At 36.6% G+C, this 69,945-nt stretch overlaps 9 protein-coding genes across 13 annotated transcripts; 7 read left to right on the forward strand and 2 right to left on the reverse strand.

Annotated features, from left to right (window-relative positions):
- Positions 1 to 1,684: 1,684 nt before the first annotated feature.
- Positions 1,685 to 7,580, forward strand: LOC110759504 (Transducin/WD40 repeat-like superfamily protein). Of its 5 annotated transcripts, none has more exons than XM_021961564.2 (10): positions 1,685 to 1,876; positions 2,067 to 2,217; positions 2,306 to 2,476; positions 2,700 to 2,786; positions 5,838 to 5,972; positions 6,057 to 6,167; positions 6,286 to 6,377; positions 6,449 to 6,554; positions 6,648 to 6,734; positions 6,822 to 7,580. In XM_021961564.2, exons 2-10 carry the CDS (start codon positions 2,071 to 2,073, stop codon positions 7,233 to 7,235), a joined length of 1,350 nt encoding a protein of 449 aa, XP_021817256.2. In that variant the 5' UTR covers positions 1,685 to 1,876; positions 2,067 to 2,070; the 3' UTR covers positions 7,236 to 7,580. The 5 variants fall into 5 exon arrangements, with proteins under 5 accessions (XP_021817256.2, XP_021817257.2, XP_021817261.1 ...); XM_021961565.2 differs by having other exon boundaries at positions 2,309 to 2,476; XM_021961569.2 differs by lacking the exons at positions 1,685 to 1,876; positions 2,067 to 2,217; positions 2,306 to 2,476 and adding an exon at positions 4,588 to 4,638 and having other exon boundaries at positions 2,698 to 2,786.
- A 9,568-nt stretch (positions 7,581 to 17,148) lies between these two features.
- On the forward strand, positions 17,149 to 19,210 carry LOC110759528 (ethylene-responsive transcription factor RAP2-4). Its single transcript, XM_021961601.2, has one exon. The coding sequence runs from the start codon at positions 17,774 to 17,776 to the stop codon at positions 18,905 to 18,907; it is 1,134 nt and encodes a 377-aa protein (XP_021817293.1). The 5' UTR covers positions 17,149 to 17,773; the 3' UTR covers positions 18,908 to 19,210.
- A 4,002-nt stretch (positions 19,211 to 23,212) lies between these two features.
- On the reverse strand, positions 23,213 to 29,236 carry LOC110759544 (uncharacterized). Its single transcript, XM_088247102.1, has 13 exons — positions 28,827 to 29,236; positions 28,394 to 28,467; positions 28,208 to 28,291; positions 27,983 to 28,063; positions 27,262 to 27,342; positions 26,227 to 26,319; positions 25,913 to 26,092; positions 25,671 to 25,738; positions 25,481 to 25,532; positions 24,438 to 24,491; positions 24,247 to 24,339; positions 23,994 to 24,060; positions 23,213 to 23,607 (listed from the first exon to the last, which is right to left on the reverse strand). Exons 1-13 carry the CDS (start codon positions 28,966 to 28,968, stop codon positions 23,516 to 23,518), a joined length of 1,161 nt encoding a protein of 386 aa, XP_088103228.1. The 5' UTR covers positions 28,969 to 29,236; the 3' UTR covers positions 23,213 to 23,515.
- Positions 29,237 to 40,056: 10,820 nt separating this feature from the next.
- Positions 40,057 to 42,877, forward strand: TPPB (trehalose-6-phosphate phosphatase). Its single transcript, XM_021961619.2, has 12 exons — positions 40,057 to 40,288; positions 40,421 to 40,742; positions 40,859 to 40,999; positions 41,145 to 41,216; positions 41,330 to 41,422; positions 41,515 to 41,571; positions 41,654 to 41,755; positions 41,870 to 41,947; positions 42,080 to 42,149; positions 42,286 to 42,356; positions 42,453 to 42,545; positions 42,658 to 42,877. The coding sequence occupies exons 2-12, from the start codon at positions 40,452 to 40,454 to the stop codon at positions 42,718 to 42,720; spliced, it is 1,131 nt and encodes a 376-aa protein (XP_021817311.2). The 5' UTR covers positions 40,057 to 40,288; positions 40,421 to 40,451; the 3' UTR covers positions 42,721 to 42,877.
- Positions 42,878 to 49,262: 6,385 nt separating this feature from the next.
- Positions 49,263 to 50,490, reverse strand: LOC110759530 (NDR1/HIN1-like protein 13). The gene has a single exon (XM_021961603.2). It carries the CDS (start codon positions 50,393 to 50,395, stop codon positions 49,577 to 49,579), a length of 819 nt encoding a protein of 272 aa, XP_021817295.1. The 5' UTR covers positions 50,396 to 50,490; the 3' UTR covers positions 49,263 to 49,576.
- A 4,680-nt stretch (positions 50,491 to 55,170) lies between these two features.
- LOC110759570 (F-box protein AUF2) lies at positions 55,171 to 56,466 on the forward strand. The gene has a single exon (XM_021961648.2). It carries the CDS (start codon positions 55,274 to 55,276, stop codon positions 56,243 to 56,245), a length of 972 nt encoding a protein of 323 aa, XP_021817340.2. The 5' UTR covers positions 55,171 to 55,273; the 3' UTR covers positions 56,246 to 56,466.
- A 3,870-nt stretch (positions 56,467 to 60,336) lies between these two features.
- Positions 60,337 to 61,255, forward strand: LOC110759531 (MDIS1-interacting receptor like kinase 2-like). Its single transcript, XM_088247232.1, has 2 exons — positions 60,337 to 60,497; positions 60,635 to 61,255. The coding sequence occupies exon 2, from the start codon at positions 60,649 to 60,651 to the stop codon at positions 61,057 to 61,059; it is 411 nt and encodes a 136-aa protein (XP_088103358.1). The 5' UTR covers positions 60,337 to 60,497; positions 60,635 to 60,648; the 3' UTR covers positions 61,060 to 61,255.
- A 522-nt stretch (positions 61,256 to 61,777) lies between these two features.
- LOC110759516 (uncharacterized) lies at positions 61,778 to 63,519 on the forward strand. Its single transcript, XM_021961587.2, has 2 exons — positions 61,778 to 62,016; positions 62,115 to 63,519. Exon 2 carries the CDS (start codon positions 62,115 to 62,117, stop codon positions 63,261 to 63,263), a length of 1,149 nt encoding a protein of 382 aa, XP_021817279.2. The 5' UTR covers positions 61,778 to 62,016; the 3' UTR covers positions 63,264 to 63,519.
- A 3,247-nt stretch (positions 63,520 to 66,766) lies between these two features.
- Positions 66,767 to 68,510, forward strand: LOC110759520 (nucleolar GTP-binding protein). The gene has a single exon (XM_021961591.2). It carries the CDS (start codon positions 67,077 to 67,079, stop codon positions 68,184 to 68,186), a length of 1,110 nt encoding a protein of 369 aa, XP_021817283.1. The 5' UTR covers positions 66,767 to 67,076; the 3' UTR covers positions 68,187 to 68,510.
- Positions 68,511 to 69,945: the final 1,435 nt, after the last annotated feature.

Here is a 69,945-nt window from a genome sequence, read left to right on the forward strand (position 1 = left end):
ACGTAAGCTGCTCGATGAAAGTCCCATGTAGGCTTGCCTTGCGCTGCTCAGTGCTCTCTAACCTTCTTCCAAACGCACTCTTGCAGCACACCATGACTTGGATTTTTTGTGTGTTGCAGAGGCAGTGAAGAAGATGATGTCATGAAGTTGCCCTAGCTTATTCCTCATTTTAGTTGAAACTCACCGTTTCACTAACTTGTAGGTTTTTTAAAAAGTTTGGGCCATGTATAATGATAAAGAAGTATGGCCCAAAGTTTTATTAATAACTTGTAGGTCCTTTTAGTATGGCCCAAATTTTTATTAATAACTTGTAGGTCTTTATTAATAACTTGTAGGTCTTTTTAGTACAATAAAAATTAATAAATATATTATTTTAATTGCCGAATAGGTGTAATACTCGTATCTTAATTTTTGGAGATTTGAATGAAAGTACTATCTTTTTATTTTTTAGTGTTATTTTTGTTCTTAAAATTTTTTTTTACACTGTAACCCCTTGGCCAGGAATCCCGAATCCGCCACTGTTTATACGTCAACCCTTGAACAATATTTTTAGATCTGCCACTACATATAATGGGACTGTCTTTTATACTAAACTTAACTAAAAAGAATTTAAACTTAATGTGGATTATCATTTAATTGAATTTGTATCACTACGTCTTATATAATATGATTCTCTTCAACAAATTAAGGAGTAAAATGTAAATAAAAATTTACCAAAAATGAAAAAACATAAAATAAAAAAAATCTCAATGACTTTTAAATTTCGAAATTAAATATGATAAAAGGGGTGGTTAGGGGAAGGAGTTGTGCCTGAAACCAAAAGGGTTAAAAACGACCCATTGATTTTGGAAGCAATATTAAGCAAAGCACACTGATTAGTGGTTAGTGATTAGAGATTACCGACAACCTCATCCAAACCAAAATCTCCATGGTGGGCCCGCGTGACTGTAGTGGCAGTGGGACCCTGACCACACCGACCTTTTAACAAAAGAAAGCGGTGTACGCTAAATCCTTCAACTAACTAACCAGACCAGGGCAACAAAAACGACCCCGTTTTTTCTTTAACGTCATTAGCGAATTTTAACGTATGCGTAGCGGAAAACCATGGTAAGTGGGACCCGTCAGCTGCGAGTGCCACGTGGTGGCAGCTGGGTCTGCCAAGGCTGTGAAGCTCGCGCTGTGAGCCTACCACGTGGACTCCGTAGGTTGTTTCCGGTGGGCTCCATCTCATTTGGATGCATTGGTGGCAGGGCAGGGACCCACTTGTATTTTTAATGGCGGTAGGGTTAACCGTCGAAAGTAACTGCCTGACAGCTGTCAGGTCTTTGTGGCGGGGAGGTCGTCGCGCGACAGCGCAGTCAAACCGTAGCCGACCTCCTGTTGCAGTTGGTGGAAAATAGACCAAGCAGTTTTCTTAAAAGATTTTTTTATAAATTTTATTTTATGTTCTCCCAGTGGTAGCATATCAATTCATAATTTAAAATAGGGAAATAGAATAGGTAACAAACATTTTTAAAATAAAAATAAAATCTTTTAAAAAATATACAATGGCATTGTGGCAATTTACGTGCTGGCTGGCACCTTCCAGCTTCCTCTTCCGGGCCCTACCGTTCCTCTCTCTCTCTCTCTCTCTCTTCTCTCTTCTGATGAGACTATAAGTAGAGCGTCAATGGTTGAGCGTTCCTCGCACTTTTGTCAAACCTCTGGAACCTCGCTCCAGATTCTTCTTCTCTTTTCACTTTCTCAATCTTTTAGATTCCTCTCGTTCTCTCTCACACGCCAACAAAAACTCTTAATTTTTCTGTTTGTTTCTCGGGAAAACTCTATACACACTGTTTTTTCTCACCAGTCCAACTGATTTCTCCCCCAATTCAAGGTATTTACTTCGGTTTTGTTTTCATTTTTTAGCTTCGTGCTGTATAAATTGAGCTATATACACAGCCATTGTTCATTGGTTATCGGATTGGTGTTTTAATTTGTAATTCTGAAAGTTCAATTTGAAATCGAGAAATTAAAAGCTGAAAGATTAATGGTGTGAGGTTCTGGGTTCTGTGTGTTGTGTGAAGGTTGATGGCGCAGTTTCAGAACGACGAGCTGGAGTATGTCGTCGATGACTACTTCGACGTCGCTGAGTTCGAAGACAACGACGCTTTTGCTGAGAACCAGCTCCGTAGGAGCCAAGATGCCGACTCAGACTTTGAGGACGACTTTGATGAGGTAATTGAGCTCTGTTTTTTTGCCTGTTGAATTTGGTAATTCTGCACAATTTGAACAACCAAAGGAGTGATATTTGGTGAATTTGCAGCAGAGCAAGGTGAAGACTGATACTTCAGCTATGGAAGCTAGAAAAGGGAAAGACATACAGGGAATTCCATGGGAGAGGCTTAACTTCACCAGAGATAAGTATCGTGAGACACGATTGAAGCAGTACAAGAACTACGAGAGCCTCTCTCGCCCTCGTCAAGACCTCGAAAAGGTTTCTACTTTGTACCCTTCACTCTTTTTTGTGGCCTCTACTTCTGTGTTCTGTATTTTTCGGGTTTAGAAATGCCTTGTTGGTCTTCAAGGCTTGATCTTTACATATGTTTTGATGTTGGTCCTTTGTGAAGCGAAATTATTTTACCCATTATAGCGGCTAGATTTTGTTTTTGTTGTAAGTTTTGTGAATCTTCTCGTTGCTGAACATACTATGTTGACAGGAGTGCTTGCAAGTAGAGATGGGGAAGACCTTCTATGACTTTCACTACAATACAAGGATTGTCAAGTCTACAATTGTCCATTTCCAGGTAGAGATTTTGTGCTTTCTTCTATATACTATTTGAAATGTTTTCAAAGATATTTGGTTTGTGACTTTATAAGACATAGGAATATTTTGATGTTGAGTTCATATAAACCTTCACTTCCATGTTTTTATTTTTTCAAAACTTCATCCATGTGTAATGGTGCAACATTTGCATATTTTTCATCTTCATATTCATTTAGCAATCATTTGGATACATCAAGTTCTTAAAACTACTATTGATATTCATATTTGCATGCATTCATTTGATTATTCAAGGGCAATGCTCATCATAATATCCTAGCTATTTTTGTCACTTATTGAAGGCATGCTGTGTGTATAAAGTTTATATCCTTTTGAATTTTGTGCCTTGCTGCTGGATATAAGATTCCATTTATAGCTGTTTTTTAATGTAGTTATATGCATATTATTAGTTTGGTAGTTTTGCAGGTCTTGTAAAAATGTTTTATCCTTTATGATGGATATCTTAATTTGTGATTATGGTTCTGTGCCTCAACCCTTCACTGGAAGGTATGGAGTTCATAATGGTTCTGTCTTTGTTGGGCCCTATGTTAGATCTTGTATCATCTCAGATGTAATTGGCGTACTTCATGAACCTAAACTAAGGTTCTGCTTAAACTGTAGGCAACAGGCGAACATCTTATTGTCAAGATAGTTTATTGCTGTTTAACTTAAATAAAAACAGAATCAATTTCGACAAAATCAGTTTTATATAATTTAGGTCACCCCTTCTTGGTCTACTTTTTTTCCCCTATAATATACTAGTTTGTAATAAGGATAACCTTGTTCTGAGGGCATTTTTCTGCAGTTGATCCTTTCAGAAAATTAATTGCACCTTTTATGGAAGGATTAATTTCAGATGCGTGTCAGATCAATATATTCTGTGCACTGGCCTAAGAACAAAAATGTTTTTGAACTGCTAAATGCCGCAACTAATGGCATCAAACTGGTTTGTATTCAGTAGATCCCTTTTAGCAGACATATAAAGGCTACTTTCTATATACTTTGATCTGCTTGTATAAATTTTTTATTAATTAAATTGTCATGATTCAAAGGTACATTATTGAATATTTTGTCAGTTGCTCCTTTCCACAAAGAGATGCTTTAATGCCTATTTTGGGGGTATGAATGCGTAATGGCTATGGTACGATTTGGTATCTCTGAGATTCGGGACCTGGTGTTAATGCTGATATATCGTCTAGTGATATGAACCTTCTTTTTCAAAATAATGAAGCATGTCTAGACACACACACACACACCTGTGCACATGTACACACTGCTGTGTATTCTGCATTACTGATGTCAAAGATTTTCTCATTATGCAGCCACTATAATTGAAAGTAAGATGTATGTTAGCTGTTTTACCTTTTTGGTGATATAGGAGCTAAAATGTCAGTTCTATCAACAACTAACCCTTAACTAAGGTATACTTGTGTAAGATTAGTTGCGAACAGTTGAGCACCCGTCACCTGCACTGCATTTTATGGTTGATGTTCAAACTTAAGATGAATTCGATCCCCTCGCTTTTTGTATCTTACATAGTTAACAGTGGTTACTCATACAATTCAAATATTTTTGTAACTGGTTCATGTGCATTTTGTGCCTTGATTTTCATGCCATTTGTTTTGCATATTGCATAGTCATTGTTATTTTTGAATGTTAGTTAGTTATCCTTGTATTTTTTATTTGTGGTGGTAAATATATTGCTTCTGTTGACTGCTGACAATAATATTTCACTTTAACCCATCTCTTGCATTTAGGCCTGCTATTGCTCTCTTTTATTTCAGCTTTTAAAGCAGGGTGGAACTTAGAGCTGCTGGCGCGACGTTGTTTATATGGTATGATAGGAAAATATCTGAGCATTTAAGAGGCCACTGTAGCAAGTAGTGGCAGTACTTCTGATCCTACGGGGCCCGATTTACACAGTCCTTGCTCTTAGACTTTGAATTCTCTCTAGAGTTGTTAGAGACATACAGGGCCTTCACGTTTGCTTTAATTTGACATTTATCATACAGGGTCATCACATTTGCATTTCTTTGACATTTGTTTATTGTCATCCAAAGTTTATGTTGATGTGGTTACATACTATCTGCTGGTATATTTTGTTATGGTGATTTGCATTGCTACTTTTCAAGTATATATACTGTCTGTCTCTTTGTGATTAAAAATGTCATTGGATTGGTCATAATAATTTGTTCTGCCATATTTTGTTGGTTTTTTCTTTCACTGTGAGGGTCAAAGAGTGATCATTGTGTTTCATTTACATGTACTTTCTTAATGGTTGGATGCACTTGCCTTGGCTGATGTGGTTGTCATATTAATCCCCAAATTTATTTGCCCAGTGACCTGTTTGTAGTCTTGCCTAAGTGGAAATTTGTTCAAATGCCTTTGTCTCATACCTGGAGAAGTGCATATGCATGGGATGTCTCCATGTCTCTACCCATCACTTCAGGGCCTTAGAGTTAACTTTGTCTTCCAACTTACAAAAACTTATACCGGCCTGGAGTGAGATAAATATTTAATTATGGTTTTTTTTTTCCATGGGGTTTGGGGTTCTTCCGGTCTATGAAAAGTAAAGGCTAAATGATGCATGGTTTTTATATACTGGCCACTGACCTATAAGTACTACATTAATGATTTTAGTTTTTATGGGTACCTATGTATCAACTCAGACAAAATGGCTTATATACTTTGGCTTCAGTAGTTCATTAGGTACTCGGTTGCAACAAGATTTTGAGTAGAAAAGAATTGTACACAATGTTAAAGCTTATAGCACAATTATAATCCAGGAATAAAATAAAGCTTAATCTCTGAAAGACACTCTAGGGAGAAGACAAAATAGGAAAGTACTTTGTAATTAGCTGATGCCTCCGACACTTGTCTTATATAACTTCTACAGCTTTTTTTCCCGTTAGTTCATATTTGTCATCTGGCATACACGGACATGGGGTTGTTTTAATATTCTTATTTGCTTTCTTGAATAGCTGAATGTTGTTACTAAGATGTCCGTCTACTTGGTTTCTTTCTCCTTGTGCAGCTGAGGAATTTGTTATGGGCCACATCAAAGCACGATGTATACCTTATGCAGAACTTTTCAGTAATGCACTGGTCCTCTTTGCTCAGGAGAGGGAAAGAAGTACTCAATGTATCAAAACCAATTGTGCCTACTGAGGTATGAAACATTTGGTTTTTTTATTCAGGTTTCATTGCTGAAATCTGGACTAAATATCTGATTTAAGTTGGTATTTTCTTTCAGAAACGACCTGGGTTGTTGGCTCAGCCACTCTCTAGAGTGCAGATAAGCACTATGGCTGTTAAGGAAAATTTATTGGTTGTTGGGGGCTTCCAAGGCGAGCTCATCTGCAAGGTATAGAAATGTTCAAATAAATGTATATCGAAATGTTCAAATAAAATGCTCGTTTGTGTACTGAATCTGTCGTAGCACTTTTCTCCCAATGTTGATATTTTTCTTTTATGTTGGGCAGCACATCAATCAACCTGGAGTTGCTTTCTGCTCAAAAGTAACAACAGATGACAATGCCATCACAAATGCAGTGGACATTTTCCGAAGCCCTACGTAAGTTCTCTGCCATAAACAATATAGGTTGTTTGACTTGGAAGGAGTATAAATGAACTTTCTCTGTGTAGTGGGTCAATGAGGGTAATGGCTGCAAACAACGATGCTCAAGTTAGAGTTTTTGATGTCCAAAATTTTGCTTGCCTAAATCAGTTCTCCTTTGATTGGTCTGTAAATGTAAGTACCCTCTACAAAAACCGTTATTTATGGTGCCAATCTGTCTTTTCTATATTCCTCATGTTTGCTTATTTCGTTAATGGTTCTTGGCAGAACACATCTGTTAGTCCAGATGGTAAGCTGGTTGCAGTTCTTGGTGATAGTGCAGATTGCTTGATTGCTGATGCCCAGTCTGGAAAAGTAAGTGGCGTTATTTTTTTGCTGCCGATTTATTTTGTTTTATCCAAACCACATGAAGTGTTCTGATCTATTACCTACTCGAGATAGGCCATTGGAAACCTTAAAGGACACTTAGACTATTCCTTTTCCTCTGCGTGGCACCCGAACGGACAAATTTTGGCTACTGGGAATCAAGACACTACTTGCAGGTTATGGGACATAAGAAACCTCTCAGAGTCCCTCACTGTGTTGAAGGGAAGGATGGGAGCAATAAGAGCCATAAAGTTCAGCTCTGATGGCCGGTTCATGGCCATGGCTGAGCCAGCAGACTTTGTTCACATCATGGATACCCAGTCCGGGTATATCAAGGGACAAGAGATCGATCTGTTTGGTGAGATTGCCGGAATATCCTTTAGCCCCGACACTGAAGCTCTGTTTGTTGGGATCGCCGATCGCACATATGGTAGCGTATTAGAGTTCAACAAGAGGCATCACAACCAATATCTAGAAGCAGTGTTCTAGTGGAGTGTCTCCAAGTCCAGCACCCATGTGAAGATGGTGGTGTATTTTCAGCTGAGGTTTTCTTAACTAACAGTGTTTGCAAATACTATTGGGGACTTTGAACTCAAGGGTCCTTCCGTAATTATAATAGTAAAATAGATCCACAGTTTTTTTTTGGGGGGGGGGAGGGGGGGGGGAAACATGTTATTGGCATTTTGCTCTCTTAATTGTCGTTTGGGTGCCTATTTCTGTGAAGTATTTTTAGAGTAAACAGAAATGGAGAACTTCTGGTCTTGTAAAGGTCATTCTGGTCAATGTGTATATTGAAAACAGATATGGTTTATTCAATATTTTGTTCTTTTAAAATTCTTGAACCATTTATCTTTTGCTATTGTCATGTATTGTTGGTTTCAGTCCTATTTTGTAGCCAAACTAAAGATTGTAAAAATGTGTAATAGAAAATTTTCAATCTTACTCCAGCATTTTTCTTTTGCTTCTGTAAAAAAACCATTTCATGTACAAGAATTCATTGATTGCTTCTTAACTTACATGTAACGGGGATGCCATCGTGGCAGTATCACGCATTGCCATGTTAGAAAGTTGTATCATGCATTGCCATGTTGGAAAGTTGTATTATCATATCCGAAAATTAAAACACATCGCAAGTGATTAAATCGAAATAACATCACAGGTATCTCCACTACCACCAAATATAGGTCCATTGACTGGTTTCCTTAATTTGATTTGAAACTGTCATGAAAAGGATCTAAGAATGTTCTGGGTGCAATTGCGTGCCGCTCATTATAGATATCGTAGGCAGTTTCCATTCAAAGCTCCCCTCATTTAATATATATAGAAATTCATTTTGTATTCGGTAGGTTTGAAAGTTAGAATTGAACTTGAAGGTAGTTGGATTTAGAGCGGTTGGTGCAACAGAAAACTGTCAAACATTTCTAAGATAATATTAAATGGAGGAGCTGAGGATGCAGATTTTGGTCAATATAGAAAATTAAAATGCAGTCAAGTGTTGAATGAATATGGTAGATGAAATCTAGAAGATGGAGGCACTGTTGCCTGTCTTAGTTGGCATGGGTAAAACCTCCCTTTGAGTTATGATAAAAAGCTTTGCAAAGAAATCGAGTCGTTGGGGTATTTGATTAAGGATTTTTAGGTAGGATTCACGTATTTAATGATTGTTTATGTGTAAGTAAATGCTGGGAAGTCATGAATGGAAATCATTCACTTTCTTCTCATTCTCATTGTTTGTAAGTAAACGTGACATATGTGTGTGTGAATTCCCTTTTCTTTTTTGGCTCTGTTTTTAAATCAATGTTAACACTTTCAGCCGGAGAAGGGAGCGATTGTGCCCAGAAAAGAAAACGGAAAAAAATGAGAGGCACATACTAATAATAGAGGTAAGTGGGTTTTTGTTTAAGTTGGGCCAAGAGTCTAGCCCAAATACTTATAAATTGGACTCTGTTTGGCTGTCCCCAGGCTTAGCTAAGACAAACACTGGTTTTCATATTATCTACTCTTACACACACACAAAATAAATAAATTTAAAAAGTTCATGTATTCTTCTCTTTCGTTCTCATCTCCTTTCACTTTCGTTATTAAAAAAACAAAAGTCGAATTTTAATATTAAAAAATGTGTTAGTGGGGTTTTTATCTATACATTAAAAGTTGATGAATAATGAGTGCTTAATAAACATAAAACCACAAAGACGAATCCCCTATCCACAATATTATAAAAAGGGATAAAAATAATATCCTCATAAGAATCTCTAAGGAGTATACAGATAAAATACGCAAAATTGTATCATAACAACCTAGGTGGCATGTTGCCTACCCATTTGCCTCATGAAAAGAGTTGGTCACTCACTCTAAGAGACAAGGCAATGCAAGTCTACAAACCACTATTATATTATTTATTTGTATCTTTTACATTTACTATTATATTTTATAGAAAGTAGGTGAGAGAGTGGATATGATATTTTATCATAAAAAGTAAGTGGGGTCCAATATACATCTTTACTTTGAAGTAGGCAATATTGCCTTGTTGGAAATAGTAGGTATATTTTGCCTACCCATTTGACTCTTCCCTTAGAGCATGAAAATGCTAATGTGGCAAGACAAATGAAGTTTGAGTACTCTTTTGCCTCTTCCTCTGAAGATGCTAAAGGAGTATGATCCATCCAATCTCATTTCGAAAATCTTAGAGATATTTCCAAACAACTCTGTTAGGTTTACTTATAGGCATTGAAAATTGACCCTACCAAGTGCCAATTCGTAACAAAAGAATTTAGGTTACGAAATAAAGTAGGATTCTAAGAGAAAAAAGAAGTATACAAGAAGTGAGAATTTAGTTGCGGTACACTCTCTAGTTGTATTTTTGTGAAGAATTGCAAATAACATTATCATTCCCTCTTTCACAAGAGTGTAAAATTGGAACTATCGAAGTGTAAATATAGCATTACTCAATTTTTAAGATGAACACACATGTTCATCATCAAACTATGTATCTTCAAGTCACTGAATTCGTTCAATAATTTTGTTCCTTGAGTAATGTAATAGTAGCATTTGATTTGTTCGAAGATGAACTCATTCCAAACCTTATGAATTTCTAGAATATCAAATATCAATAGGTACGCATACTTACACGCATTTGGTGAATAAAATTAATAAGCTAGTAATTATTTTCTTCCTGAATGACCAACATAGTTTGAAAAGGGAGAAAAAAGAAATCGAATAAAAACAAAAGAAATTGGAAAGATTGAACAGAAAGAAAATACAGAAGACTTTGGGAATTCCATCTGCTCGCTTTTATGCAACATTCCAACCGAGGCCCTAAAAACTTTTCATTGTTTTAGCATTACTTTTGATAGGTTGGGCATCATAAGTCTTCATCATGCTCTCACTAGGGTTTGTTTGGTCCTATTCAAATTCAAATCAAACTTGGTACTGTTTTTGTACCTGAGGCTCAGGCAATTGACAATGGAGAAAAAGCATATGTATCAGCAAATAAGAAGAAGAGGCTTGAAGAAATTATAAACAGTCAAGATCAAGAGTCATGAGCAGTGTCGTGGAAAAGTTGAAGTTGAGGACACCCACCGAATCCATTGAAATATCTTTGGCTATAATGACATGAAACGCACCTTTTGAAAATGACAACGACAACTATTACTTTGCTTTGCTTAGTCGCAAAACAATTCAAATTCAATGGCCTGGGCCTCCCTGCTATGGCCCCTTCTTCTAGACTTCCAGTTACAAAGAACTAAAGAACAACATTAAGGTCAGTCACGTACGCATGAATTTATTTTAGCCGTCGGTGTTTGTGAAATTCATAATGTATCAACGTTTTGAATAGTTCATCCGCGTATGTAACACTACGTGTATAGCATTCTTCAAGAATTAATTATCAACCATCAATGGCCTACCTTCTCCATTACTTGCCACCCTTGATGGGGAAACATATTAGACATTGTACATGAAATTCCAAGGAGAAGCCTTAATCACTTTGACTTGTTTGTTACTCGTGGCAAAAGGAGGTGGTTGCACTAATTTGTACTCCTTTTTGAGACTTTTGTGATCCAAATTCTTTTCTTTGCATGCTTGTGGCTCTGCTCAGGTGGCCAAATTGTAACCTTAAATTTCATTCTAATGCTAGGCAGCTTGTTTTGGAAATCTAGTCAAAAGATTTGGACATGTTAATTAACGCAGGTGCATATTTTGCTTTTTGGTTAATCATCTTTAAGGTACTCTTCTAAAGTAGTTGTAAAGATTTTCGAAACTTGACCTAATAAATTCGAGATGCTCTTTTTATAAAGTGGGTGTAATACGTTCATCACCGTTCACAAAAGTGAGAAGTGTGCGTGGAACTCACAATTTTCTTACAATTCCACACTCACTTTACAAAAGGTTTGTGTAGTTTCTAAAACCTGCTATATTCAACCAGTGGTTTGGTGTAATAAATCCATCTAAGGCACAAACAAAATATTAGATTCAAAAAATCCACCTAATCTATGCTAAATAATAGCAAGTTTTTGTCCGTGAGCTTAAGACAATTGGCTAATCCTTTCTTGGATGAGTTATTGGGGTGATGAAATTGTACAAAATATTATCTGAATTAAAGGACAAAAGGGTTGCCTCCTCATAAGGAATTACGTAGAAAAGAGTAGACAAATTTTGTCACGAAATGTGAAGAATCTTTTAGAACTCCATAGAAGCATTTCTACCTACTAGGATTTGGTTACATACAAATCACAATTCCACAAACCTCTCATTTATTAATCATTACTCATTACTTCAAGTAATCAAAGGTCACCTGTCGCTTAAGAAAATTTGAAAACGATGGGTTTTTTCATTTTAAGCTTTTTACTATATCTATATATATAAAGCAAAATGCAAAGAATAGTAAAATATTTAAAATACTATAAAATGCACATGGTTAATGCAAACGTTAAGAATTGAAATTATTAATTAAATAAGGATAATATGGTAAATTCACACTTTTTCATATTTAAAAAAATAAAATTAAAAGAAAAATAAGATAATTGATCTTATTTTTATGGAACGCAACTACTCATTATCTTTTTTAATTCTAATATAAATTTTTTAAAAAATTTAATAACCGCAGAAGCGTGTACGAAAAGACTAGTGTAAATAAAATAAAATATTGTTGTAATGTATGAAAAAATAAGACGATGGAAAAAGTCGTAAATAAATAAATAAATAAAAACCTGAATTTGGTCAAAGCCGCGTTATCTGATATCACGTGAGGTGCAGGTGAGTTGAGTGCTCTGCTAGACCGAAATTTGACATGGACAATAGACCGTAGACTGGGTAAGCTCCCAACCAAATTGTCTACCAGCTTTCTACATAATGGCAGTCAAGGGGCGGTGCTCACTAAACCACAATTTACTTGGACCAAAAAAAAAATACATCAGTTAATTAATTTAAATAAATAAATAAAATGTTGGTAACGGCTGCGGCGTTGAGTGCAAGAACCGTTGTGTGACAGAAAAGAGGCGCGAAACCGCGTAGAAAACGCTCCAATGGGGCCCACATATTCATCATGTGCTCTCCATCCACACAGATGACATTTTGATTATTTTTTTTTTGTTGGAGACATTTTGAATATTTTGAAGTGCTGAAAATAATTCTGAATATTTTAAACCTAGAATGAGTTGTTTTCTTTTTTTGTCTATAATTATTAAATGAGGTATGTAATTTTTTTATTATATCAAATGAGGTATGTATTTGGAGAAATATACAATGATATGGTATAATTTGTCTATGGTTTATAATATGAGTGGACAAGACAGATCATATTTTAACTTACGTAAAACGAGTTCTATCGAATTATCTTACTCTAATATCACATTGTAATTGCTTTCATATTAGAATTCTTGTTCATAAGTTGAGGGAGAATCTTGGAGTTATGTGTAAATGCAATGGAAGCCCCATATGAAAAATAAGTGGAGTAGATAGGATGCATGAATGATTTGATATGATGTGAATTTTGATCCATCCAACACTCAAAAGACTCAAGTTTCTTGCGTTCAAATTGATGTGTACCCTCTTCTCGTCTAATATTACAAAATATTAAGAAAATTATTAATTACTACAAAGAGTTATCAAATTTATTTCTCAAATATTTACCAAAAGATATGACAGTGTATTTCATTTCTTCAAATTTCGGCTCATTTTGAATTCTATATAATTTGTTTATCAAACAAAAATACCATGTAGTTTTAGAAAGCAGATTGTGCCAATTAGAAATAAAGAATCAGAATTGTGACAATCATATTGACGCATCATTCAAAGGAAAACTTAAAAAACTATAACGAATGCAGCCATGAAGTTGATTCAATCATGGCGCCTGACCTAATTGAAGCATGAATTTGACATTATAATGCATTTGATTGTGGTAAGAAAGTCAAAAGCTAGTTATCATACACCACATTAGGTAAGAATGAGTTGTAAAGATGTACCTCTTACCATATTACATTACCTGCATTCCATAAAACTATACTTTTTTAATTAATAGTCGCAACATTTGCCTCACCAATATCATTACCATCACCATTGACGCCGTCAGTGCTACTAGCACCACCAACTTTGTCGCCATTTTTCTACCGAAACCACTGAGCTCATAGTCACTATAACTCCTATTACAAGTGACATCGTATTCGCTCTTATCATCATCATCATCATCACTACCATAATTTAATAATTTTCATCACATTTAAATAAATTTACAAAACAAAAAAAATTTACCAATGTTATTCCTTTGAATATTGTATTTATAAGTTCTATCATTTGGAGTTCACTATTACAACCTGGATAATAGACTAGTGTAAAAGTGGAAATCACAAGTTTACTCAACAACACATTAATTATTTTTTTCTTTTTCCTTTTTTTCAAACGATGAGAGTTTAATTAAAGACGAATATAAAGGTTTATATCACTAGCTTAAAATATCAAAAATTCACTCAAGCCATACTTGGTCCTAAACATGATTACCACCTACTCTAGACACAAAGGCCGCAACCTCAAATTGGTATTGGTTGATTATCAACGCAAGAATTTATTTATTTAATTTTCTTTTTTGGGTATGAAGTCCGGGTTAAAATATAAAATGTCAAACTTAATTTTCATTCCCAAATAAAAAATAAAACTAAACAATAATTCAAACCCGAAAAGAGAAGGGAAAAAAAAAAAGGGAAATTGATTGCTTTACGTTAGAATTTGGAAGACTTGAAGACAAAGGCATGACTTCAACAGCGAGAAAAACATGGCATCATGGAAAGAATTGGGCTTCGGGTTCCGCCCGACATGCCGCAAGATTCATTCGCGATTCGCTTAACCCGATTCGGTCAAACAACCAACTTGCCCGAAACGTTTCTTTTGCTCTAATCACTCTCCCACTCGCACACACAATAAACCATTAAAATATTTAGCACGCCTTGCAGTTTTTCTGCTCCCACGCCGTTCCGTAACCCGTGGGTCCCACGTTCCGTCCGGATCATGACACGTGGCGGATCTCACCATCATCGTAAGGCGTATCTGCTGGTGGTATTGGGTTGAGAAATTCTAGACTAAGTCTGGCGCCGCAATTGAAGAGCTTGTCCCACTCGCGTGGTCCTGCACGTGACATGTTGGCTCCCACTCCAGTGTACGCCGTATTCTCCGCCCACTCTCAAATTACGAACAAAATGATTGAGTGTATTTTATACGTAGTGTGACATGGTTGATGTAGGTATCTCGAATTGAGCCAATCATAACACGAGTATTGTGCTCGAATAGATGACTTTCAACCATTGATGCATTGTATAATATAAGTATAACGGTTGAAACACTCCAGACAATATCATATTTCATTATAACATATGTATTCATCATTTCATGTATAACGGTTGAATAACATATTGTGCTATAATTTGGCTATATTTGATATTGGTATATCATCAAGTCATATGGTATATAAGTCCATAATTTCCCAAGTTATTTGCTCGATCAATTGGGGAAATCGAATTCAAATGTAAATTCGTTTTCTGTTTTGTTATGATAAATCAAGATTCAAATGTAAATCCTCTTTAAATAGTTAATCCTACATCCGACTGGTTGCGTTCAAATCTTTCTCCTTCTCTTTCTAACTGTGGTTACCGAAAATAAAACCAAAGTTAAGAAATCCAAACCCAAAGTCAAGTATTTCCACGTTTCCAGCTTTACCATTTGTCTAGCTTCTGATAGACGAAATAGAAAGGGGCATCCTCCACCATCCGATATGTAATCATGACATCAGATACCTCCTTTTCGTGCCATCTCTCCTGATCATCAACGGCTGTCATAGCACCTTTATGTCTGTGTCACTCAAACTATGGTTGAACTTTTGTTTAGTCTTTTGGTACGCGCACACGACTTTCCATTAAATATATGATTGCAATTAATAATTAAGCTTGAAGATTAGATCGTGGAGAAGATTAGGCTTAATTACTTAATTAGATGAGTTTTTCATCATCATCTTCATCTTCATCTAGAGCTAGAGGCTTCCATTTTCTTAATCATTCAAAATTTAGAAACCTACACTAATTTAATTATCCTATAAATAATATACATGTTTTTTTTAATATTAATATTATATACCTCTCAAATTGTCAACCCACAAAATGGAAGGGAGTTGGTATAGTGGTAACCCAATTATTTCATCACTAGCCGTCCATCAACTTCGACTTTCCTCACTTTGGTGAACGAAGCTTATTGCGGGGATAAGATTTTATATCATACTTGGCTATGTCAAACGTAGTGGATCATCATGCCTTATAGGAAGAGGTGTGGATCATGCACTAAAGGATGCATAGATAACGATTGTCAGCTGTTAATTGATAAGATCGATACCAATGATTTTTAATAATTTATACTAGTATGTTTTTAAAGATAAAAACATTACGTATGTTATGATATTAAATCTGACAATCAACCTAGATCATGCATATAAATCGCATTTAAAATAATATTTGATAAGATAACACCTACACTTACATTCAAGATTTGTTTGTTTACTCGTGTATTATGTGATAAATGTTTGCTTGCTAAACCGTTAGAAGAGAAAAAAAAAGTTTATGTTATCAAACTGCTAATCTGGACCACGTATTAGTCTTACCCTTTCTTTATTCTGAATGTATTTATAAAATATTATACTTATTATGTTATCTAATTGGTTGTATTGTTGAGAGTTTGTCCAAACTTAAAAAGAGAAATATTATATTTAGGAACCACAAACTAAAGATTTTCAATCATTTATACTAGTATGTTTTTAAAGATAGTGCTGTTTTCGACAGACATTTTGTATGTTGTTTTTTATTTTTTATAAAGAGCAATAGAAATTTCGTATGTTATGATACAAAACAATCAACTTAGGTCATACATATAAATTGCATTTAAGCTAACTAACCATTCAATATAATAGAGTTAGTTTTTGGTATTTTCACAAAATCTCCTCATGTCTCAAAAATTACACGAACACCCCTTGAGGTTTTAGTTTGTTTTCATAAAATCTCTTTTGGTTGATTGTTCGTCTAAAAATTCATGATTTCATTGAAAAAACACTAATGCAAATAACAAAATTAAGATATAATCTTAAAGGCAGACTTTATCATTTGAAGAATTTTTTTTGTATAAAATCATCAATCTTTGGATTAAAAATCAATGAAAATGAGTTTTATGAAAACAATTTAAAATCTTAGAGATTATTCGTGTAATTTCTAAAATCTCAGGGAGTTTTGAGAAAAAAACCAAAACCTTAGAGAATGTTAGTGTAAATAACTCTAATATAATATGTACAATTACAATCAAGATGAGTTTGTTTATTCATCTACAACATCATGAGAAATATTTTCTTGCTAAACCGTTAGGAAAATAAAGAAGAGAAGTTTATGTTGTCAGACTGTAAATTTGGACCACGTATTTGTGTAACCCTTTCTTTATTTCGAATGTATTTATGAAATTTTATATTTTTATTATCCTAATTGGTTGTATTATTTGTGGAGAGTTTTGTCAAAACTCAAAAAAGAGGAAAAGGAAAGGACAAAGGCTCAAAACTACAAGAAGGTGTGAACGCTATATAAATGGTCAACAAGCTTGGCAACACATTTAAGCCACGACCAACTCCTAGTCCACCGACAGGTGTCCGTCGGCCAAGACACGTGTCCATAAATCAAGCAGGAAGAGGGTACGTGGCAGGTTTCCATTCGCTCTGGTGCATTCAATGAATTAGCCTTACGTCATGAACAGAACCGGGACTGTATGAGAGAGGGACGTAACAATTTAAAAAAAGGGCAAGTGGGGCTTAGAGTGAGATAATTGGGATTAAAGATGCGATTAGCAGAGGTAATTAAGAGGCCCAGGGTCTTTATATAATGAGAGAAGAAGGCAGGTGCTGAGGCAAAAACACAGTGAGGACGAGTGATATATTCACAGCAGAAAAAAAAAGCAAAAAAAACAGTGATCAGAGCGATTGTGTTCTTGGGTTTTCATCTTTAATTTTATTTTCCCCCCCTCTCTGTAATCCCCGCTTCTCTGAATCCCTTTCTGTTAATCATCTGTCTTTCAAAGTTATGATTTTTGGGTTTGTTTTTCAAATTAACAAAAAGCAAACTTAGAAGGATTTCTCGAAGGCCAGGTGTTTTCAGAATCGAGATCCAGGTTTTATATAATTATTATTTTTTCTTTTGCTGCTTGGTTAAGTTTTTAGTTTTATTTTTCCTTTGAAAATCAGTTTGGAGGGTGATTTTTGGTCCCTCAAGGTTGGTTTTTTTTTTTCTCTTTCTTAAATTTTCTGGGAGTAAAAGAGGTTGTTTATTTGAAATCTCTTTCTTCTAAATTTTCTGGGTTTTGTCTGTATTTTCTGTAAAAACCCACTACCTGTTCTTTAATTTTGATAAGAACAGGTTGATTTCTAGGTACAAGTTTCAGCATTTTATTTTCCCCTATCTTTTTATCTTGTCTAAAAATTTAATTGCTAGTGTTTTGCGATTTGTGAGAGATTTGAAGGAGGCATGGCAGCTATAATGGATTTCTACAGTAGCAGAGCTCTTCAATCTTCATCAGATCCCTTTAGGGGTGAGCTGATGGAAGCACTTGAGCCTTTTATGAAAGGTGCTTCTTCATCGCCACCCAGCTCCATATCCACAACCCCTTCTCCTCCTTCAACCTCAAACCCTTTTCTTCCTTCTTTCCCTTCTACCTCTTCCTCTCCCTCCTACAACAACAGCTACCTCTCTTTCTCTCCTTCAATCCCCACAACCACCACGATCCATCAGCCCAATTTGTACCAAGATGGTTGCTCCACCTCCTCCTCCATGACCCTATTTTCAGATGGGTTCTTTGAGCAGCAGCAGCAGCAGCAACCAGGCTCAATTGGGCTGAACCACCTAACCCCCTCTCAGATCCACCAGATCCAAGTCCAGATCCAGGCTCAAAACCAGCCCAACCTGGCTTGGCAAAACTATCAGATTCAGCAACAACAAATTACTCTCCCAGAAAACCACCACCAATCTCATACCCTCAGCTTCCTCAGCCCCAAACCCATCCCGATGAAGCAGGTGGGTTCTTCTGGTTCGCCGCCAAAACCCACCAAGCTTTACAGGGGTGTAAGGCAACGCCATTGGGGCAAATGGGTCGCTGAGATCAGGCTCCCAAAGAACCGCACCAGGCTCTGGCTTGGCACCTTCGACACAGCTGAAGAAGCCGCCTTGGCCTACGACAAGGCAGCTTACAAGCTCAGAGGAGACTTCGCTAGGCTCAATTTCCCGCACCTCAGGCACAACGGCTCTTCCGTTGGAGGCGATTTCGGTGAGTACAAGCCTCTGCATTCCTCCGTCGACGCCAAGCTTCAAGCCATCTGCGAAGGCTTGGCTGAAACCCAGAAACAGGGGAAGGCAGCAGGAAAGCCCAGCAAGAGGTCCTCCGCCGCCAAAGCTCCGGCGCCGCCGCCGGAGGTGAAGGTGGAGACCTCCTCGTCGCCGGTGATGACTGATAGCGACGGGTCTGCTGGTTCTTCTCCTTTGTCCGATCTGACTTTCGCCGACAGCACAGAGTTTTTGCCATGGGAAAACGCCAGTGGTTCTGAGAGCACAGCCATGTTGGAGAAGTACCCTTCTGAGATTGATTGGGCGTCCATCCTCAATTAATTAGCGTTAATTAATCATGTTTAATTGTAATTGAGTATGTTTTAGTTTGGTCAGTCAGTCTCTCTCTAAGTAAGTAATTTGTTTAGGGGTCTTCTTTTCTGGTGGCCACTGCAATCAAGTTTTTGGCATCTGCAGGGTTACACATTGTAGTCATTTTAGTCTAGTTTTCTAGTTTGTGTCAAATTGGGTTTGATGTTCATACAATGATGTAAAATATCTTCATCATGGTCAGCTGGTTTTTTTCTTGCTAGGCCATGAATGATCGAAGTTCTTTATAGATATGTAATATTCTCATTTTATGTACTTCTGTTGTCATATTATATGATCCATTTGTGTTAAATCTTTGGTTTTAATGTTTTTTTTATTTTTTATCTTTTCACAAATTGATATTCTAAATTTCTCTACGGGATGGAGGATCGAACTCGGATGCGAAAAAGTGTAATTGTGAGGAACTTGGGATAATTTTGGGATGAGGTTGTACATTTGTGTTCAACTATATTGATTCGTAATGGCATTTGCGTACACAAAATCTGGAAGATATTCAATTGAACATGTGATGCTGTGTCACTGGGTAGTCATATAACTCCTCAAATTCAGATTTTGTGATGGGCGCCTTGCGGCTAAGAATCTGGAAAGTCTTGTTCATTTGGACCTATCTGAATTATGATTTTTTGATGGGGGCCTTGTTGCAGCGAAGAATCGGGAAAGTTTTGTTCTGGTTTGGTTTCTGTAGCAAGTCACGGACCTGAACATGAGTTGGTGGATTGCTTCATCATTCATTGTTGCTTTGGTTTCCCACTAGATCGAACTCCAAGAATTACAGCCAACTATTTACCAAAAAGATTACTAGCAATTATGATTGTTACCACACACCGGTGATGGGGAAGTTTTTCTCCTATTTGTCCTTTTGAGTCGCCTTTTGTAAAAAGATTAACCTAAACCTAGTGTATACAATGAGTCTCACATGATGATTAACCAAAATAATTCGACATGATGATTAACCAAAATAATTCTTCTCGCGTGATAAGGTACGCAAAAAGAGAGTGAGAAATAAATGATGAGTGACGCTCCTCGCATTATAAGGTACGTGAAAAATATAGTAAAATGAAACATATATAAACTTTGATGCATTAGGAGAGAGTGAGAGAAATGGATGACTAACTATCCCCTAGTATAAGTCACACTTTCTCTCACATTATTTTTTGTTTACCATGATGTTGTATTTCCTAATTCCGGCCAACTGTATAAATTGCAAACCTTGAAGATGCTTGCAAACGAGACTTTCATTTTTCTTCATGTGATCAATCATATAGTACACTAAACAAGCTCAATTAGGGGTTGGTAAAAGTTAATTAATGAAGCTCCATTTTCAATTGTGAATATTAAATTAATATCAGATGAGGAATACTGTCCCAATTCATGCCCTCATGGGAGGACCCTGACTTATGTGTAAGCAAATTGTTTGCCTATTATTAAATTACACCAAAACAAAATGTTGCCTTGTTATAAGATAATCACATGGTGTTAGGAAAATAATCACTTCCATTAAGCAGTGCATGTGCTAAGTCATTGCTCTGTTTTCTTGGTCGCACCATTTTTGAGGGAGAAGCGATTCTCCTTCTCCTCCTCCTCCTGTCTCTCAAATATTCAACTCTGAATAAATAATTGACACCGTACCATTGGAGCTCAGCAGTCATTGGCTTCAAGTATTCAAAATCCTTTAGTTATAAGATGTCCACATGTTTGGTCAATGGTTATGCGTGCACCAAGCACATGCAACATTGAACTTTGATGTTGCTATTATCACCTTCCAAACAACATTATTTTGCATTCTCTAAGTTCAATTTTTGCTTTATATTTTTATACACAAAGAGTACATGATGACTGTTTTGAAGCGTAAATAACAATTACCAGATTTGAAACTTACTAGTTATTCAATCCTGTGGTTGGACTATATACCTTTGTAATGCCATTGGTATGTTGAATAAGCATTTACCTATCTTCTCATAATTGAGGCCAGCCTTGAAATTTAAGGGGCTTAAACCAAAGTATTAAGACACATATATACTTTTCAGCTATTAAGTATTAAGATAGACTCCATGCATGTTCATCCAAAATATTGCAATTTTCTTTTCTTAGTTTAAAAAAAAAAAGAAAAAAAGAAAAAAAAGACTTTGAACTTTGACTTGGATTTGCAGGAGCTTATAGCCCTATTGATAGAACACACTTCATCCTTACAACCATAACCATTGCAAGAGTTTTGATTCTCTCTCACCTTCCCGTCCACCTAACCCTAAATCAACAAATAAACATTTCTTTTTTTCTCTGAAACAATATGGACTTGGTTGGAGTTTTCTCAAGCTTAAAAGTTAGGAATCCCATGAGATTAGAGATCAAGATTGAAATATGATTATATGCAACCGATTACACTTAAGACTTTCTCGAGATCAACACAATTGATACTGCACAGTCATCTTTAATGCCCAATAATTTTTTACTGCTTAAAACGATAGGCAGAGTAAGTAGGGCAAAACAAATTGTTCTTATTCTTTGATGTCAGCACCATAGATATATATATATATTCATCTTTATTCTTATTCTTCCTTCCATTTCTTCCAATTTCAAGCGTGCATTTTATAGAAAAAAGGTCACAGCCACACGAAAAGAGTGATAAGGAAGGAGGACCCAAAGAAAAAGAAAAAGTCACCGTGTGGGGTATTTGGAACCATTTTTCTTACAAAATTAAAAACATGGGTTGATTCTAAAGTCTAGGTAGTAATAATCATAAATCTCTTTCAAATCAAATTCTCAATAAAATACTTGTGTTCAACACATAATATTCAAAAGCAATGGCATATAGGACTTGAAGAAGGGGAAAAGGTGTGTGAAATGGTTAGTGGAAACGGTGCAAAGGTTGTTTTGGACGATGGGAAAACGAAGATAGCCAATGGAATGGAATGGGAATGGGAATGGTTTCGGCATTTTGCTGTGAAAGGTAAAAAGGTTAAAGGTGATTAGATCAGTGGGGCTATCTTTAATCTGTGGATAAGCTGTGTGGAAGAATCTCAAGAAAATCATTCTAAATAGAAAAAAGCTTCCAATATATTGACGGAGATTGGAGAATGGACTGCCCTTTTTACCTTTTTCTCTAGTGCTGCCGACGCGGTTTGTGTCATTGTTTTTTGTTTTGGCGTTTCAAGGGAAATGGGTCCGTGTGAGATTTTTTTATAGGAAAATACTTCCCTTTTCACTATGTAATTAGGAGCTTTTAAATTCTTGTCAATAGTAGTGTGATATGTGTGCATAAATGTTTATTTTTGTGCTTTTGATAAATTATCTTTGCATATATGTCAAACTGTGATTCGCAGGAAAGAGAGTATCTCCTTATAGAGAAGGAGGCAAGTAATATCCTGGTAAGGAGATACTCCTTCCTGCGCTTCACACAAGCACTACCAATGAGTCAATGGGGTTCGATTCGAACTTGAGACCATTGGTATGCAAGTTAAGGCTTTTTTTCACTGGGTTAGACCCCACTATAAAGGAGAAATATTTTCATGCAACGAGAATAACACTTTTTGCTATCTCGGCTAATAACTCAATGACACGTGACATAAGTTTTCCGCATGTCATTGTGTTATTGGCTGAAGATAGCCAAATAGTGATATTCCTGTTATAAGTAAGTTTTTCTGCCTGTAAGGAGATACTTCTCCTTCCTACGTATCACACACGCACTACCAATGAGTCATGGGGTTTGATTCGAACTTGAGACCACTGATCTTCGAGTCAAGACTCTTTTCCACTAGGCTAATCCCCTTGTGGGATTTGAAACAATTAAGTTCTGAAGTATTGGCCCGTTCAACTAAACAAGTTCTTAAAAACATTCACCATGCAACCTAATTCCAGTTTTGCTACTCCAATAGAGTTTGGTTAGTTGAATAGCTTGCTTGGGAATGAAATCTCATGTCTATTTTCTGAGAGTTCATTCCCGTGTTTGAAAATGCCCGGTCTGAGACGTACTGGTCCACCCCCGACTCACATGCACAAACGATTGAAGCTTGTATTGACTTAATAGCCATAGAGGAAAATGCTACAAAAAGGAAAATGCTACAATGGTTTTGGTTAGTTTACTTAACCAGATGCAAATCCTATGGCATTGATTAATAAAATGAAATTCAGTTGAAGAAATGGGTAGAACTATGATGCATCACGAGTTCAATTTCATCCAATGTGAAAAAAGAAATTTTTTATAAAAAAAAAAGAGTAATTAGGGAGGGGTAGGGAGGGAGAGTTTCTGATTTTCCAATGAGATCCCGCAAGAAATGGAAAAGCCCTTTTTTAATCTTTCAAGCAGTTATGCACATCAAGATGGCTATTACAAAACTGTTTCAACATTTTGGCACTTGGCATGTCTAAATTAAGGAATTTCAACCTAATTCACTTGATCAAGCCATTCATCACAAAACTTTAGTCTCTGGTTAAACGATGCCCTGCCCAACCACATGATGAGCGCATTACATGCTTCCTCTTCCCTAGATTTGATTTTGTCCCCAAAGCCATTGACTGGCAGACCAACAAATAGAGCAGCAACTATGATGCCAATGGAACCACTCAACTAAATTTGCCAATTTCCATCTTCTTCTTGATTGCCTTCTGACCATGGTATATGAATGAATCTAATATCCCAGAAACAGTAAAAACCCCTGAAAAAGAGAAAAAAAAAACATTGCTTGTGCATCAAAACAATAAGGGAAGAAAAACCAGGAATAGCGATTAGAGAGAAAGCATTGTATAAAATGTTCCACGAGGCAGACTCGAGGTAGCTAATATTATAAGGAGACCTGCATTTTAAAAAGAGAGCCAAAGGAATGTAGCATGATGCAAAAGGTTTGGTTCAAGATGACTGATGACTAGTGTAAATGATGTTAATAAGATGGTTAAACAATAGAAAAAGGAAATTACATATTTAATAACTGAAACCATATAACTTCACAATCCTTGAAAATAACCAGAAAAACCGAAGATGGAAACTGTAAGATGTCGCTCATCAATAGAATCAATCAAAGATGGGAGGGAGAAATTATATTACCTCCTACTATGGCACAAACGTTTGTCAGGAAGTGCAAGAATGAAATATGCTCCTCTGTGAAAGTTACCTGCAACATGCAACTCAGCCCCATGAGACCAAAAAGAAAAAGAAAAATAGGTTCAACATGCAAGTCAGCCTCATAGGAATTTATGTTCAACAGCAGCAGCACGAAAAAAAAAAAAATATATATATATAAATCTCTTTACATTAGTTTTTTAACAAACTTTGGAATTGAATAAGCAGTAAAACCCACCTTTATTGGAGAAAGATCGTAGAAGAAAAAAACTCCAGGAAGGTACTGAAGGTTGCCTACTTCTGTACCCCTAAAATGTTCAGTCACAGAGAACTGCAAATTCCAATTATTAGTTCAGAACATGTCATCTTACAACAAAATTCAGAAACTGCAGAATCTTTTATTCTTTTCTTAGTTTGAGTTTACTGCACCTGATTTGATTGGATAGTGTGTCCACTCACGTCTGTATACACAGTAGGTACAACCTGCAAAATGAAAAGGATGCTTAAAATAATTAAAGAAAAAGGCATGATCTAATAAAGACAGCCAATGATAAAAGGCAACTATATCAGATGGAAGATTACGAGTGGCTGTAAATGGCTTCACCAAAAATGCGCTTTTCATATGTGGAATATATTGTATGAGCAGACAGGCAATATATATGTTTAAAGAGTATCTACATTACCATATACAGTTAAATATGAGGAGAGTAAGGGAATTAGGATGATTGGGACTCAAGATAAGATCTATGATATGTAACACAAAGTTCTTAATATTTGGAACCCATACACAATTGGCCAGAGGTTTATATTTAATTCAACTCAAAGGAGAGAACAAGGTTTTGGGCCAAAGTATGAATGAAGCAGATAGCCAGCAAGTTAAACCAGAGTCATCATTCAATACCAATTATGTGTAAGTTCTGTGTTAAGTCAGTTTTCCCCCCAATAGCATGCATTCACGTAAGACATTCCCAACTGTCAACTTCTAGCTGGAGTATGCTATGTAATGATAAGGGGGCAAAAGGACTAATTCTCTTTTATCTACAAAAATATCCGTAGTCCAAAAATTTCAACAAAAACATCTAAGGCAAAAATGTCGAGGAATCTAATAGCTCTCTTCCCCGCCCCAGCCCCCAGCCCCCGTTCTCCCTTTTCCCCTGCTAACTTAAAACCCATGTTTTGTGTGTGCATGCGCACGAGTGTGTGCATGCACATGCTCATAAATGTAGCTCTGAATATGTATTTGACATAATAACTAACAACAAGAAATAGTAAATCCTGTGAATTTAAGCTCTAAATCTTTCGCAAGTGGATTTCAAAAGCTGTGGTGAAAAGAAGTAAATAAACTGCAGACACTATACTAGTATGGAAAAGAACAAAACAAATATAAGACCCATGGTTTCTTTGGTTTCTTTCCATTAGACTAAGAATACCAGTTAACAAAATCTTGAGAGGCAACCCTGCAGGCACTGTACCTTGATAAAATATTGATACATCCCACTTGGTGTTGCTTGTGCCCAGTGCACGCTGATAGTTGAAAAACCAATATATAAGCATACATCAATAATTATGACGTATAAATAGCTAACACCTAGAGGAGTTCAAATGTTTAGAAATAAATAATGCTGTCTGGATTTGGAAATTAAGGAAGAGAAGAAAGCATACCCATCAAGAGGATTTACAACACCAGGGAAATAGTCTCCAAAAGACAATCTGTTGATCTTGTGACTAATCTGTGTCATGCAATATAAATTAATTAGGAGATTTTCTGACAATGCAGGGTGGAGTTTATAAAAATTGATTTCAAGGAAATTTGTTTATCATATAAAATTCCAAATCTCTTAATCTTTTCATTACAAACATATCACATACAAAGAAAACTAGAAAGATCCAGGATCAGGCCTTACATTGAAACTATCCTTTTGAAATGCCAGCAGATCATGTACATGAACATTTGATTGTTGAAAGCTTTTCCCAGGTGCAAAATGGAAGTTCCCAGCTACCTTGTTGACTTCTAAGAATCCATATATATTGCATCCTTCACCTTCTTCATCTTTAATTCTTTGCAAAAAACCTTCTCTTTTGCACTGTTATGCAACACATACCATTAGAAACACTAAATACATAAGATTAAGTTTATACTTGCATATAGGCATCACAACAATAAATATTTCTCAATTTTCCATTTCTCATTCGGATTCAAGATCTCAAGCTCACCCACCTGGTCAATCACATCTGGATTTGAAATTGCCCAACCTTTCTTTCGGTAAGCTTCACGGACGTCTTCACAGGAATTACAACAATCCTCATCAGCCTGCAGTAATAAACAAACTTAGAAAATTAAGAAACTCATAATTAAAGGAAATTCTTTGACTTGAACATCTTTGTATAGAATGATTATAACTTGCAATGAACGAACTTTCAGCTATATTTACAATGCCTCTCACAAGTGGCAGCACAAAATCCGAAATGAAAACATTGTCTGCATACAGAACGCCCAGGAGAAATGAAATACAAAGGAAAAACTACAGCAGTGGATGGAGGCCAACGTGACAGATATAGCACCCAAAGTATAAGCCATTTCTGAAATTGTTCCTCTTGGAAGTTGAATGTAATCAAGTTGAAGTAGTTGATTAAGCTTAAGTGATTGTGAGCTACATGTATTTAGACAACATTAAATTAGAAAATACAACACAATGAACAGAGCTTCACAGAAATAAAAGGCCATTTTACTTTGCATATCCTATTACAGTCTACTAAGGCATTGAATCAGCATATCTATATTATTATAGAAACTCTGTTGTAGGAAATATATGATAATGAGATGCTCAACATACTTCCACTATTTTAAGAAACAAGGAGAGTATGATAATTGAACCCTACCCCACTTCCAATCAGTTTCCTGTTTTTACTTTCATCTTCCTTCTCTCAACAACACACTCACCCTTATCCTCTGCAACCCAGTTTTCTCTCTTCCCAGTCCTAGCTTCCATCGTAATGCAAACATGTGTGTGAGAATCTTCCTAGTTTATTGTTAGAAAATTTAATTCTTTGGAATTAGAACACAACTGGATCTGAAAATAGCTTAAGTTCATGTGCCACACCGCAGCTGCATATCACAATCAGCATCATTAACAGATACAGGATGCATTAATAGCACCTATCTAGTTCAGCATTCCCCATGGTACTGCTCTGAAACAAGTACACAAACAAATTCCAACATTATATCTAACTCAAATCTAGCATAAGGACATACCGCTTCTGCACCATAACAGGAACCACAGTATGTCTCGTTGTGCTCAAGCCTGCCACCATGTCTCTGTAAGGGCTTCTCAATCTATGTCAAGGAGTAACAGGTATAAGAGAATGAGACAAAGATGAGTAAAAACAAAGAGAACTTATCTAGATCCTCAATGCAACTCATTTACAAAATTGCAATTGCAGACCAAAGGAAATAACTATCTCAGTGAACTTGTTAGTTCCAGAATATTTTTAATTGTTTCATGTATCAAATGTGATGCAGGAGCATCTAGTAGACTTTCCTAATCTAAGTGGGCATCAGCCAATGAGGCTAAGTTTTAGTTATATTAAATTAATAGGTTATTTTATTACTTGTTTTCCTATTCTTACTAGGATTTGGTTTAATTTCCTGTTTAGGTTTTTAATTTCCTATGTCAATTAGGTTTTCTATATTCTAGTATAAATAGGCTATTAAGAGACTCTTGTATTTAGTTTTTGTTGATGAATATAATTTCAGATGTTAGTCTATGACTCTATAGAGTTTCTATTGGGATTTTGCCCTAGAACTCAATTATCTTCATTCCAACTTCGATTCTACTGCTTTATCCTTCTATTCTCTGTATTTTGGGTATGTTTGGGTCGCTGGACAGCAGCTTATAGCCGCTGCCCTGCATCAAAATGTAAATCAAAAGATTCGGTTCCAAGAAATGTACTTCAAACAACATTATACTACTAACCTTGGGTGCACCAATTCCATCTGGCCTTGATTCTATAGCATTTCCATGGGAGTCTAATCTTTTTTTGATTATGTCATGCTTCTGCAATTAAATAAGAACGAGAAATTATAAACAAGTCAAACTTGAAAAACAAGCACAAGATGACGAGTGTAGGGCACAGTATAATTGTGTGACTGAGTAGAGAGCAAAAGTTATATCACATCACCGATCAATTGTGATACATACTACATCCAAATGCTGCTCGCCACTGATGTCCATGGCATCAAGACTTAGTATAGAACAAGGAAGGGCAGAAAAGGTTACATCAAACTGCACTCGTAAATGCCAAAAAGCATATGCACCCGTTAGTTTAAGTGAACAATCGTACCGTATCTCAAAGTTAGATTCTTGTAGAAGAAAAAAAAACATTACATTGATACGTAGTGTTTCTCCTCTTGAAGTATCTACCACAAGCTTTGTTTCCGTTACCGCATGAAGATATAACCCTGAACCAACGTAATGAAAATTTAACATATTAAGAACAACATTCTGACATACTAAGTCTTCATGCCAAAAAAGTTTCCATGATGATCCATTAGGATGCACACAAAAAAATGCAGCTTTACATAACTTGGAATTCAGAATTCAATCATTTTATGTTCCTATTACTACATTATTCAAACAGTGCAATTCAACAACAAACCCTAGAAAGCGAATAGATCTTCCTTCCAAAACCAAACCAAACAATCATGGAGATCTATTAACACGGAGAAATTGAATAAACATACACAAATATAACAAGACAAAACAGGAAAAAAAAAAAAAAAAAAAAAAAAAAAAAAAGAAGAAGAAGAAGGAGACGTACGAAGCTCGGAAAGGAAGAGCAAGAGCATGACAATGGAGGAGGCGAGAGTGATGACGCCACCAGAGAGCGTGCGACTGTAGAAATCTTCATTGATTTTGGGGTAGGCGTCCAAATTCCGAAGCTTGCTCATCATATTCTCCATTTTTGGTCTTCCTTCTCTGCCCAATTTGTTTTCGCTAACTCAAAGATCTGATTTTTCTTCACGATTTATTACACTAATCCCTCATCTAATGTCTCTGAAACCGAAATTGAATCAATTTCTGAAGTTTGATAGAATTGAAACCTAAACACCCCGTCGCAATTCAAAGCCAGCAGAGACAGAGACACAGATTTTATTGAAGAAAAAAAGGGAAAATTGCGAACGGGGCGTCTAACTTGATTTTGGCTTTGGCCTTTCAGAAACGTTTTGTATTTGTTTTTTATATTTAATTATTTAATTATTTTTTCTTTTTCTTTTTCTTTTTTGGAGGAGAAATTGGAGGTGGGAGCTGTTTGTTTGTTTCTTGCCCACTTGCCAGTTGCCGGGAAATGAGAATTCGGGTCTCTTTTTTTTGCCAATATTTATTTTTTTATATTTTTGGCATTTTAAGGATTTTCTATTCTATTCTAGTCTGTATTTTCCGTTAAGTTTTTTTTTTTTCCTTTTTCTGGTTACATTTGTAGATTTTTTGGCCCGAAAATAAAATCCTTGACTCTCTAGATTTACGTTGGAATGTAAGAAGGTACCAATGAGCTGGGACAAAAACCCAAAACTTTAGATTTGGGCATTTCGGATTCGGGTCGAGTCTGCCGGACTGCGATTTCAGCTTGGGCTCAGATCAAGCTCACTCCATCATACTCCTTCATGGGCTGGGTTTTTTTTAACTGTTTTTTTAATGGTTTGCTACCTATGCTTTGTGGTTGCGGAATGAGACCAATAAAAACTTGGGCTGGGCTTTCTTTGTAGTTAAAACTTGGGCACGAGACACAAACCATTGAAAGAGTCGATATCGAAAATCGAAAATTGTGATATACTAACTAGGTCTTGATCTAGTGATACTTTTCTTCTAAATATTAGGAAGAGATCATAAGATTCAATTATCCTGCCTCCACTGATTTTAAAAAAAAAAAAGAGTATATAATTTTAAGTTATATTCGACGATATTAAAAAGTAAAATTATGTGATTTCAACTGATCAATTTAGATTGATTAGATGAGAGATGAAGTCATTGTCAAGTTTTCTTCAACTTAGCTGAGTTATCTTGAATCAAAATGACCTCTAAAGGTGTAGATATAAGAAGAACATTGGACATAAGAATTGATTCTTGCGTTTTCTTGCCAAATGCAATTAATGGACTATTTGCACCAAAAAAGTTAATGGAGTTGGTTATGCTTACTAGATGAAGCATGAATCTTTGTATGATATCTTTGAAATTTAGCAGCCTCTTTTGGATCCATCAATCAATTAGTTATAATAATTCTCTCACAAATCTGTGTGCCATTGTCCTTGTCATGAAAACACAGCATTGATAACTTTGCTTTACGATTTAGTATTTGTATTAGAAAGGTAATTAAATCGAACCGAAAGTTACATAATTTTTATGTAACACGTAAAAACCCTAAACCCTAAACCCTAAAAGTTCTCGTCCCTATTTTCTCTTTCATCAAGTATAAGGTCTTAAGATAAACCTGCCGACTATAAAAATCCTAGGGCTCTTCTTGTGCCACCTTAACCACTTAATTACAAATGATCGTGACCAAAAGGATCCTACTTGGTGCCGTAACATCCAAAATAATTCTGTCTGCGATATGATTTCTTTCTTCATTCTTTTAACAGCACGTGAAGCTCTACTCATCCAACTTTGGAATGCATTTTGTACTTGGACTTCTGCTTTGTCAATATCTTGGGTGCGCAGATATCTAATCCAAACATGGGAAAATTTGAGAGCAAATCAAATTATAATTTCCCATTTGCTATGTGTGGGGGGTTTGTCTTTGATTCCTCCAAATGGAGTTAAGAAGAATATAAAAAACACAGTTCAATTGTACAATGATTGTACTGTCAAATACTTTATTCACAACTTTGAGTTCCTAGCATAGATGGATGTGAATCATTTTGACTCAGACTTTTTAAGCCAAAGATTTCCCTAAATCCCCACTGACCAAGTTTTTATTTGAAACAAGAAATAAAGGCTTGGTTTTATGTCAAATCTGGCTTACCATCTTCTCCATATCTTTTCATGGACCTCAATCATTAAGTAATGGATGGAGGTAGTAAAAGAAAAAGTTATGCACGAAATTATTAGGGATCAAAGTGGAAGGGGAAAATGCGCGAAGATGACATGTATGTGACTGAGTGCAGCTGCTCTAACCCTATGTACAACAGCAGTTCATGGCTCAAACATGCATGCCCATAAGTTGATCGATGGAGTTTCATTTTGCAAGCTAAAATTACATGCATGATGCATGCATATATATGAGAAACAAGAAAGGAATGCAACGTGCATATAACTTATGAGAAACAATATCCCATATCCGGGGTAAAACAAAATAAAGAGTTTTTCCAATCTCTTTGAAGGTATTCGACGCTAGTCGTGTGACGTATGTAATGTGGATATTTGCAGTGTGTTTGGATGAGTAACATGAGATTTCGAAATAGAAGAGTTTAAAAATAGATCAGATCTATAGCATTTAACATGACGAAAACATAAAAGAAATCATTTAATATTAGAAGATATAAATTCCCTAGTTTCGAACTAATAAGCTACGATTAGAATGCTTATTGAAAATTTAATTTGTCGTTGAAGTTGAATTAGGACAAAATACACCTTATCATAGGAGAGTAATGGATTTAAGATGTAACATCTATGAGAGCAATGCGAGGCAATCAATTCGACTTTAGACATCCTAGTTAGTGCCAAAGGCACTAACACAAATAAATGAGTTAAAGGCACTTTAAGATCTTGGCAAGCATGGGGAATTGATCGATGTGTTATCTATCTTAGCCTAACTTCGTAAAGCTACTTAATTTTATAGCAATGATTTTGTCTTAGGATGTTTCCATTTTGTCTCAAGTACAATTAGCTTGATTTTTTCAAATTTAAAAACCACCAAATGGAAAGAGAAACCAGGAGATTCTTTTAGTAGAATATTAGAGGAGCAACTTAGCTATCATTGATAATTTAAAGCAACTTCCTCATTATCCCATTATAATCAAGTGGAAAATCTTCTTGCATGCTCCATATGTTCTTAATTAGGCACTTTGTTAAGGCCTTAAGAGGAACATAACACAAACTACAAAAATAGTGCTTTTCTCTTGCACTCCTGATTTCACGCTCTCCTCTAGCATTGCTGGTCTCACGAAAAATATGTTTGTTTAAAGAAATCTGGATAACGCTTCTCTATTTTTTTTATGCGTGGATAGTGATAAAAAGTAGTAGAAAGAGAAAAGAAGATTGAAGAAACTAAAGAACTATGGGTGGATGTGAATCCAAATTAGTCCCATACATTGCACATTACTCAAAACCTAGACACATACACATGGAAAGCCACCTTAATTAGGCAGCTCCCAAACAACCCACTTAATGCTTAATTCAAAATCATAATAGAACAACATTTAGCTTTTGATATATCCCTACTTGTTCTTAATGCCCCACTTTACAAAATATCAAAATCCATAAAAATCTAGAAAAAATAAAAGGGGGAGAGGATATTCAGAAGGTGCTTGGTGGGGGACTAGGGTAAGATGAATTTTTAGAGTTTGAGTGGGGGATGGTGGGCATTTTAGTGGGCTTAGCACTAGAACATGATTTGTGGGCCCCCTGATGAATCATTGCCCATGTCACGTCAGATAAAAGGAAAGGGAGTGGGCCCATTTTTATATCATGCAGCGTCTGGTTTTTCTTTCTTAGTGGAGGCCCATTTTCTTAACTGAAAAAACCATTAGGTGTTTCTTTGTTGTTGTGGCAGTTTTTTCAGTTTTAGCTCTCTTTACCCCATTAATGTCTGCTGCCATTAGATACCCTTTTCTATTTTTGGCTAAGGATTTCTGCAACGATTCAGGGGGCTAGCAGCAATGAATGGCTCCATTCTTTTTCCAATTTTTTTTTTATAAAACTTTTATGTTATTTATTCATTTGGGTGGGGAGGAGTGGGTTATAAGTTATATGTAATGGAGACGGATATTTTTTGGTCATATGATTCACTAAAAAGTTGGCAAGTATATGGCTAATTGTGCTTAAATGATCACAACTTGACATTGTTTTCGGAACTTGGTAAACCGTGCGTTTTCTTTATTCATTTTCAATTAGTTTTGATTGATGCTTGATATCGTAGATATTAACTTGTTAAGCTCAACAACTACACATATCTTACGTCTTAATATATGTTGTTTACGTGTTTAGCTCAAATTAGGCCAAACACCGAAATTGCCTGAAAACTAAGTTCTCACAAGTTCATATTTATTTACTATGCAGTTAACACGAGAAGGTTCGATTGGGGGAGGAAAATGGTGGCGTCAGTGCTCTCTAGCTGTGTGTAACGTATGCTCATATAAGTCATATCTCATTTCTCGGTCTAGGTATCTATGTGCTAGGTATTCAATCAAATACATATTTGCACGCTTGGTGTGCTTGAATTGTATTCCAACTTTTACGAGGGAGCACGTGTGTTTGTGCCACTTTTGATGCAACCATCATTTTGATTTGATGCCGTTGTCAATCAAATGAACTAATTCACACCTTGTTGGATGCCATTTCTTTCTTTGATCTTTACCTTTCGGAAGGCTTCAAGCCTTCAACTATGAAAATAAACGATGCACTTACAAATTAGTATAAGTTTAGGATAAATTATAATTCTTTTCACTTTTATAGTTCAAAAGAAAATTTTGTTTTAAACATTGTAGTAAAATGTAAAAAGCTTAAGAGGGGTTGTTCCTACTATGTAGTGATGTTGAGTGGTAGTCATTTTTTAATTAGACCGTCACTTAACACTTTCAACAAACTACAATAGTGTTGGACGGTTACTTACAAATTCAAACTCATTTGAATAGAGAAGTGCAACGTCTTGTTAACAAAGGTTGTAACTTTTTTTTTACTTTTTGGCCTTAAAGAAAGAGTGAACAATTTGTAAAACCCTTGCACTTTTCAATGCATCCCTAAGCTTTCTTTGCCCTTAAGGAAGTAAAATGTCTTGGTTGCCGTTGCAATCCGAAGTTTGGTCCATGGAGATTTTGTTGTCACCGCCTAAAAGTTTTCTCCACGACTTTTGTCATCAAAGATACCACAACAAACATATATGTCCACGCATGATTATTTCCAGTTAAAAGAATCTTTGACCCATTAGGTCCACCGTCGACGTATATTATTAGTATGACTGAGATTAATCAAAATTGAACCTATATTTTCAATTAAAAATTTAAAGACAATTTGTCTCGTGGGATAAAAGTTAAAGGTCATTAGGGTTTCCGTGTGAGTACTTCCTTGTCGTTAGTGTTTTTTTATATAAAAATAAAAATAAAAAAATCAGTGAGAGGTCCCAAGCTCTTTCTACTTGATTAAGTGCCTTATAATAATAAAAAAATTAGGTTAAGAATATTATAGACACCAACGCTTAACCAAAATTTTAAAATTCTAAAAATTTAGCAACATTTTATTTGCTTATATTTGAATTCACATTGAAAATATATATTCTTTTTCGTAAGTAGAAAGTAACTTTCATATTGTGTGCCACATTTTTTATATAACAAAAGTCATTTGGTCTCATATCGATTAATGTAAATTAATCCATTTTAAACGTAAAAGACCAAAAAAATTACTTTTTAAAAACGACAAAACCATTTGCGATATGAACCTTAACTTTGAAATAGAAGAGTCTAAATACTTTTTTCTCGAACTATTTATTGAACATGCATTGAGAGAAGCTTCGTGTGAGACTTTGACCTTCTATCTTTTTAATTGTAATTTTAGAATTTGGTTTTATTCTTGACCAGAATTTCAAGTAGATATTAGCCACCAAGAAAGTGCTAGCAACTTTTATTTATATTTCTTAGTCAAGTAACACAAAAACATGTGGGACTCTAAAAATGAAACTAACTTGGACAAGTGGCCAAGTGGTGAAAGGGGAACTTGAGGAACTTCTTTCATCTTTTTCAAGTATATGAGTGGAAGTTTCTTTCATTGAGTCCCATGTCAAAATTTGGAAAATATGAGCGGAAATCCTTAAAAAGACAAAAACAAAAACTTTAAATATTTAAGAAATTTGAGGTGGTTAGCCCTTTGGAGAAAGACTTTCATGCAATGGGGCGGTTAATAACGCAATGACATATAAGATAACTTTTTCACGTGTCACTGTGTTATTAGTTGGGGATAACAAAACAATACTATCCTCGTTACAAATAAGTTTCTCTGCTAATTTTGAGGCCATATTCCACTTAGTTCCCAAAATTTGAATGGTTATATTGTCAACCTCAATGTTTTGACAACATGTACATGTTTACGATCTATGGGTGTTGTTAATATGGCCATAGTGTGAGCTTCGTGTATTCATAGCAAGTTTTAATTGAGGGGTCTTTCAAATACTTTATTTGTGAGATATTTTTGTAGGATTCATTTCATATTGTATTTTAATGATCAAAATCGCCTAAATTTTAAGTATTTCCTAAATTTTCATCTATGGAAATAGATGTCTCTCAAATAAGAAATCCCTAAATATAAAAGGAGAGACAACATAAGCAACGATAAATTAACAAGTTAATCAACTAAAAGGTCACAGATCAAATTGAAATATAAACTAAAGTGCAACTAGCCCTTTATTTCTTTAATATGAGATATCATGGAGGAGTAAATCAAACCTATGACCACATGTAAGTATCCTATGTTTCCTTAATATACATGCGATATCGGGGTGTTCATGTGATGTGAGTGTACGAGTGAATATGCTTTTAGATACTTGAGCTAGAAGCCTCTGGCACCAATTAATCCAAGATTTGATTTAAAAGAAAAAGAGAAGCAAATAATGTACCAAAATGAAGGTTCTTATTCTAGAATTAGGCTACCAAGAGAGAACTCATTCTAGCAAATATAGTAATAATATTTTATCAACTAAAACACACGTTTATGTTCACATAATATGACTAATATTCCTTTGCATTATTGTTGTTCCTCAGGCAATCAGAATTAGAATATTAATTATTTGAAAGGAGAAATAATTACATTGCATAACAAAGATTAGATTGGTAGGGACATTAACTTAACCAAAAAGTTATTCCTTTTTTAAATGGCCTAATTCAATGGTCTCATGGCTTTAATCTCCTTTTGCTTGCCTAACTATCTCTCTTTTTGACAATCAGTATATCTAACCTGAATTTTGCTATACTTCTCTGTCACGTCCGGCTTCAAACTTCAAAGCATCTCTGCCACCGACTTTGACTAATGACAATACATATGGACATGGAAACAAATTCGAAGAAAGAATCAGAAAGACCTAGCTACCTATAGCAATAATATTTAAATTATTACGAGATCCTTTCTTTTGTGGTACAAGTGCTTATTTCAGTGGTGTTCTTGCCTGTTATGTCTAGATTCTTTCTTTTGGGCCCCTATATTGAGTATAATAGTGAATCTCCCTTTTATTTTTAGTTTGTATTTACAAATTAGTTCACATTTGAACAAAAATGATTTCATATCATGAAAAAAAAAACCTTTTAGCTACATATATGATTTTAATGTATTAAATAAATTAAGAAGATGGCCGACATTAGGGTGATGCAAGTGTTGCCACCACATTGGACCTTTATTTTTATTTTTATTTTATTTTTTTTTTTGGATGAAAAAGGGGGCGAAGCCCAACAAACAAGCCTAAACAGGACAGACTAGCCGAGATCTAGTCACCCTTGAGGCATCATCAGCCAATAAAGAGCTCACCCAAACAGGAGGAGTCTCGAAGGCAAAAAATCCCAGGTCCACATTGTAGCTCCAAGAGGCAAGACAATCAGCCACACAGTTCTTTTCTCTATAAATGTGTTGCACCACACAATTATCAATTTTCTTCAAGAGATCCCAGCAGCCAGTAAGCAACCCAGCAAGGGGGTGGCACTCAGCCAAACTAGTCATATGAATAAGTTGGGTAGCAATGGACCTTTATTTTTAGAAGGCCCCTGAATTTCTTTTTTATGTGTGTATCGTATATATATGTGAGCTTGCAACATATTTACATACTTATGTGTTTAGTAGAATTAATTTGATATAAGACTCTCAAAATCTCAGGACCGATTTTGATTAGAATTCAACTCGAAAGTTGATCATTTGCTGGGTTGTTACTTATTTACCACAAGAATTCAATTTTTTCATTTTTTTAAATATTATTATGTGAATCAATAAAAAGAAAAGAAAAAAGAAATTATAGTCTAGAAGTGGGACTTGGTTGGCTTCCTATTACTGTACCTGGTCAAAGGATCGCGTCAGTCCATATGCCGTAGGCCTTTGCAGGTCACCATGCAAACTCATATAATTAGGCCAATAAATTATTTATTAAAAAGAACGTAACAATTGTTGGGAAACTTCCATCCTCTTTCTTCATCCCTTCAGTCTGCAGCCAAAACATATTTTCCTACATCACATAATTATAATCCCAGACAGGGACGAAGAAAAGTTCTCATAACTTTAAAACTTTCAGGCCAAAACAAAAAGCTCAGCTCAGCTTTCAAAACCGAAAGTGCATGTCTATATATATAAATAATTTACACATGAATCTACTAACAAATTCAACAATGTCGACCCCTTGATATTAATTTATTAATCACACACTGAGTTATGCTTTTTTCTTTATGAAACTGAAAAGAAAAAATCAGATAAAATTGATATGGTGCATTTGCAGACAACATAATGGAAAAGCCATTGAAAAAATATTTATAGTCGCTGGTTTTGATTCAAACAACGTCCGTGGGTTAGGAGATTAGATTGGAGCTGGTTGTTTTTGTTCAGAACTAAGAGATTACAAGGGGCGCAGGCACAGTCAGTGTGAAAGCAGTTGGTATTATTAGTAGGAGAATTGATGCTTTCTGAAGTGTACCACATGCTTAATTAACTAAAAGCAGGTCTTTCTTGTTTTGCAAGTTTTGAAATTTACTTCTCCGTCCTTGCTAGCTTCACTTTCAATTTAAATATTGTTCTATTGTTTGGACTCTTGTCAGGAGAGGTCTGTGTTTGAGGGTCTTTGTATTCTTAATATATAAGTTTTACGATATTTTTTTAGGGATATTACTTGTCTCCTTCCCTGTAAGAAGAAACTCCTTCATACAAATCACGGTTTGACACATGTGTAAAAACTTCTGATGAGTCTTTTGTTTCCTGATGAGCATTAATGGACCTCAACGAGTGCTCTATAAAAATACAAATATGATGTGAAACACTTTGAAAATGAAATTCATGATATTTTAAAGTTATTTGAGAACAAAAAAAAGTAAACCAAGAAAAAAAGGCATTGTTGTAATTTATGTCGTTGTTTAGTATACAAGAGGCATCCTCATTACTTTGAGTCACATCATAAACTGACTTGACATATCGTTGCATTACTAACATGGTATAAGTGGAAGAGGAGAAAAAATCATGATTTTTTTTGGATCATAAATCTTGCACAGATAATAATTAATGACTGGTATAAATTGTTTTTTTTTACATGATTTATGCATTTTTATTTTAACCATGATTGCAAGAACCGACAGTCTTTCTTAATTAGTGTAATTTGACTAGAATGGATCACAAACAAAAATCAAACATATAGGGAGAGATTTGGACTTGAAGTGGTCCTTGGCCATTTTGTGATCAGTGCTCCAAGATAGTGCTATAACATTGTCTTTTTCGTGAACAAGTTTACTACAATGGGGCCATATATATAATGGACCTCTCTACTCAAAATCTGCATTGTATAATGTGGATTATATGCATCCAATTTATATATGTACTTATATATACAGTTATTCTCTCGTTGATGTGTGAAAGTTATTATTGTGCGGATGTCATTATAAACAAAGAGGAAAGTAGGAGATGATTGCATTCACTATATTACACGTATTTCATTTGGCACTTTTTCATTTTTGGATTGCACTTGTCCGGAGGTAGAAGATGATTTTATTTGGAGTTATGCTTTTGGTAGGAAATTTTGTATTAAAATAATTACTTGGAAAACAATGGAATAACCTGAACATTGCAAGACAGATTTGTCAAGAAGTTGTAGAAACTCAACGAAATGCGTAAAGTTAAAACCTTTGGTTGGTCAACCAAGTGGTTGGTGTGAGTGGTTCGGCACTCTCATTCCTTAAGAGAGATCAGGGGTTCGATCTCTGCTCTTGTACGGAGTCACCACTTTGGCCAGCATTTTACCCCTTACGGGCTGATCCGGTGTGAGCGGGGATTAGTCTGGGTTGTGGTTAAGGCTTAAAGGTGCCACCCATAGTTGAGGCCTATCCAGGACCACCTCGTGGTTCAGACCCCAAAAAAAAAAAAAAAACCTTTGGTTGGTCAAAGGTAGAAATGGTACATCTTCTACGCAGTGTTTAGATCCCACTTTAACTCGTTTCGACAAGAGAATCTTTTTTTAAAATTAGAAAAACCTTTAGTGGTAAAAACGTTTCCACACTCACCATGAGAATTCAACTCTCACCCGCCACACTTTTAAGGAAGTAGTCTCCTAGCCGTTTGATTCAACCTGGATTGATCAGCCTAAGAAGAAAGTTCACATACATATTCACAGAATTTTATGGGCTCTTTCTAAAGGGCACTTTTGTGTTAAGCTTAATTTTGAGGGTTTCATTAAACAAATTATAAACGGGAACAACACGTAATGTAATCAATTCATATGCCATGATTGAATAAATATCATTCACTCATATTATAACACTTAAGTTAAATATACAACGTTGCAGTGTGATCGTCACACTAAAATATTACTCGTATTTCAGTACCACACAATAATTTTCCGTTATGAGACAAAGCATGTGGTATTGAAAATTAGAAATAGCAATGGATTTATGTCAATTTCAGGGTATCTCTAGTGAAAATTATTACTTTTTATTTTTCTGATTACAAAGGTTTGTTTGAAGGATGTTATTATTGGGTGCATTGCATTGGGGTCACGGTGGTCCCTCCTTGCCATTCTATTACAATATTGAGGCCGAAAAGTACAGGCGTTTAACAAGAGAGATACTTTCGTCAGGTAGTGCCGTGAAACACAGTTATAAATTGACAAGCGACCCCATTTCAAATACTTGTGAAGCCAGTGCGCGTGTGCTGTGATTTTTCAACCTTTTTCCTCAGGTTTTGTTCTATTAAACCCCTCGCCCTTCCTCTGTTTCCTCCACAAGAACCCAACCACAAAGAAGACAAACAAAAAACCAACTCCTCTGTTTTTTCTCTGTTCTCTTTTCCTCTTCCTCTGTTACCTCTTTCAATCCCAACCCTTTTCCTCAAATTCATTAGTCTTTCAAGGTATATAAACACAATCATTCAAATGGGCTTTCTCAAAATCATTCCGTCAAATGAAAAAAAATTAAAAGTTCTGTGTTTGCTTTGATGTGGCTAGAGTTTTGAAAGTTTGTTGCTTTCTTTGTATATATGCAGGGCTTGAACTGAAACTTGAAGAGAAACAAAAATGACCAACCAAAATGTGGTTGTTTCTAAAGCGAAAAGTGTGGCTGTTACAGTGGCTGTTACAGTGACTGTTGCAAACCAGTCCATGTTCTCTTCCTCTGTGCCGAAGCCAAGGACTGCTGAGGCAGGAGGAGGAGGAGGCTGCTTCCCCATTCCCAGGAACATTAAGCTTTTGAAGGTTGAGACAGAAGGTGGAGCTGCCAGAGTCAATGCTTGGGTTGACTCTCTGAGAGCTTCTTCTCCACCTCGTGTGAAATCTGCCACTGAAACTGTGGATTATAGCTCTTGGAATGTAAGCATTGCCCTATATATGCAACTCTGTGTGTGTGTGTCTGTTTTTTTGTTGTTGACAATTTTGATTAATTTGTTTCTGTTTTGATGGTCTTGGAAATACACACATATATACAGCTTCATCATCCTTCGGCTATGAGCATGTTCGAGGAGATAACAAATTATTCCAAGGGCAAGCAGGTTGTGCTGTTTCTTGACTATGATGGGACCCTCTCCCCCATTGTGGAGGACCCAGATCGAGCTTTCATGTCCAGAGAGGTTTATTTTTCACTCCTACCCTGAATCTGCTCAACTTTCTTCACAAAAAATAAAATACATATGTATATGTATACGTATATGTATGTATTTCTGATGTGTATATGTATATGTATAGCTTCTGAACTACTGTGGTCATTTTGGTCAGATGAGAAACGCTGTGAAGGCTGCTGCTAGATACTTTCCTACAGCAATAGTCAGCGGGAGGTGCAGAGACAAGGTACAATTTTTCTTTATATAAACAGAAAAATAAAATAATAATTTTTTTTTTTGAATGATTGATTGGAAATATATTAACAATAATGGTTATTGTGTTTTTGGACAAATTTGCAGGTTCATAGCTTTGTGAAATTAGGAGAGCTTTACTATGCAGGCAGCCATGGGATGGACATCAAAGGACCATCCAAAAGTAGCAAATATAAGAATGTGAGCTTTATTATTCATCGTTGTTCTTTTTATTTCTATTGAATATTACTTTTTGTTATGATTTTGAGTTTATTTATTGTTGAATTACTCAGGGTAATCAAGCAGTTCTCTTCCAACCAGCCAGTGAGTTCGTACCAATGATTGATGAGGTTTGTTTTGAAATAATTTTTAAAAAAATGAATATAAAAAAGATGTGTTTTAGGGACTGAATTTGTGTAACCCTTCCAATAGGTGTGCAAAATTTTAGTGGAGAAAACCAGATCCATCTCAGGAGCAAGGGTGGAAAATAATAAGTTTTGCTTATCAGTACACTTTCGTTGTGTTGATGAGAAGGTAAACAAATAAATCCCACCTATTTTTTTAAAATTATTTTCTTAATTTTAACATGTTTTAGTCACATAATTTGATGAATGATATATTTTATTTTTTGGTATTTTTGTTTGCCAGAGTTGGGCTGCTTTAGCAGAGCAAGTCAGACTAGTGCTCAATGAGTATCCAAAGCTGAGGTTGACTCAGGGGAGAAAGGTACTATCATTACCTGTATTGAGATCAATCTTCTTGATCAAAAAGTTGAGTTAATTTTTGCATGGCCATGGACATGGTAAATTTTTAAACACATAAGCAATTGCCTAACTTCATGTGTTGGATTTAAAACAGGTATTAGAGATCAGGCCAACCATCAAATGGGACAAGGGCAAAGCTCTTGAATTCTTGCTAGAGTCATTAGGTGAGCTTGAGTCAATATTTTTCTTCTAAAACGACATTACTATTGATTCTCTCCACGGAGACTCACATCAATCAATATTCACAAAAGCACGTCTTTGCCCGTATCAATCTAATAAAACTGTTTATTGTCCTTTCAGGATATGCGAATTCAAATGAAGTGCTACCAGTCTATATTGGAGATGATCGAACAGATGAGGATGCCTTCAAGGTATCAAATGCTCTTTCCCTCTATTTCTTTAATTTGCCTTTGTCAATATTTTCATACATTTCGTCTAACGTATTGTCACATCTAAAATAATTACAGGTGCTACGCGACAGAGGACAGGGGTTTGGAATTCTGGTTTCTAAAGTTCCAAAAGAAACAAATGCGTCTTATTCTTTACAAGAACCAGCAGAGGTAAGAATAATAATACTATTGAACCCCAACCTGGAATTTATGCTGTTTGATATATTTTTTTAATTTGGTTTTAACCTAATTAATGTATTGTATTATTGCATTGCTTTCACAGGTTAAGGACTTTTTGCGGCGTTTGGTGGAGTGGAAAAGATTGTCCAAACAACAAAGAAACTAGACTCGTAGAGAGGTGGCTTGAAATAGAGAAAAAAATTGATTGAAACCCACCCTGAAATTTTGTCAAGGGTGGCTTGAATTATCCAGTCTAATTTCTTTTTAAGTGGTTATCAATTATTGAACTCGATCCCATAATTAATTTTGGAAATTGTATATAATGCTCTCTCTCTCTCTCTCTCTCTCACTGCCTTGCTCTATTTGTCTACTCAACCATACACATCCATCTGCATGGCCGTTTTTCTGTGTAGTAGCTTCATATTGCACCTGTCAAACTGAAAAATGCACTTGTCAAACTGAAAAACGTACGACTTTAACAACAACAACAACAAAATGTCAAAGCCTATATACATGCCTCGAGCCTATGCAAAATTATCCTGCCCCTTCGAGGTTAAAATAAATTGACCATGGGCAAAAAAGCTCATATCATTATTGTAATTTGTAATGCAATGCTTGCCATTCTTCGTTTGGGATTAAGATTAAATCTGTATAGTCTAAATTTATAGCTCGTCTCGTACTTACCCATCATCTTTTTCTTGTTGCACGTTAAAAGAAAATAGGGGCATTTGGATTCTCATCCCTTGATATAAGATGTTTTTTCTTTCACTAAAAACGGATTTTTATTTATTATATTGTGATTTTGGTTCTTTGAGTAGGTGCACTATTATGATTATACACGTACGTAAGTACATATGATGTATCTACGTGAATAATGTACTTAACGAATGACGACTAATATAATCTAACATTGTTTAATAGAGATGACAATTTAATTTTCTAAAACAAAACAATTATGAATTGACATGTATATACTTGGAGTCATCTTTTTACACGCATATGCAAGCATCATTATTTTAGAAAGGACAATGCTTATATTACTGAATTGACATGTAATTTTACTCCTATAAAGTAATGAAAATAGTATGATTATCAAATCAAATTGAAGTTAATAAATCAATGAATTATTATGATTTGAAAGCGATTCATGCAGCTCCTTCCACGAAATGCTAATAGAGACATATCATGTCAATGAGGAGGGGAAGTTGCCCTTCACATGTAGGAAAAGGCAAATAGTTTCCTTGTATTGAGCCATTTTCTTGTTTTTTATTTGTATTTTTACTCTTTTATTTATTTATTTCCAATCCTAGCATCCTATAGAACTTGGTTCCACCTGTATTATGGAATCAAGACATGTCTCTTTAGAGGGGCACTAGTGATTTAGACCCTACTCCATGTATAATAATGAACATTTGAACTTGTTTTATTAGTAATTGATGAGAGGGAGAATCTATATTTTTTATACAAGCTATACTGGAGAAAGGGGGAATCGAACATAGGATCTCTGGTGCAAGAATAAATGTTCTTAACTGCTTAAACTACAAGCCTCTTGTGAGAAGAAGATTATATATGTGATTATGTAAATGAAGATGGGGACCATGAAGTTACATATTCCAAATTTTTACTTTTTTTATATTAGTTTTTAACTTGAAGAACTGAACTTGGGCACCAAGTTTGGTGGCACATTGCATATAAAAGCTGTCTTGCATGCACTAGGGAATCCAAGACCTGAACTTAATTGGGGACCAAGTATATTAATAATAAGTTAATTATATTTGGTGTTGGATTAACGTGGTGTTGGAAGCTGTGTTCTGAGATCCTCTTCGATATCTATAGGCCTCTTATGTCTAATTTAATTCTGTGATTTTACACTTGATGACCTAACAAAAGCATAGAAAAATATGCAAGTCAAAAGGCACAATTGAGAAATCTTGAATTGAGTGTTTCAAATGACCAATGTTTATTGGGTGATTCCGTCCACACAAACTCAATGTTATTAAAACCCTCAATAATAGGAAGCATCTATTCACAGTTGTCAAAATGCCCAAATAGTTAGGCAGAATGGTGTTCTCCAAACATTAGAATATCAACACTTTCTTGAATTGAGGTTTAAGACTTTGTGATTTTTTTTTTAAGAGTAAAGAACTTAATGAATTCTATATTGGTATTCTTTTAATATATGAATAATTACTGCGACTATTGCCCTAAATGTATGCAAGTTGATGACGTTTACATGTTTTGCTCCAAACCCACATGCATTATTTTAAATTATTGGGCGTCATTAGTGAGGTAGTTCGTCTACTATGTGAGCAGAGATTCAAAATCCTGAGGCACCCCATGAATATATTTGTATAAAACCCTCATTGCTTATGCTAAAACAAATATCTTGTGCTGGGAGGACGTATTAGTGGCCTTGTTCATTCACATTTATCAATCTTTTCCTACATAATTAGCAGGCATATATTCATCATCTCCATACACAACCCAACCATTAAGTATCTTCTTAATCTGGCAACAAGGCATCTCAAGCCAAAACATTGAAAGTCCCAATGGGATTTCCATTTGTGCTAATCATTTTGTCCTCACTCATTTATCAGTCTATGCATGATTGTATCATCAAGGAATATGAGACCTAAAATGGCACCATCAAAAGATGCTGTACATCCTCTAGTTATGATTGGGATCATATATTCTTTAAGAAAACCCTAAATTAGGAAAATGATTCTGTTGCCTAAACTTTGATTTGTTTGCAAATCGTGAATAGTAAGTGCATATGTACCTTTAATATATATATCATATTCACTTACCACCTCTTTAATTGTTCACAATCATTAAGTGATGATTTCCAAAATGAATTTGTGCTTCAATCATTATTGCCTAAACTTAAGCTAATTCATCAGGGTACAAACTTTTTCCATATGAACTTGTCGTTTATTTATTTGAGGAGAGATTCGGACTTGGGATCTCTTCCAACAAAGTAAAAAATATTACTTTAAACGATAAGAATTTACTTAATATTATGTGTGAATTTGTTTGCGTAAAAAATAACAGCCACACACGCATAAGACAGATTGGGTAAACATTTTATGTATGTTTCAATCACAGCAAAATATAAGCAAACTTTTACCGTCGGCACACAGTGATGAAGCTATACCAATAATTGAGGGGATGATTTGATGAAAAAGAAGAACCAATTTAAACTGATGATTGATGTGTATTTTAAGCAACACACATGCACCTCAGTACATATACCTAAAGCCATAGCCAACTATTAAATCTTTTAGCCCCATCTTGTTGCTTCCTTTCATAGATACCATTTCATCTTCACCCTTGTCTCAGACAAGAGATCATGGAAAGAGGACCGCACGAGACCTAAATTTATTAAGTTTTAATTCATTTCTGGCACCACTATTAGGGTACAGAGGAACAATATTACTTACCATGAACCCATTTTTTTATAAACCAAAAGCAAATAAAGAAGCTATGCTTTTTAAACCGATCGCACAAATGATGGATATTGAATTTGATCCAAAACAAAAACAAATATATAAAAAGATCCCAATTACATAAACAAATATATATAAGATCCAAGGTAGCCAGAGAGCTAGGGTTAAGATATTAGAGAGAGGGGGTGGAAAATGAGTGAACAGAAGAGCATATGGCTTTTGAAAGAGAGATATAGACCTAAGCTATTGGGCACCAAGATTTGGGAGAACCCACATCAAAAGATTAATGGAAGAATCTTAGAAAGAAGTATTTTATTGGATGCAATTTGTCATTGGAATATTAATATGTGTTATTTTCATAGGGTTAGGTGATGAGAGGGAAACCCACTAAGCTTATATATGAATGAGAGCTAGCTTTTAGCTATGGCTATTGCTAGGTGGCCTATAGGGATCCCAATATGGTTGAAGGAGGAGTTGGAATCCACTAAAAGTGCTCGGTATGAAGAAGACATGGGTTTTAATTTGTATTGGGACACCCAGCATGCTTCCAAGCCATGGAAAACCTCTGCCCTATTTTCAGACGTGTAAAGAAAGTCTCCCACTTAGATTCATCTTCCTTACACCCCATTATTGGCTCCTGAAGCAGAAATAAACAAAGTCCTGCTATTCTATTATTTCTAGCTTGATGAGGCCCCCAATTATTGGTGGGAGTTTTTCTCATAAAAAAACCTCATCAAGGACAATTCGACCAACTAAAACTCCCTGTATCACACTTTCTGCAGCTTTAAATTTTCATTTCCCTCGAATCATCATCCATGACATAACATATATATGATGTGTCTCAAACCAAACAGAAACCCAAAGAAAGAAAAAAGAAAAGAAAAGTCTTTCGAGTTAGTTAATTTAATTTAATCAATGCATACATGGACTTAGCAAAGTTGCATATAGCGGATGTGCTCCTCACTATATGCACTGAGTTTAATTTAAAGTAGGATATCGTTTATATAAAAAATTTAATTTACTTCAAATATTTTAAAGTGAACCCTCTAGGGTGCCAACAAACAAACACCTGGGGGAATTAAAAAAGAAATATTAAATATTAGGGTTATAAAAAGACCAAACTCTCAATAAAAGTGTATTTAGAGAGAAGTGTGTACGTGTTATATGTAGTGAGAGGAGAGGTCTCCTCCATGTGGTTAGACAAGTCTCTTTAAAAGAAAGGGATCTCTGTGAATTGAATATTTGGGAACAAATAAAGGATGTCTTTAAAGTTTTTTTTAACATGGTTTCTGGCATCGAGTATTTGACTACAGAATTAGATGTACATAATTTATAAACGTGTCATGCTGTAGGAAATCTGGTCCCTCCATAGAGGGTGGTGCAACACTGTCGACACATATATGAGGTAATAAAAATTGATCATTTATGTACGGAGTTGGTCAGTAAAACAAGTATATATATTTGCATGCATGTGTTCGAGATTTGGGTAAATATACATCTTTGATTGATTACCCATGTGATTAGCTGAATGATCTTCACAAAGGGAGCAGATGCATAAGGTGCTCACATTGCAGGTAGCTTGGACCTAATCCCTTGGGTATAGGAACTAATTATAAATTATATATAAAAAAAAACTAAATATTCTAGTCGACTTTTGAATTCTAATCATAACGGGATTAGGAGCTGGGTTGGCAGGAAGAAGAAAGGCTGAGGGTGTTTATTTTTCAGTCTTTGGTTGCAAGAGAAGGGATGGAAATTTGTGTTAGTACAAATCACTGTGTATAAAGATGGGGTGTTATTTAAACAGGCAATACAAGAGAATGAAATTAAGTATGTTACGTTATGTAAGGAATATGTAGCTCCAGTTCTTATGAGTAGTTACTCGTGCACCTGAGCTTCTGTGATTGAGATTATGTTAAGTTAGATAAATTATATGATGATGACATGTGGAGAATGATTCAAAGGAAACGTGCTTTGTGGCTGATGTCTTCGCTTGATGTGGCTGTTTATAATGGCCTTTTGTTAGGGCCCTTAGCCCAAAGTGGCAGACAAGAGGAGCTGGATTTTGTACTGAGTTACTGGCAAGATGGGCCAGACCGGGCCTATTATTTTATTTTTATTCCCGCAGGCGCGTTGTAGTTGAGTCATTCTATAAGGGCCTTTAAGGTCCTTATATGAGACCCTATCTCTTATCCGTTGAATCAAACTAACCAATTTGATCAAACAACTAACCAACTTGATCTAATAGTTAAGAGATATGGCATCATGTAAGGCCTTAGAAAAGACCCTTACTATAGAATTCTACCGCTGTAGTTTCCTATCTTAACCCTAATTACTACTCATGTAACTCTATGCAATTTCATGCTGCCGAAATAAAACTCATAGGAGGATCATGATTTGTTTGATTGAATTTTCAGTGATCTTTTAGTTTATGTTTTGCATGGGTCAAAATTTGTAACCATTCTTATAGATGAATGGTGAATAAGTAATGTACAAGTCTTTCACACAATGGGGATTGAATGTGAGAGTGACTTCACGACTCCCACTAAAATTTTATTTTGTTTGTTGCCCTCGTTTTTTTTTTTTCTCATTTACAAATTATTGGGAATGGGTTGGAGAATCCATTCCCAACAAATTTAGAGATGGGGAACCCCCAATTTCAATATTACGTACGAGTATAGAGGCGAGGATGTGGGAGAAAAACTTAACAGGGAAGGAGATGAGAATGGGATACCCAATTCCCCGATTCGCCTCATTGCCATCCTAATCTCGGATATATGGTCTTGTACAACTACATTGTACCCTTGTAAATCTATATGTTCAATCCAAATTTCAATTTTGTTTTTCAATCTTTTAACCTAAGTATTATGCCATCGAGTGTGCATGGTTCATTTTGAATTGATTTCTGTGTGAAAAAAAAAAAAAAAATCTTACAAGGAGGTAAGGATTGACCCAACTCATTTCATCATAAACTCTATAGAATCGTTGTCAAAATCCAAAAAAAGTAAAAACATGCATGTTCCACTGCCGGAATAATTAACAATCCGATTTATGTATGCTTACGAGTGAAGTAATAAAAACCTCTATGTAGAATAGCTGCTATATCTAAAAGAGTTCACAAGAAAAAACTAGAGTGAACCCGGTCGAGTAACGAGCCAATTCAAGTTTTGCTACATCAGCGGATGTTAGTGCTTATGAAAGGAGCAAGAATGTATATATAAATTACTGTTAGTAATTATAGACAACGACCAGCTACAACTTACAGAAGATTAATTCTTCAAATGATCAACTGATGTTGGAACAACTGGTTAATTATGAGAAAAACGAACAAGTTTCTTTGGCTTGTCTTTCTGTGAATCAATATCGATCATCTTCTGGGAATGGAAACACATACAGGACATGATCGACGCTCCATCCATGCATTCATGACCTGCAGGCTTCAAATTAACAGATCTAGAGAGAAAGAGGAAGAAAAGAAAAAAAGAATAGCACCGACTACCACCGCTACATGCCTGCCAAACTCATTCCTAATTATACATACAACAAGAACAATAAGAAGAACAACTTTTTTAATTGCTATTTACGTTCCGTTTGACATTCCTGTTTCAGAACCTTGGTCCCTTTTGCCAATGTATCCACCGTTATGTCACACGTCACATGAAATTTCCTGCTTCTACTATTTAACGTCCCAATTCTCATCCGTGCCGGAATGTCCATGTTCAGGGACAAGCTCACACGATGCCCTTTTTTATATGTGCTGCTGTGACTACTTTCTAAGCTTTTCTCAATCTCCTTAGGCAATTTCATGTTGGAGCCATGGAGGACAAGGGCAACTTCTTTGGATTTGCCGCTGCCTTGGTAGAGAGAAGGGTATTTTCCATTCGCTATCTTTTTTTGCTTGAAATAAAGGCTAGCTCCACCACCGTCCTTGTACACAATCGCCACTCTTGAGTTAGGGTTTCGGGCTTCCAACGTCACGTTGTAGTCGGGCCGCCCCAATTTGCCCTTGACAACCACACGTTCGACGCTGAATTTGGGGTCTCCGGACTTGGCCAACATGGTCAAAATAACTGCCACCAGGGTGATGATAAACAGGATAATGAAAGCAATGATGCCGAGGCAACAATAGGAGCAACTCTTTTTGTTGACACCCGAGCCCCGGTGTCGTTCAACGATGGTGGCGTGTTCCGGCGGGGGCATGCGGTAGATTTGGTCCTTGGGGACCCGGACAATGTAGGTGCCAGAGCGGAAGGTGGCGGTGGAGCTGTTTGAATTGGAGAGGATCAATTTTTGGGGGTTTGGTGGGGGTGGCTGAGGTGGGATGAATTCAGGGTGTTTGGGAGATGTTGTAGGGATGGGGTCATCGTCGCCGGCAGGTAGGGCCCGCTCCGCCATGGGAAGATGGGGAGCGGTGGTGAGGACAAGTAGGGTGGTGTTGAGCAATTGGAAAATGGAGCGTCGATTGCATGGGACAAATGGGAGGCAGTGAGGTAGAGAGAAGAAAAAGAGGGGTGTTGCATGCAAAAGTCTTTGACTCAAGAGGATATTCCAAATTAGACTATTATTAGAGGTTGTTTACTAGGTCAATTACATGTACTAATGGCCACTGGAGAATTCAATGATGATGATTTTTTGATTCACCCTAAATAAAAAGAGGCAGTGGATTTTACTCTCTTGTGATTACTACATAGGAAAATTATAGTCCCACTATGACCTTACCCTAGTGAGCTTAGTCCCACCCGATTCACAAACCAGTCCAACCCATCTCTTTATATCTCTCATGACGTATGTGACGTGATGATAGAAAGAATTACGTAATGAGTGAGATAGAAAGATACACTTTGCAAGTGATAAACCCTAAGCCCATAGCCCATGTCATTGGGTGTCCAAGGACAAGTCTTGGGTATCCATAATAAAACGGAACAATGGGCCAAATAACTAGACTAACCGATAAGCCTGGGCCTAAAGACCGGAAGATACAATTGCATGAATCTTTCGAAAGAAGTGGATGAGTGCTATCTACACCCAAACCTCGTCTCTGGTCACCCATCTTTGAATTTCAAAGTTTTGCACTTTCTCTGGACACTCAACTGGGTTTTATAATATCCCAAAGGTAACTCTAATTGGTCAGCAGCTTGAATAGAATACACAACACAACCACCCTTTAGTTTAATACTTTGGGCAAAAAATAATATAGAAATTTGTCAATATTCCCAGTAAAGTCAATTTAAAATTTGCAACTTGAGATTTGTATATTGCATATAGGCCACTTCCCAAAGTTTTTGACTTGCAAAACATGAGAAAACTACAAAAATATTGACAATTTTGTTTGAAGAATATCAAAATTGTGTTTGACGATTTTCCTAAATAAATTGGGTTTAAAAATACCCATAAAAGGCGTTTAATCCAGTGCAAAAGGACTTTGATTTTTTCAAGATTAGTAGTCTCAGGTTTGAACCCCCATAACATGTTGGTAGCGTGTGAAACTTCCTTCCCTTTGTAGTTTAAACTTTAAACTACCTTTTATATTAAAAAGAAGAAGAAAAATACACAAAAAAGAGGAGAATTTTTCAATGACTTGTAGTTGCACAGTCTTTCAACTCATCTAATTGAATTCAACACCAACTCATGCTGACACCCGAAGTGACTGTGGTGGGGGGCATTGGGATGCAGAGGTTTTTGACTGTGGTTTATGATTGCAGTTTTGTTTTCAACTTCTGGTGGTGTTTGCTCAACCACGTCGTCAGTCGAGAAAGCTCCATATGCCGACATTGGCTGAAAATTGAACTTAAAAGTCAATGTTGCCTAATTTTGCCGGTCCATAGAGGGAATGCCAAGCTTTCTTCCCCTAACTTCTTCTTAATTCTCCAATGTGATAATAATCGAAACTATTCGTTATCGAGCTCATCTTGTTATAAATTATTTATGCAAAAAAAAAAAAAACTAAATTGGAAGTCGTTTTGTCTTTGTTTTTTTTTTGGACGAAAGGGAATTTCATTAAGAGGCAAAAGCCATGAACAGAAACAAACAAACTAGGCCAGCACACACTCAGCCAAAGCAAGCGAGTGGAGAGGCTAACTTAGTACAAAATATAGATAAGAATATTAGTTTGGTGGTCCTGGAAGACCATCCGCTTCTAGTACTCCCTAAAGAGACGGTGGTGGCCTTTCAACCCAGCAAATTTGCACCACCGCTCTGATGTCAATACTAGCCGCTGCGTGAGCTGCCTTGTCATTTTATTAATGTTTCAACAAAACACTAATTTGGTTGATGTTTTACAAAGATGATTGTTAAAGAGTAAGTTAGAAGATAAATGATTCTGATCATTAAAGCACATTGCACGATAACAATAGAAACGAAGTTGAAAACTAAACTCCTCCTCCTCCTTCCTCCCTCTCTCTCTTTCCTTACTTCCCTACTTATTTTTCCCCTTTCCCATATACTAGATTTGTGATTTTACTTGTAGGGAGGATATTTGTGTCCAGATATGTGGATATGTGGTTTTGTTGTAGGGTAACAGGCTGCAATCTCAGTGCTGTTCTCTATCTCCAAGACGGTGACGACGGCTGTGGTGGTGGTGATGGCAACAACTGCGGTAGTGGCTTTGTTGATTTTTGGTTGTTTGTTTGCAGTTTTCTTTTTGTAATAATTGCATCAACTCCTTATAAGTTGGGTGTTTGATTGTTTTCTAGTCTCTACTTGTATTTTGTACTTGTGACAATTGCATTGTAAGATTTGGGCACTGCGATTCATGTTTGGTTTGTTAAGGCATGCGATTTTTATGCCGAAATTTCTTTGGCATTTTGTGGCCTATATTTGGATTAACCCTATATGGTTACTATGCTTCTATATTTGTATTGCCCCTTTGCAGGCATTTGTATTTGACCTTGTGGCGGATGGTCTTTGTGCTTAATATATGAATACAATTATCGCTTTTCTCTATATAAAAAAAAAGTACAAAAATGAAAAGTTGTTAGCATTCATGTGTTGTATTCATTCTTTATTATTTACCTTTTTTCTTCACCATCATCTAATCTTGAATTCTTAACACGAATTAACTTGAATCCTTCACATTTTATCTAACTTAAGAATACGTGTGAGTCGAAAACGAAAAAAATCTAGCTCAAACAATTGGTAACCCTAATGACATGTTTACAAACACGACAACATCAAATTGGTATTATAATTATTATAATTCCTGATTTCTCATATGTTTATTGATATAATACTTGTTTTAAAATTCTCATGCATTAAATGACATATAAGGAATCAAAAAGAGAATTGACTTCCCTTGTATGTAATTGTTTCGAAATGAAATTCATAATTTGAACTAGTTTAGATTGATTGGGGGAAATAATAAATTGAAAGAATTTTTGCTCACCATTTTAACCCAAAGTGTATCATTATTAGTGGCGGATCTAGGATTCTTGGGTCATAGGGTTATAGTGTAAAAGTGTAGAAATTTTTGTAGGCTAAACTATTGAGGCATTTTTTAAGGACAAATTGGTCAATTCCTATCCAATTATTTTTTACAAAATAATAATTTTTTTAAATTATAAATAAATAAATACATAAAACACACACACACACACTAACTAATACTCTAGCATTAACCCCAACCTACCCTAGAAATCCTCTGTCTAACACCCGGAAGAAGAAGGGTTTTTGAAGATCTCAGGTGCAACAATGTCTATTTCAATATATCTCACACACATCTTGCACTAATTTCTCTCTATCCTCTTTAGCAACAATCAATTATTTGACTTTTTAGCGCTCAACTCAAGCGCGAAGTAGGCTGGCATTTCGTCGAGCACCTTGTGTGCATCTTGGGGTCGTCTTGCAGCTAGTCATGGGGTATACTCAGAACTCCACATGCTGTCCACACCCATATTTCTGGCCATTTCATGGGGTCGTGCGACCCCTCTTGTCCCTTAATTTGTTTGCCATTGATCATCACCACACTTCTTAACACTTGACACGTGTCCATGAGTATAACTATGGTTCCATAAATACAAAGTAAAAAGTTAATTATGGTTAGGCCCATAAACACGTGTCAGGTGTTGAGAAGGATAATAAAGGTACACCTTGAGTTAAAGTGAGCAAAAATATTTACTAATCAATTTTCTTACCCCTCCCCAACTTCTAACTTGCCGAATTCATAAGTCTCATATTCCAAATAAGGAAACATTCCATAAAAAAGAACCTTGAATCTTGTGTGTGTATTACTCCATGCCCAACTTTGGACATAGTTAGATGAACAAATGCCTAGAAGGTTAGGTGATCACTTACCAGGATTGCGTGGTTGGAGGAACTTGCCTTTTATTTTATATTTTTAATCAATATTTTATTCTCTCCCCTTTAGGTTTAATTTTCCCAATTTCTTTTAAAAAAATTGTAATTGTAATTTGTATATTTTATACAAGCGATATTAAGGGAGGAGTGTTTTTACAACTACCAAAGTGATATTGCAGGAGGGGGTTTTTTTACAACTACCAAAGTGTCATTGGAATTCGAACATGAGGTTACTGATTTACAAATCAAGGCCCTATTCCGCTAGGTTAGATCTAATGACATAAATTGGCAATCTTTGTCTTTGATTGTGTGGATAATGAGTGAAAATAAAACCACATTTGACCCACAAACAATTTTCCAGTTTTAGGCAAAAGATCAGAATGGATCGTGTTATCTGACTAAGATGGATTTAACAAATACTCTAGTTGGGACCTAACACATTAACGAATTATAGAAAAATAAATAAACAAGTGGGCTTTAACAAATATGCTTCAACAAAATTTGTAACCTTATTTGGACCCAGTCTCTCTTCTCTTTAACATTGACTATTCACAATTCTTCAAGCTGCGGGCCGTCTTCGTTTTGATTCAACGCTTCAAGACACCATGTCGTTTCTACCCGTAAGAGCAAAGTCGTCGATCTACGCTTAAACGACCGTAGGTCTGTAACTTGTTGACCGTTATATCTTACGTTTAGATTATCATTTATGATCAGCGGCTCATAACTGGCCGCGTCAGCCACGCATTTCAAAACAAAATATCTCACTTAGGTAAATGAAATCTAAAAACAAATCGAAAACCGGAGCCGGCGTTAACCACAGGGCCCCTCACGGTCAAATATGGGGCCCACCCCTGCCCGATTCTTCTAAAAAGGCACTGCCTTTCTATTCTCCTCTCTCGTCTATCCTCATTTTCACCCAAAACAAGCAAAGAGAGAGCACTGCACACTCTCTCTGCAGAGTCTCCGAGATTACTCCCTCAAATGGACGGCTTCGATCGACTCCCGGACTCACTGATCCTCCAGATCTTCGACTCGGTCTCCGACGTCAAGACCCTCATCCGCTGCCGCGCCGTGTCGAAGCGGTTCAACTCGCTCGTTCCCCAAACTGACTCGCTCCTCTTAACCGTCGACCGAGTCATCTCCTCCGATTCGGACTCGGACTCGGCGAACGACGACGTTTCGCACCTCCTGGTTACCTTCCTGAAGTCCATCCTGAAATCGATCCACGACCTCGTCTCGCCGAGGCCCGACCCGACCCGGGCCCGCTCCCAGAACTCACCCGCCCAGATCCTCCGGTCCTTCCACAACGTCCGAAACCTCTCGATCGAGCTTCCCTCCGGGGATCTCAGGCTCGAGAAGGGCACGGTGCTGAAATGGCGAGCGGATTTCGGGAAGACCTTGAGAAGCTGTGTGATCCTCGGGTTCCGATCGGTCGTCGCTGGCGGGGAAACGCCGGTGGCCGGAGATGACGCGGACTTCGCCGGAGGGCTGAAGGTGCGGGTGGTGTGGACGATCAGCGCCCTGATCGCGGCATCGGCGAGGCACTACTTGCTGAAGGAGGTGGTGAGGGAGCAGAGAGGGCTGGAAACTCTGGTTCTGAGAGACAGAGAAGGAGAAGGCGTGGTGGTGATGGAGAAGGAAGGGTTGACAGAGTGCGGGGGGGAGGACACGTGTGATGCGGAGGAGGAGGAGGTGGAGGAGGAGGGATGGGATAGGGGAAGGAGCAGGGTGCCTAGCGTGAGGATGCGGATGAGGCACGTGCCGAGAATGGAGCTGAAGGGTGGGGTATGGGTGGAGGGCGCGACACTTGTTGTGGTGAGGCCGAGTTTGAGTGGTGACGTGGAGGATGGTGATTTGGCGATGGGAGCATTTGGCCGGGATGTGCTTTACGGGGAAGTGGTACAGGCTTTGCTCAAGGCCAAGAGTTATTTACTGGAAATGAACTCATTCTAATTATTCATGGCAAATGTTAAAATGTTTTTTTTTTTTTTGTTTTTGTTTTTGTTTTTTTTTTTTCTGGTTTTGTTTTCGATGCTCTGTACATTCATCCTGATCTTTTGTTTTTTTGGCCCCAAATATTTGTAGAAGTAGTGTACTACTACCAGTTGGTACTTTGGTGCTGCTACTGAGCAATTGTATGAACAATCGAATAAAGCTTCTGTCCGTTGCTGATATTTTGGGGGAACAAAATCATGCCCTCTTTTGAAAAGTTTTGAAAAGAAAAATAAGTAAACAAATTCGTACTAGTTTAGAAGGTCACCATGTGGGAGATTTAAGAACTTTTAAGAAGGAATCGAATTCGGGTACAAGCAACGGCAACACCGCCTTGACTAATTGGTCTAATTTACGTCTTCATGCATACTTTGTTGTTAATTTGGTCCCTATTTGTCATCTTAGCAATGTATCAAAATACAATGACCACCTTCACTTGCCTAGACTGAGGTCCAACCAGGAGCCCTTCCAATTCAGGACTTTAACTACTCAGATTCCTCTCTTTAATTTATTTATTTTTCTTATGTACATATACATACTTTACGAAATTTAATTCATTTATTTCTAATTTATTACAACTTTGAAATTGAGCTCAAAATGGTGAACGCATGTCTGCTCATTTTATTCATGTGGGATGATGTCCCAATTCATTTGGACCTACTTGAGTCAGGGCCAGTCTAATTCTTAAGGCCCAACTCAATGTGGAATGGTTAACTCATGATTATTATATATCTGGTAAGTATGGATTCAAATACATAAGGAACTGCTCTTAATCACTTGAGCTAGAATTTCCTTACCCGATCAATTTTATATAACAATGTATTCACCTGCTTTAGTTAGAAATAGCAAAAGTGATTTGCTCATGAGAAACTCAAATGGCGCCTTCCCATATGTTATCCACTATCTACCTGATCCGGACAGATTTTTCATAGATCTTGCCTAATTGTAATCCATTTTGGACGATTTATCCTGTAACGTTTTTGAAAATATTTTCCAGCACCCTAATTTTGACGCTAGTGTATGAATTAATCCAAAGTCTTCACCAAATCATCTTCACTTTCAAAGCGAATTAATTAAAAAAATAAAAACAGCCCCCATTATTCTTCTACACACCTCTAAATTCTGAAGCCTATGAAAGGAAACTCCAATGGCTGAGTGGAAGACAAATCATAGCCAAGAACATTATAAATATACATCTCAGAAGCACAACCGCTACATTGTACATTTCGCCCAAAAGAAAAGAAGATGAGCTCTTGAACTTTTTATGAGAAGTTAGCCTCTCTGGCTTGCCTTATCTTTAATGTTCAGTTGGTTTCAACAACACCATGCTTTGCTAGCTCCACTGAAGCAGAGGCTCTGCTTAAATGGAAAGCCAGCATTCAAAATCAAACACTTGATAATCTGTCCACATGGACTTACTTTGCCAGAAAAAATGCCACAAATTTTCTCCGCAAGCCAAAAGCCAATGCAAGCCCATGCAAGACGTGGACTGGTATTTCATGCAACGCTGCAGGCAGCATCATCAAGATAAACCTTACCACATCCGGTATACAAGGTACGTTGCATGAATTCTCATTCTTGTCCTTCCCGAATCTCGAATATCTCAACCTCAGCATGAATAAACTCTTTGATGTCATCCCACCTCAAATCAGTTACCTCTCTAAACTCGTTTATCTTGATCTAGCTTGTAATGAGTTGTTTGGAAGAATTCCGCCAGAAATCGGTCGCCTAAGGAATCTTACCATCCTCTATCTCTTTAAAAATAAACTTTCTGGCGAAATTCCCAAAGAGATAGGGAACTTAAAATCTCTTGTAGATCTAAAGTTGTCCGTCAATAGTTTAACAGGTTCCATCCCTCCAAGTTTTGGAAGCTTAAAAAAGCTAACAACCTTGTGCTTGTCCAAAAATGAACTTTCTGGTTCTATTCCTCAAGAGATGGGGGACCTGAAATCTCTCGTGGAGCTTTATTTGTATGAGAATCAACTCAATGGTTCGATCCCGACATCACTAGGTAACTTGACAACCCTTACCCATCTATGGCTTTACACAAATAAATTTTCTGGCACTATTCCTGATGATATAGGGAAAATGGAATTTCTTGTGCATCTCTTCTTATCCAACAACAACTTCACTGGTTGTATCCCTAAAAACTTTGGAAACTTAGAAAAGCTACAGACGTTGCACTTGTACAGAAATCAACTCTCCAGTTCAATTCCAGAAGAATTAGGGAATCTGAAATCTCTTGTGGGTTTAGATTTGTCTTACAACAATTTAACAGGTGGCATCTCTCCAAAATTTGGAAACTTAAAAAAGTTACAGTTGTTGTACTTGCATAACAATCAACTCTTTGGTTCAATTCCAAAAGAGATAGGTAACTTAAAATCTATTGTGGATCTAGGGTTGAGCGAGAATCAACTCAATGGTTCAATTCCTGCTTCATTCGGTACCCTGACCAATTTGGAAATCTTACATCTACGGGATAACAAACTTTCCGGCCCTATCCCCAAAGAGATAGAGAATCTTAAGAAGTTGACTAGACTGCACTTGGATACTAACCAATTTTCTGGTCATTTGCCCCAACATATTTGCCAAGGTGGACAACTCACAAACTTTTCAGTACACAACAACAATTTGACTGGTCCAATCCCCAGAAGCTTGAAAACTTGCACGAGCTTATTCAGAGTCCATCTTGAAGGGAACCAATTGACAGGCAATGTATCTGAAGTCTTTGGCGTTTATCCAAATCTTGATTTTATAGATGTAAGCCACAATAACTTGTATGGTGAAATCTCACACAACTGGGGACAATGCCCACAGTTAAAAACCCTACTAATGGCAGGAAACAAGCTTACTGGTAGCATACCACCTGAGATAGGCAATGCAAACAAAATTCATGTGCTCGACCTTTCTTCAAATCATTTAGTTGGGGTGGTTCCGAAGGAATTCGGGAGATTGACTTCTTTGGTGAAGCTGATGTTGAATGGAAATCAACTTTCGGGTCGTATACCTTCCGAATTTGGATCATTGACTGATCTTGAATATCTTGACATGTCAAGAAACAGTTTCAATGAGTCTATTCCGAGCGTTCTAGGTGGTTTGGTTGAATTAAACTACTTGAATTTGAGCAACAACAAGTTCAGTCAAGCTATTCCATTTCAGTTAGGGAAGTTAGTACAACTGTCCCAACTAGATATAAGTCATAACTCTCTTGAAGGACAGATGCCATCAAAAATGAGTAATATGGGGAATTTGGAGACACTTAATCTTTCCCGCAACAATCTTTCTGGTTTCATTCCAACAAGTTTTGAAGGCATGCATGGCTTGTCCTTTGTGGACATCTCCTACAATGACTTAGAAGGCCCCCTTCCCAACAACACCGCATTTCGAGATGCTGCACCGGAAGGAATACAAGGGAACAAAGGATTGTGTGGCAATATTGGAGTTTTGCAGCCCTGCGGTGAACGTAGCTCAAAAAAGGACCAGAAAAGGATATTGGTAATAACATTCTCTCTTCTAGCTGCGCTTTTACTTCTGTCTTCTTTCTTTGCAGTTGTCTTTGTTTTAGATAAAAGAAAGAAGCTTCAGCATTCAGATCCAGAACGAAATAACATGCATGAAGCAATTTCCTTTTCGATATTAAACTTTGACGGAAAAGCGATGTATGAGGAAATCAAAAAGGCAACACAAGATTTCGATTCGATGTATTGCATTGGGAAGGGAGGACATGGAAGCGTCTACAGAGCGAATTTGCCATTTGCCAATGTAGTAGTGGCCGTGAAGAAACTCCATCTGCAGTAGGACGACGAGAAGAATGTTGAGAAGGAATTCTTAAATGAAGTAAGAACACTGACTGAGATACGACACCGAAATATTGTCAAGCTCTACGGTTACTGTGCACATAAAGGACATTCGTTGTTGGTGTATGAGTATCTAGAAAGAGGTAGCTTGGCCGCAATGTTGAGCAAAGATGAAGAAGCTAAAGAGTTGGGGTGGAGTAAAAGAGTGAATATTGTTAAAGGTGTATCTCATGCCTTGTCTTACATGCACCACAATTGCTTGCCTCCAATTGTACATGGGGACATATCAAGCAACAATATTTTGCTTGATTCTGAATTTGAGGCCTCTGTTGCAGACTTCGGCGCTGCTAAGTTTTTGAGCACAAACTCAACTAATTGGACTTCCCTTGCAGGCACATATGGATATGTGGCACTAGGTAATATTGATGGTCTCTCTTTTTTCTTTTTCTTTTTTATAAAAAAAATGGTATTAACAAAATATTTATCATTCATTTTTTGTTCTAAAGACAAAATGGTTTGAACACCGCAATTTTTGTGAATTTTTTCTGAGCAGAGCTGGCGTATACAATGGAAGTGAATGAAAAATGTGATGTTTATAGCTTTGGGGTGGTCACATTGGAGATAGTTGTAGGAAGGCATCCAGGAGATCTTTTTTCATCTCTATCTACGGGCTCCTCCTCCTCCTCCTCCTCCTCGTCGTTGTCGTCATCATCATCTGCATTACTAGCCAATCAAATGCTGGTTGTGGATGTTTTGGACCAACGCATTTCGCCGCCGACACATCAAATGGCGGGGGAAGCGGTCGCTCTTGTGAAGATAGCATTTGCATGCTTGAATGCAAGTCCACAATCTCGTCCAACGATGAAGCAAGTTTCTCAACTCCTCTCATCAACTCAGACTCAGAGGCTGCATTTGCCAAAGCCATTACCTATGATTACATGCGGTGAATTGCTTGCTTTCAATCCTTTGACTACCTGATCAGGATGTGGTTAATTCCTACTTCCAGCTTTCTGCTTTGAAACAATAGGTGTCCTAATTGTTGTTTTCTTATTGTTATCTAATTCTATTCACTTTGGTCCTTTGTAGTGCTTTAAGTTTTCAGAACTTGTTTCACATATTATTATATATGTGGTGTTTTGTAATATGCTGCTAAGAGATACTTCTAAAATAGACACGAATTATAGTTTGAACACCAATTGGAGAGAAGTGTTGCCGTCGAGGCTCTAATTAAATTTATGCAAACTAATTCAAATTTCAATGATAACAAATCAACGAGACTATACAACGATAATATTGCACACGAAACTTAATATATTGCTGTTAAATGAACCTCAAAATTAAAATAATAAAGCAAACCATAAGTTAACATTTCGATACAACATGCTTATTGAGAATCAAATCAAAAGGCATATATTGATTAAACGTGAGCATGCTTCTTCAGATATGTGTATTTGGTTGGAAAATTTGTCAATGAATGTTTTACATAGATTGTGATTTATATGGTGTTAAGATCCCTCAAGGATCATCTTTGTAATCTTTGTTAACGTCTGTTTCTTGACTTAAAAAACACAAACCATGCAATCTTCAACTTAATTTTCGAGGGTAAAATGGGGAATATGTACAAATGCTGGGAAGCACCCTTATTTGATAAAATAATTTTTTTTGGTAATAAGACAAAATTTAAAAACAGAGAGAATATCAGAAAAGGAAGAAGAAAAATGCAGCAGGGTTGAAAAACCCTAACGAGCGGGATTTGGGCGTCAAATTTCTTAACTTTGAAACGTTACATCCAAAAGCAAGCAGAGCATAGTGCTTGGCATGGTGCGTAATCTGGAGAATGAGCCTGAGGGCTACAGAGCATAGTGCTTGGCATCACCAGTTCTTTTCCGGAACTTGTTAATTCTGCATTCTGAGCCCCAGAATTCATAATCCCAGGCAAGTTCATATTTCAAAACCAATTTCTCTGTTTTCGATTTTGATGTAGAAATCACTGCTAAAAATTCACCAAAACCCTGAAAAATTTGATAACCCAGATGAACAAAAGGCTAATCTCACTCTCATTCTATCTGAGAAGCTCGGTCCAGCTTCACAGGACTCCTCTCTACCACTCAATCTCTATCTTGTTTTACTCTTCCTCCAAACCCAAAAGGTCAAAGTTTAACTTTGTCTCCAAAGACAGAAGGTCAAAATCAACGCCCAAAGTAGCAGTAGCTGAATATTTAATCAGCCAGCACCAGTTTTCCCCAGAAGCTGCTTTGAAAGCCTCATCATCCATCGCTTTTCTTAAAAATACCGCAGAGGCGGATTCGGTGCTTTCATTCCTAAAAGAAAGCGGCTTCTCCAAAACCCAGCTAGAGGAAGTGGTTAAAAGGATCCCGAGGATACTTCGTGCCAATCTTGATACGGCCATCAAACCCAAAATCAAGATTTTCCAAGACTCTGGCTTTTCAGACTCTGACATTGCGGATGTTATATCCTCTGACCCCTGGATTTTACGGCGGAGTGCCGATAATCGGCTTGGTCCTGCTATTTTAGCATTGAAGAACATTCTGGGCTCCAATGCTGGTGTGCTTAAGGTTTTAAAGTTATCTGGTTGGTATCTCAAATATGACTTGGAGAAGACAATGATTCCCAATATTGAGGTTTTGAAGAGTTTGGGTATAAGTTCGTCGCAGATTGTCAAATACATTTGTCATTTTCCCAGATTTTATCTGCATACGCAGGAGAGCATTATGGATTTTGTTAGAAGGGTTGATGAAATGGGTTTCGATAGGAAGTCCAAGATGTTCCTATCAGCAATTCGGACCATTAGTTCGATGAGTTTGGAGACCTGGGAAATGAAGATGAAGCTTTTCCAGAGTTTGGGATTTTCAGAAAAGGGGGTCTTGACGGCGTTTAGCAGGGCTCCCCAGGTGTTTTGTATATCTGAGAAGAAGATTAAGGAGGTAACAGAGATGCTGCTCAGCTCTGGCAAGGCTGATATCGCATTTATAGTTAGTCACCCAGAGTTGCTTATTTGTAGCGTTGAGCACAGGCTGAAACCACGACTACAAGTTATGGAGAACCTAGAAAAGAAAAATCTACTTAGGAAAATACCTAGTTTGAGCACAATCTGCAAGTACACTGATCAGAAGTTTGCTGAAAGATTTGTCATTCCTTATGCAAATGAACTTGAGGTCTAACATGACCAGTGAAGAGCCATGCTAATGCGATTTGAATATTTTTAGCTGGCACTGGCATTTGATGATGCTTGTAACTTGCAGGAAGAGTTTTTTTTTTTTTCCGGAAGAGCATGGAAAAGGAAATAGAAAGGTCATGATTGTTTTTGAGGAATTTTCTTTTGAGCACTCGTGTTTCCTTCTAATAGTCTTTGTAAGAAAGTTGTAACACTCAGATTATTGTTATTGTGGATCTGGTTATACCTTCTCCATTTATTAATTTCTTTAAACTTTGAATGCCTTAAAAAAGAGTGATAGTTAGCTTATTTGCTACTCAAAGTTATACTTTGTAGTCTTTTAGGTTTCAAGTTACCAATATCTTGAGCTAAGGGTATTAGTTTCTGCTGTGTGTTCGACCCTTACAAACATTTGTTCTTACTTTGATTGCTCTTCCTTGGCTTGTATATTAGTAATTGTGGCTTATGTAAATTTGCTTTTCAGAGATGAGATTGAACTTTTTTTATTGCAGTCTGCAAATTTTGTTGTTTTTTTAACGGAGTCTGCAAATTTTGTTAGACATTATGATCTCTAATCAGAAAACATTTAGTTTCATCGAGTTGATCTATCTGAAAGTGAACAGAAAATTTCACTATAGAGTTGCTTTTTACAATACCTGTGATATTGACAGAGCAAATTCTCCCAAATCATATATCATATCTACTAAATGTAAACAGCAGGCTTTGAAAGCCAGGCCTTCATCATACATGTTAATGCATTGGGGATGGGAAGATTGGAGAAGATTTCTCATTCTCAATGAATGGGCAGCTGGGTCTGGCGACAGCGAGGGGAAGGATTAGAGGATTGTGGTTTGGGTAAATAATGCTTGTGTTCGTTTGTTTGTTTGTTTGTTTTCATCTGCTCTACAGCTTATGGTAGTTGATGGAATTATAGAAAACCTATGATTTGGGTTTAACTGTATGTCTTCTATTTAAAACTGTTTTAGGTTTCTATACCTATTGACTAAAAAAGGCCGTTCTTCTGAAAGAGGAGAAAAACTTGCATGTCACAGGGATATCACTGTTTTGCTATCCTCATGGCGAAAAGTGATTGAATGGGATAGCAAAACATTGTTATCCCCGCGAAATGCAAGTTCTTCTCTTGAAAGAGAAGTTTTTCTCTTGTTCCCATTTCCCAAATTGTTAGATCCCAATACAAGCCTTACAAGGGCATGGGAAATTCAACTTTTAGCTAGATTTAGACTAAACACCTACTAGCTCCTACTGGTTTTCTTTTGACCAATTTAGCCCACAGTATCCATCCCTTACTATTTCAAAGTCAATTTCCTCTTTCTAGAGTCATAGACCTCCATAATAATTCAAACTATTCAAATAACTTAAAACAAAAGCAAAAACAAAGTTATTTTAAAACGTTTTGTTGTAAATTAAACTTCACGTGTGGTAGTTATCTAACACATCTTCATTTCTAAACCTCTTGCTCTCCCACCTCAATTATTTTTCTCTTTTGCAGTTCTCTTTGTTTGGATTTGGTTAAACTTTTTACCCATAGGGTTGATGCTACTCATTATAGGAGGAATCTTTGTTTATGTTTATGAGTTTGTGACATCATCCACCTATCACCTCCCACAACTGAAAAACACTTCAATTTGAAACTCAACTTACTCCATCCAAGTTCACTTCACCCTACATGTCTCAATGATGCGTAAGATAAACAACATAGATGTGGTGTGCTTTTTTGCTTTCTCAAATATTTTTCTCCAAACTTTAGACTTGGCTACCTTGCTTGGTCCGCATGCTTTCTCAACTTTTTTATTTTAAGGATCAAATGAACAGAAAATTGCCAATTACTCTTATGCCAAACTTATAAGGTGATTAATTTAAGGCAAATCCATTCCTGGTGCTTCACGCTTGGAGAATTTCGGCTTTAATCTTGTACGGAAGTGGTGTTATATCCTTATTTTAAAGCTTTTCCTAGTACTCCTGCTTTGCTCCTCTGAATATAATACGAACAAGTGATGTGGGATCGGCTGAGCCAAATACTATGTTCAGACTAGAGCATTCAATTCAAGATCAATTACCATTGAACATAGAGGGCCACGATGTTTATATTCTTCAAACGAGCTACCAACGCAAATCACCAATTAGCTCTCTCTCTGAATGTACAAGTATTAGAAGTCTCAAATTTGAATTTCCCTACCTGTGAATTAAAACAAAAAAAGAAAGACTACCAACACAAATAGAGATGATGACCACATTCAAATATGAATCAAAAGGGGGGAAAGAGAGTAGAATATATGAGGTGAGTGTGAGGCTTTTTTTGGGCTAGACATGCATCATGCATGGGATGGAAGGTCCCAAATAAAAGTAAAGTCTAATCCTGTAAGGGAACTAGTAGTGGTTAAAGGGGCCATCATCTTTTTCCATGCTCTCAAGTGCATTGCTCCCTTCATCATCACAACCTCACTTTGCTTAATCTCTCTTCCTCTTTTTCTATGATGAATTCTGCGGATCCCATCCTTTCTTTTCAACACTTTCAGTCTGCTTTCCCTACGCCTCCTGGTTTTCTAGTTTAAGAAAATTAGGGTTAGAAAATGTATTGCCAATATTCTTACAGCTCACCAGCCGCCACTACTATATATAATTTTTTGTGTTTGGCTATGGAGAGAGAGAGAGAGAGAGAGAGTTGATAGAAAACAAAGAAAATAAATTGAAGTTTAAGAAGCAAATTATCTAGAGGATTTAATTCCCTTCTTATTTTAGAAGTGGAATTTAATTTGGGTTAATCTTTTCTTTCCCTTTCTATCACCCACCCACCTACTACATTTGTTGGAGTTTCTTTTGCCTCTACCATAATGTGTCAAGTAAACCAGTGATTTGCATATGGTAGACCAATCACTAAGCAATTATTTATGCATCCCATCAAAATGAAAGGGTCGAAAATCACCAAGAATGACTTGAGAAGAAGAGCTCTCAAATTCTTGTGGGTTCCATTGAAGAGAAGTGGTTCGGTAATTGTTCACTTGCTTGTGGGCACTAGCCATAGGGGTCATGAGTCATAACTGTCATGGGCTCACAAGTTGGTGGCATGATTGGATCATGAAACAAGGCTCGTGGGCTTTAACTTTCTCATGCACCTTTTTTCAATTTAAATTTTTTTTAAAAAAGGGAACCATTAGAGAAAAGTAAAGGTTAAGAAAGAAGGCTATCCTGTCCTGTGAGCCTGTGACCCCATTTCAAAGGGTTGCAAAAAGGAGTGTCACAAAAAGGATCAAATTGGGCCAGATTTTATTGTAATTAGGTGTATACTTCTTTTCCCTTATCGTTCGTCTTACGTGACAATGAATGTCAGAAAAATTATCAACTAGGATAAGTTTTTATTTTAACGAGGCATATGCTTTTCTCTCTCTCTCTCTCTTATTACGCGATAAGGAGTATAAGAAAAACAACTACATAGCGCAATAACCTAAATTGAGAGATAAATTACGTAATGGAAGAGACAAACACAAAAGGAAGTATGTCCCGGTTGCATGTAAGATAAACATATGTTAAACAATGTAGAAGGAGAAAAATGAGAGACAGAGAGATGGAAACAGATGTTAAAGGGGAAAAACACATAAGATAAAGGCAAAAGCAAAGGAAAGCTGTCAAGCCCTCCCTCCTTTCTTTTAAAAGCCATCCAAAGCACACCTCAAAAACCAAAAAACCAAACAGTTTCAGCAAGAAAGCAAGCAAGCACAAGATCTAAGAAAAAGAAACACAAAAACAGAGAGACAGAAGGGGAAAACAAAATTGAAGAAGCAACAAACTCTTTCTGCAGAACATGAAGTCAAGGGAAGCCAAAGGAGCTCTTTCTGCAGATCTATTAGTATGTTTTCCTTCAAGAACCAGTCTAAAACTGATGCCCAAGCCAATTTGCAGCCCAGCGAGGCCCGCAGAGCCTAAGCGCCACCAGTACAACCAGAACCACCATCACCAACCTCACCACCACCAGCAGCTCGTCAAAAAATCAAGCATTGGCAAAAGTGGTCTTGGCCAAGCAAGCCCTCTGTTATGGGCCAAGACCAAGCCCATGGGCTCTGAGATCTCCGAGCCCACGTCCCCAAAAGTCACCTGCGCTGGCCAGATCAAAGTCAGGCACAAGTCTGGCTCCTGCAAAAGCTGGCAGTCAGTGATGGAGGAGATTGAGAGAATTCACAACAACAAGAAACAGAGGAAACAAAGACGACCCGGTTGGGCAGAGGCTCTCGGGTTCAAGAAAGAAGTCATGCAATTCTTGACTTGCTTGAGAAACATTCGGTTTGATTTGCGGTGCTTTGGTTCTTTTCCTCAACCGGATATTACTAGCGACGAGGATGAAGAAGAAGAAGAGGAAGAAAACAGGGACTGTCGAGAAAACCATGTGGGTGGTGAGGGAATTAGCGACGGTGGTGATCAGAGTAGCTCGAGGGCTGTGTTTTCAAAATGGTTTATGGTTTTACAGGAAAATCAGAGTAATGAGTTTTGCACAGAAGATAAAAAGGAGAGAAATGATAAGCAGAGTTTGGATGATGAGGTTGGATCAACTTCTGAAGTTCCAGTAGCCTCTGTTCCGCCACCAAATGCTCTGTTGCTAATGAGGTGCAGGTCTGCTCCTGCAAAGACTTGGCTAGAAGAGAAAGAAGAAGAAGAAGAAGAAGAAGATGATGAGGATGAAAAAGAGGAAGAAAAAGAAGCAGAAAACAAAAATGGATTAGAAAAAGAAGAGAAAAAGGCCAAAGTTACTTTGAAGAGCTTAATGGAGGAAGATAAACAGAGAAAGAAGACAGAGAGCTTGGTGGTGATGGCATATGATTCTGATTTCCACAAGATTTCTTCTGATATTGCCAAGGAGACATGGGTTGTTGGTGGAATGAAAGATGCAATTTCCAGAAGTCGAAGTTGGAAGAGATGATGAAGAAGAAGATCTCTTTTTTTTTTTTTGTCAAAAGAAAAATATGGTTTTTTTTTTCTTTATTAATTCTCTGCCTTGATTTGGTTTTGTGAGCTTTTTGTCCACCGAGTTATTCTGTGGGAACTGGTAAATCCAAAGCTCCTTTAGCTTACTTTTGCTTCATTCTTGTTGCTATAGATTTTAGTACTTGTACAGCTTTTCTGTTTCTTTCTCCTGGAAAAAGATTTTGCCAGCATTTACAGTTTTGTGATGTATATGTCCACCATCACCATGCTCGTCTTTTGTTTCTGAAATCAAAATCTTAATTTGTCTGCTGTATGTATATATCATGGTGCTTTTCTGACAGAAGTGTTGATAATTACTAATTAGATTGTTAAGTGGCAGAGATGTATATCTTCTGTGGTGGGTGTTCAAACCAACGAGAATGTTCCAACTAGAAAAAGAACTGAGATTTCGTCAGAATTGTAGGACCTACTACAAGTGTGCGCTATCATATCACATCATCACCAACTCTATGTAAGACTGCTCTAAGCCAGAAAACAATCTCATGTTTTATACACACTTCTCTCTAATTTCTTTCTCACGAAACAATTTACCTCAAAACAAGCTTCTTTCTCGTGAGTACGAATAATCTACCAAAACTACAAAACAGAGTCTAAACACACAACAGAACTGAGTTATCCATATAGAAATGGGTCTACAGTGTAATTAATAAGTTTATCTAAATTGTTACTTTTTTACCACTCTTCTTATGTGCATGTTTCCCATTTGTCCCAAATTTGTCTTTTGGTTGACTGTAACTTTTTTCTAAATTTCAAAAAACCCCTGGACCTCCGCTGATCGTAACTTTTTTGTTATGAGTCCTATTTAAGCTCAGTACGTGTCCATAAACTTGTGAGAGTGAGCTCTACGTAACGGTGTGAAGGGAATTCCCAAAATGCTTTCCGAACAAAAATTGACCAACACCCCCCAAATCACAAGAGTAAAATTGTAATTCCATATTAAAATTTTGAAAATTAAAATAAATTTCGGGATGGGACAGGTCATAAGCAAAACTGTAGATCGTATGTTATGTCCAGTTGTCCCATATGTTTGTCTAGATTGTTGGCACTCTTCCTAAAAGTTATGCTTTTGTTCTATCAATAGAAACGGTGTACAATGTAATTGATTACTGTCTAGATTGATTGCCTTGACTCTCGTTCCCTATATAATGTCCTAATTAATAATGCACATAATTCTGTTTGTCGATCATGCAGTTTATTAGTTATTGATAAATTATGCCCTGTAATTGGGGCATCATGTTTGCTCCTTTTAACCGAATTAGCTACAGTCAGAAATATGGTTTTAGCTACAAAATTCAAAGAGTGACAGCATAGCAGGATCAAAGGCCATGCGCATGCCTGCAATTAGGTATTTATTTTCTTTTGAATGGCCTTTAAATGGGCTGAATAGTCAAAGCTGGTTGACTCTCTGCCTTGGAAAAACCCAGCCCTATATTCACGCTTTGGGCTCACTATAGACAAGGGTGATTCTTTGGACGCCCAACCCAAGAGAGTTTCTTTTGTTAGAAAATCGTTTGGTGTGCAAAGAGAATTTTAGGTGTCCATGAAAACTTTTCTGATGGGCTTATCCAGAAATTACAGTAAAATTTACATGCAAAGCAATGGTGAGGAATTGGGATCGAAATTTTATGAAAGTGCCCTTGGGGTTTTCAATCCAGGGTTTATTTGGATTTGGGTAATATTATGTTAAGATTTCA

The sequence above is a fragment of the Prunus avium genome, chromosome 1, assembly GCF_965620075.1.
Source record: "Prunus avium chromosome 1, drPruAviu1.hap1.1, whole genome shotgun sequence".
NCBI lineage: Eukaryota > Viridiplantae > Streptophyta > Magnoliopsida > Rosales > Rosaceae > Prunus > Prunus avium.

Excerpts from the sequence above, each read along its gene's own strand:
- LOC110759516 (XM_021961587.2), top strand. The coding sequence starts at position 62,115 with ATGAACAAAAGGCTAATCTCACTCTCATTCTATCTGAGAAGCTCGGTC.
- LOC110759530 (XM_021961603.2), bottom strand. The coding sequence starts at position 50,395 with ATGGCGGAGCGGGCCCTACCTGCCGGCGACGATGACCCCATCCCTACA.
- LOC110759570 (XM_021961648.2), top strand. The coding sequence starts at position 55,274 with ATGGACGGCTTCGATCGACTCCCGGACTCACTGATCCTCCAGATCTTC.
- LOC110759544 (XM_088247102.1), bottom strand. The coding sequence starts at position 28,968 with ATGGAGAATATGATGAGCAAGCTTCGGAATTTGGACGCCTACCCCAAA. Across the intron at positions 25,533-25,670 it reads GTTGTAAATCCTCTTGATGG|CGTGCACTGGGCACAAGCAA; the intron begins GTATGCTTTCTT and ends TTCAACTATCAG. Across the intron at positions 24,061-24,246 it reads ACGATCTTTCTCCAATAAAG|GTAACTTTCACAGAGGAGCA; the intron begins GTGGGTTTTACT and ends TGCATGTTGCAG.
- LOC110759504 (XM_021961564.2), top strand. The coding sequence starts at position 2,071 with ATGGCGCAGTTTCAGAACGACGAGCTGGAGTATGTCGTCGATGACTAC. Across the intron at positions 2,477-2,699 it reads CTCGTCAAGACCTCGAAAAG|GAGTGCTTGCAAGTAGAGAT; the intron begins GTTTCTACTTTG and ends CTATGTTGACAG. Across the intron at positions 6,378-6,448 it reads GACATTTTCCGAAGCCCTAC|TGGGTCAATGAGGGTAATGG; the intron begins GTAAGTTCTCTG and ends TTCTCTGTGTAG.
- LOC110759520 (XM_021961591.2), top strand. The coding sequence starts at position 67,077 with ATGAAGTCAAGGGAAGCCAAAGGAGCTCTTTCTGCAGATCTATTAGTA.
- TPPB (XM_021961619.2), top strand. The coding sequence starts at position 40,452 with ATGACCAACCAAAATGTGGTTGTTTCTAAAGCGAAAAGTGTGGCTGTT. Across the intron at positions 41,217-41,329 it reads GCGGGAGGTGCAGAGACAAG|GTTCATAGCTTTGTGAAATT; the intron begins GTACAATTTTTC and ends ACAAATTTGCAG. Across the intron at positions 41,756-41,869 it reads TTCGTTGTGTTGATGAGAAG|AGTTGGGCTGCTTTAGCAGA; the intron begins GTAAACAAATAA and ends TTTGTTTGCCAG.
- LOC110759528 (XM_021961601.2), top strand. The coding sequence starts at position 17,774 with ATGGCAGCTATAATGGATTTCTACAGTAGCAGAGCTCTTCAATCTTCA.
- LOC110759531 (XM_088247232.1), top strand. The coding sequence starts at position 60,649 with ATGGAAGTGAATGAAAAATGTGATGTTTATAGCTTTGGGGTGGTCACA.